The 72089-nt window shown below is 34.7% G+C and overlaps 1 protein-coding gene across 2 annotated transcripts; it reads right to left on the reverse strand.

Moving 5' to 3' along the window:
• Positions 1 to 28173: 28173 nt before the first annotated feature.
• Positions 28174 to 45745, reverse strand: LOC118203521 (U-scoloptoxin(01)-Cw1a-like). 2 transcript variants are annotated; one of them, XM_035375801.2, is made up of 5 exons: positions 45676 to 45745; positions 40910 to 40962; positions 39286 to 39320; positions 33533 to 33736; positions 28174 to 29396 (listed from the first exon to the last, which is right to left on the reverse strand). In XM_035375801.2, exons 2-5 carry the CDS (start codon positions 40935 to 40937, stop codon positions 29154 to 29156), a joined length of 510 nt encoding a protein of 169 aa, XP_035231692.1. In that variant the 5' UTR covers positions 40938 to 40962; positions 45676 to 45745; the 3' UTR covers positions 28174 to 29153. The 2 variants fall into 2 exon arrangements, with proteins under 2 accessions (XP_035231692.1, XP_035231693.1); XM_035375802.2 differs by lacking the exon at positions 45676 to 45745 and adding an exon at positions 45507 to 45541.
• Between the last annotated feature and the right edge of the window lie 26344 nt (positions 45746 to 72089).

Consider the following 72089-nt stretch of genomic DNA (forward strand, 5'->3'; position numbering starts at 1 on the left):
TGAGACTGCCTGCTTGGGCAGGCTGTCGGCCCTCTCATTACCAATAAAGCCTATATGGGCTTTCACCCAATGTAGCTTAATATTTAAATATGAACTCAAAGTTTCTAAATAACTCTTAATTTCGACAATTAATGGATTGAAATTGTCTGGGCGGGAGAGCGCATGGAGAAGTGACAGGTAGTCAGTGTAAAAATTTACAGACGTGGGTATTAACAAGGTATTTTTAATCCATAATAAGGCTTGTTTGAACGCTTCACTTTCTGCCTGGAAAACTGAATTATATATGTTCAACTTAAACATTCTATAATCCACCAATCAATGTATTAAATGGAGTTAACTATTTTGAAAACATAGCTGAATCTTTTTAAGGGTAAGTGATCACTCCGGTAACACACCAGTTCTCACCATCGGCGGAGCGGTAAAATCTCCGGACACTGGTAGTTCCACCTGTAGTTGATTCCAGACGAACGGGCTGGCTGCATGGCCATTTTTGTGGTTTTTACCATGCGTAATGTGAATACGAACTAGTTTCCCTTGACAAGTCTTTCGCGAAGGCATCCATTCCCTTCAGCAAATAACCCTACCTTGCATTGCTAGAACCAAATAAACCAAACTGTAGCCACTAGTGACCAAGTGGTAAAGAATACTAAGCACTTTTATTTCGACACGGATTTACAAGGGTTATCTAATTCGTTTATCTAATTCGTTTTAAATTTATATCATGAATACAAGCTAGTTCTCCTCTGAAAGTCCTTCAAGGAGGCATTCTTCCCATTACGCAGGTAGATCTTTCGTGCCTTTTCACTGCACTATAAGTCTGAATTTTGATTTCCATAATAGAAGGTCGTTTCGTAAAATTTCCAGAAGTGCTAATTTCCAATCCTCTTCCATCACTTACCAAAGTCCTTCACGAATGCATACTTCCCATTAGGCAGGTAGCTCTTCCGTGCTTTGTCATAATCCAATACAGCCAATGCAATCCAATACAATTTAGGAGATAACCTACGGTGTTAATCATTCTTAACTATACAAATGATGCATAATATTTCTGGAAATTATGTATTATGTGTTATATTAAATAAGCATATATTTAGTAAAGGTTATATAATAATAAATTGCTTATAAACTCCTCATTTTCTTAACCCTTTGACGCGCGGTGGTCGCACCCTGAAACCACCATTTTCCGAATTTTTTGTCTCCTCTTTTTTCCGAAATTTTTGAGTGAAAATGAATTGATTACTGATCTTTTACATCTAAATATCACAAAATGACTGTAGAATCATATTTTTTTTTAGGTATTAATACTTCATATCGGATGCCTTTTAAAATTCGTTTTCGATGAGACAAAATAACTTCCTTTTATTAATATAAACAACTTTAAATTTCAAAAGCTAGTCATCGCACATCATGATTTCTATCATACACAATAAAAAATTGCAGTAATTAAACTGCATATATAAAAAACACCTCTCTATATATGGCATTTGCTATGTGGTTCCAGGCGCGACCACTGCACCACTAGAGCATTGTGTCACAATGCATACAATCCTCTAGAGGCTCGGTGGTCGCGCCTTGAAACCACTGGCGTTTGCTTCTCAATGGCGTTCGCTTGCTTTTCAAATAGGAATGTTTATTTTTACCCGGATATAGATAAAGTGCTTTGAAACCAAGGAGTTATTTTATTACTTAACAATATTTGCACCTGCCCAGTAAAAAGGTCTTTCTTTTCCAAATACCTATCTCTGACATCAACACACTTGCTTCCCAAGCTAGTATTGTGATTTTATAAATTATTTCCTGTGGTTTAAATTTAATGTAAATATACTTTGCTATAATTAAAAATAGAAATTGCGTAAAAGTTTTATTTAAATTAAAAATATTTTCTGAATATTTTGGGACGAAATACGAATAAAATAAGTATGAATGAGAAACGAAAGATCCGTACAAAGCCAAAAAGACCAAGCCCCTCATCAACATAAAAAACCACAAATTTAATATGCCAGATGTGCGTGTGAGTATGGCAATGTGTGTGTGAGTATGGGCTATCTGCCTAAGAGGAGGGATGCCTTCGTGGAGGACTTTCTAAGGGAAACTGGCTCGTATACATGTTACACATGGGGAAAACCACGAAAACGCCCATGCAGCCAGCCCGTTCGCGGGATTCGAACCTCGGACCGAACTACCAGTGTTCAGCGACTTTACCGCTCGGCCGCTGGTGGGCCCTAATATGCCAGATGAAAAGAAACTAAATAACGCTGGACATATACCAGTGAAATTTAAATTCATGCAGTGTACATTTTGTAGCACAAGGAAGAAACCTCATAGAACAAGATGTATGTGCAAAACGTGCAATGTGGGTCTATGGATGTACCAAAGAGACAAAACATGCTTTGAACAGTGTCACAAAAAAAAATTTGTTCTTTGAAATTAAAAAAAAAAAAAACAAAAAAAAAAAAACAAAAAAAAAAAAAACACTGAGTTCTTTTTTAGCTTTATTTTATTGAGTTTTAAAATCCATTTATCCAAATGTTCTTATTATGTAGGTACTTATATTTTCACTGCTACAGAAAAATTACATAAATATTTATTTTTTAATTTTTTCTGACTATTTACTTTGTAAAATAATGTAAAAAAATTATATATAATGCAATTCTTACATACATTTTTTTTAAAATCCTTAAATTTCGTCATTTATTGGAAACGCGAGCGGAAAATGGTAAGTTTTTTTTTCCTACTAAAGTTTCAAAGTCCTAGACGCGCGGTGGTTTCACAGTGCGACCACCACAAGAGTAGATTTTTTTTTGAATTCATATATTATTTGTCTCTAGGATCATAATATTCAATTTCTAGAGTTTTTAGTTAAAAAAATTATAAAAATAATATCGCGCGCGTCAAAGGGTTAAACTAATAATCAAAGTTCTGTAATAATTCTGTAATAATTAAATTAACGATATTCTGCTGAAGAACTGGCAACATGCAGCATGCATGGTTGACCGTTACTATGGTAACGCAGCGCAACACAAAATGATGCGGAAAAGACCTAACTTACGGTGCTTTCTAATATTAATGTGCTTTATCATTTCCAAAGTACTGCTTTATACCAATTCTATTGTATCAAAAATAGTTAGCCTAAAATCATCACAGTCGATTCAGCAAGTAACTGATAAATCATTGCCAAGTACATGAGATCTTAGATTTAGTTTTCAAATGGTAACAGTAAAGTGCTTAACAGCAATGAAACAAAGTGAGCCAAATTGTTCCCTATAATAATATTTTTATGCTTCTTTCTAATATAATCGCTGCTAGGTTCTAGGATGATAGTAAACTCCCCATATACTGCTTATAGTGAAGTTAGTAGGTGTCCAAATAAAAAAATTAAATAAATTTATGATTCTTCAATACAATTCATTACATAATACTAAATTACAGAGGGTGTTTACGCACTTTTATAACGATTAAAGTTATAAAAATAAAGAATATTTTTTCCGAGAGGACTGCACATTTTTCATGCCTTCAGCATCAAAAAACGTAATGACTTTGCTCGTTATAAACTGAGTCATTGCGTCATATGAGTCATCTTGTCATGTGTGTCATATGAGTCATATGTGCTGACTCTGCACGTTATGCATTTATTTGATAGCTATTTTATTATTTTCCTCCGTTTATTCCATTATTCAAAAAATATAATTTTTCAATTTACTATATTTGTAGTAGTAAACTACATTCTGAAAAGTATTTTTAGAATAATACAAAAAAAAAAAAAAAAAAATTCGAATTGCGTAAAGTGAAGTTGTTAAAACTTTAATCCCGACATAAAGATACAAAAACATTCTTCAGATTAACTACATGTTTCTAAAAAAATTTTAAAACTGAAACTTCCAGACAAAAATTGTACTGATATGTTTGTATTGAACGTGATTTCTTCAGTATCAGAGTCACGTTCAGTGCCGTCACCACGTGAAAATTTACCATTTATCAGGATGATATTAAAGCTTCGTGCAGAGAAAGAATCATTTATATTTTGCCCCTGAGAAAAAAAATGAAAACACCAATGACATATAAAGCATTAGATAACTGTCAGTCAAAAGATTAGATAGATCAGTACGTGTTAGATGTCGGATTGTTGGGCACGGTTTCGAATATGTTTTAATCCTCTTGTCAGACAATAAATTAGAATGCGCCAAAGGAAGAAAAGGGAATAGTTCTTTAATTCAAGCAAAGATTACTACGAGTTCGAATTTGCACTCCCGATGGCAGAAGGTTGTCACTTGTCATGTTCGCAATTAGTTTTATAATTTTTCATTAGTACTTTTAATTAGGTTTCCCGGCACACAATTATGAATTCAAATTGTGAGTTGCAAGCATAGGCTTTCCTTGTTTAACTGCGGGATTATATTAAGTGTTTATTTGACACACATAGCGTATTAATGGGACTCATACACCTTAAAACCCATAAGATGTTCGAATAAGTGACTGTTGCAAGAATTGGGATAACTTATTTATTTTAAAAGCAATGACTTCCAACGTTTTACTGCTGACTACATAATATAGCTGATTTCTGAAATAGTCATCAGAAAGTTTGTGTTGCCACAAATATTTTTATAATTTAATCCGCTTTGTGACAAAAGTTTTCGTCATGTTTCCACCTTGCGCGCACAGTTTAAAGCATTCTGTTGCATAATTTAATTCCATGTTTAATATATAGCTTTTATAACATTTGAAAACTACAAATCTGTAATGTTTCACATCCAGCTAGTAAAACTGTAAATGTTTCACATCCAGCTAGAACATAGGACACCGTGATTGAATTCCTGAAAAGGACACAGTTGCTATTTGCTTACGGATTAAATTTTTTACTAAAAAAAATTCATAATTTCTATAATGGCTCTATAATGAAATAGGATGGACGATGTTTGGATTTTCTCCATTGAGTTTCATACTTCTTTCTAATCGCCCTTTAAAGAAGCGTACGTAAAGGGTTTGCGATGCAAAAGTAGCATGAGCGAAACATTGTTTCTAAGCAGTTAGACCTTTCTAAGTCATACACGTAGAAATACACTACACATGCCTTTCTACGTCATACGATATAAACATTTTGTCTAAATGTCCTAATTATTCAGTGTTATAAAAACCTGATGCTAAAATCGGCCTATGACATCGAAGCAAACACGAAATTGCATTCGGTCGACGATTTCGCACAGTTGCGAATTCATGTAGGCGCAATTTACCTTTCCTCATTGGCTAAAGCTTAGATGCGATTTTTTTCGTAACGAATAGAAAACGTTCCCAAATATGCTTGTAGGTACAGGAGGAAACGGGAGACAGCATTAAAGATTATATATCGTTATTTGTCAAAAATTAATCTTTCTTTTTAATTTGGCATTGCCAGAACATGAATATTTTCATTATTTAAAACACTTCTTCCAGCCTTTTGAAATGTATGCGAAGTTTTAGTTTTGTAAAATGATCGTTCTAGAATTAAGGGAGAAATGCGTTCTGAATGCAATAAATGCAAGATATTCATTGAAAAAACTGTGGAAGGTTAAGTTATTTTGTTGACCAATTTAATCGTGATTAAAAAATAGCTGTACGAAATCAAATTTTGCTTCATTTTTTATTTTTTACTTTAATTTCAAGTTGCGTCAGTAGATGGCAGCACCATTATTTATTTACTCAATTGCTCTAAAAATTTTTTAAATAATAAATACAAAATTTTATTTTGTTACCGTACTTCAATAAAATATTCAGCGTTATCAATATTCATTAGTACGCGTATCTTGTGTCTTTTAATACTCTATTATTTTGCCATAGTTAAAATAAGCTCTGAAGCTTCTAAATTATCTAAATAAAATGAGATGCGGGTGAATCGCAATTACAGTACGAATACAGTAGGAGCCTTTGTAATCACGTTTGTCTACGACTGTGTTGATAAAATTAACCGAATGATAATACTAAATGATGAGAAAATTTCCTTCAAAACATTAATGGAAATTAAGTAATTTAATGTAAATACAACAAGAAACTTATAAATATTCTTTCAAAGCATTTTAATCAGAAAATGTAAAAGTTTATACATAAATTATTTATAACGTTTCTAGGAATTCTTCAACCGATGTTGTACCTCTAATATTAATTCTCGGAAGGCGTTCCTTACAACAGCATTTATATGGAACTTAACGATTTCTTCTTTAGAAAATTTATTATGTGATGTACTTCGATTTGTATGTACTTCGATTATGTGATGTACTTCGATTCCTGGCAGATGTATTCTGGCATCTTCTTCTGAAGAAGAGGAACTTGTGTCCGATGGTTCTCGAAATCAACAACAGAGTTATTAAAAATTTGCTCCAAATAACAAATTGCGTTTTATTACATAACATGTTTAAATGGAGTTGCATTATGATTCTATAATTCTAAACTAAATGAGTGGATTGTATAAAAATGAACACTAACAACTTTACTAACGGTAATTACTAATTAAGAACTAATACATATTCTGGCATGTTGCCCTAGCCGAATCCCGTGACTAAATGAGAGCTTCTTTTTTCTGTGCTATATGTAGAGCTTCTGAATTTATTTTACAGTGGTGGCCAAAATTGTGGACACTTTTAGAAATTTTTATGTTTTTGAACTTTGTATGCTTATAGAAAATGTTACGTTTCGCAAAATGCAAACTTGTATATATCATTTTAAAGAGAATTTAATACTGAATTCAATACAAACACAAAATTCAATTATTTGCAATACAAAAAAAGTTATATGTACTTTAATATAAATAAAAAAAAACAGTTATCAAATAAAAGGGAACTAATTGAGGCTATAATTGTTTCCTGGCATCATGTAATAACGAAAGAAGAGCTTAAAACTCTTGTCAGCTCAATGAAACGTCGATGTGAAGCTGTAATCAAAAATAAAGGGCTGTAATCAAAAATAAAAGGCTACTAAATACTTATAACTCACTGCAATCATCACTTTCTAATGTATATCGATAACTACTATCGTTTAACTTTTTTTGTATTGCAAATAATTGAATTTTATGTTTTGTATTGAATTCAGTAATAAATTCTCTTTAAAATGATATACGCAAGTTTGCATTTTGTGAAACGTAACGTTTTCTATAAGCATACAAAGTTCAAAAACATAAAAATTTCCAAAAGTGTCCACAATTTTGGCCACCACTGTAGATGCATTTTACGATCCGCTTTCTGAAAAAATTAGTCCTTTATTACGTACAGACAGGTGTTGTTGTAACATGTCAAAAATTCACTCAAATAGATTTGAGAACTGTCAAAATGGATATTTTCGTTGAAATGACGATATCCGAAATTTTCACGATGCTTCCTTTAGCCCACCAGTGGCCTAGCGCCAAAGTTTTTGAACATAGGTAGTATGGTCTGAGATTCGAATTCCGCGAATGGGCTGGTTGCATGAGCGTTTTCGTGGTTTTGTTCATGTGTGACGTGTTATTAGTAGCCAATTTCCTCTTAGAAAGTCCTCCACGAAGGCATCCTCCCTTTCGTGTAGTACCTTAGGGCGAAACACGTAAATAATAATACTTACATCGCACAAAGAAGTAAAAAAAATGAAATGAAATAAATATAAGACGATATTATTCCAGAATATATCAAATTCCGGTAAAAGAATTCGTTCGTATTCTGGGTGCAGCTCAAACGAGGAGATTGATGAAGCTTTCGCGTGTTAGAAATAACGTATCTAACTCTGGAAGAAGCGTCATTTAATCTAACACAGGCGTCCCGTAAACTTAATAAGCATTATTACCGATTGATCAGTATGGACGACATCATTCGTGTAAGCAGCATCATTTACGATCAAAGGCGTGAAATGATACGTTATAGCTTGCGATTCCCCTATCATTAACGGAAGCCATTTCATTCTTCGTTCGCTTCAGACATAGGATAACAATATGCCGACGTCTCTAACTTCTTAGAGATATGCCTTGGATGCTTGAATGATATTTATTAGTAATTTTTTAAATATTATTAATGGAGTACATATTGCGATGTTACGAGATTGCGTTCAGGTATTTCATTTTAAATATATTAATTTAGAGATTACTAGTAATATGCTAGTTTATAGATAATCAGTAAGAATTTGTTAATAATACATTAGTTTTAAAATTAGAAGAATAGATTTCTTAGTAAGACATCATGTTATTATAATAAATTATAATTATGTCATTAATATAGCTTCTTATAATAGATTTAGACTAAACAACCAACAAGAGCAACTACAACGACTACTAGTAGTAAAGTAGTAGTAAAAGAAAGGGAAAGGAATAAAGAAAGGGGAATGGGGAAAGGAAAAGGAAAGGGAAAGGAAAGAGAAGGAAAAGGGAAAAGAGAGCAGAAAGGGAAATTGAAAGGGGAAGAAAAGGGGAAAGAATTGGTAAAGGAAAAGAAAATCGAAAGGGAAAAGGAAAGGGTAATGGAAAGGAAAGAGGAAGGAAAGGAAAAGGGAAATGAAAGGGGGAAGGAAAAAGGGAAAAAAGGAAAGGGTAAAAAAGAAAGAAAGGAAGTCAGCGGGCCACGACAACGATAACAGTTAAACAAATGAGCCAAGTCCCTTCCTGGGAGGAGTGTATGGAACCCCCTGGTTTGAATCCCGGAGAAGGCGGATGGAGGGATGAAAGTGGGGGAATTCCCTATCCCAGGCTTTCTTTTTCTCTTCGCCCTGTCGGGGTGGGAAAAGAAAAGGGTACGAGGGGAGTCATTCAGCCTTCAGCCGCCACCACTGCTGCCTGTGAGCTCCTTCAATCGACACTCTCCGATGGTAACCATCCTTAATCAACGTTCCCGTTGCCATATTGCTTATTCTGCTTCCCAGACTCGAACTGAACCTCAAGATCTTCTACAACATATATGAAAAGGAACTTACGCCTTACCTCAATGCTTATCTATGTTTCATTCACGATCGACAAAGTTCGGAAACAGATCCATGTATTCGACTAACCCAGGAGCCCACAGAAACCTGAACTTCGTTCACGCATCGGGAGAGAACGGAACGTTTTCACGGGGTTCTAGAAACGAAAGCTGTGAAGAGGCGAAGGGGTTCCTCCTCTTCCTTTCCTTTTTTCTTGTTACTGTCAATTTGGTTTGGTTTATTTTAATTATTGCAAAGCACACTAGGGCTGTCTGCCTAAGGGGAGGGATGCCTTCGTGGAGAAAACGTTTCTAAGGGAAACTGGCTCGTATACACGTTACACATGGGAACAACAACGGAAACGCCCATGCAGCAGCCCGTTCGCGGGATTCGTACCTTGGACCGAACTACCAGTGTTCAGCGACTTTACAACTCGGCCGCTGGTGTGCCCCTTGTTACTGTCAAACAAATGAGATAAGTCACAATACTCAAAATGGGAAACAGGGGATAAAACATTTCATTAATAATGTCTTTAAGAAATTTTTAGCTTACCATCAAAGAAGACATTCCGCTATTAGAAATAACATTAATAACTCTGTCGTTCTTCTATTTCATCCTTCTGGCAGCTTTAAAATTGGATAGATTCAACAGAAGTGCAATTTTTCAAGTCATGTTTTTGCTTAAAGAATATGAATAAAATCCACGGTTCATACCATGAATAAAATCCACGGTTCATGCCATCAATAAAATCCACGGTTCGATTTTAAAAGATTCCATTCCTGACATTCTGGGGGAATTCATAGCATATGTTGTATGCTAAAGGAGTTCTTTTGTGGGAAGAAATAGGGAGGGGGGCAAGCGGCGGATTTCCTTGCAAACGGATGATATCTTAGAAACCTATGTTTGCCTTTTCAGGTTACAGACTACCTTTCAGTTGATTTTTATGCACGACCACATGGAACTAATCTGATGAATGATTTCCTGAAAAGTGAGGATATTTAAAGACTGGATCGAAAAGCTCAATTTTCAGGGGCTCAAACCCTAAAGGACAGGGTTTCCTAACCCTAAGCCCGCGGGCACCCCCCCCCCGATCATTTAACGTGTGTCTGCCGCTGTGCGATCCCAATAAGAATGGTTGAATTTTTCAATAAAATTCCGTGGGAAAGCTTTCTCATTTTTAATGAAACAGAAATTGCGCCCAACACAGACAACAGCACAAAGCGACCGATTTTTTTTTTATGTTCCATGTACTATTAAATCTATCCAACTATAAATTCACCTTGAAGGTAAATGGTGCCGGCCATCCAATAGATATTCTAAATTGTGAGGCACAAAAAGGTTGGGGACCCCTGTTATAGGACATGTTGGCAGGACGATGACAGCTTTTCTTTTTTATCCTATAAACCTGCAGGATGTGTAAAAAATATTGTTTCAGCAGTGGAACTGGTTGCCACAGGGACTTATAAATTGCTTCATTTCTGATATGAAGTCATTTTGTGAGAGTCGTCTTAATTTTGAACAGAAATGTATTTTAAAAACAAACAGAAAGAGAAACATAGAAATGTATGTATAAAAATTAACTTTTTATTAATTAGAGTGACGACTCCAAATATTATCAGTTGGATAAACCAAAAATTAAATGTATTAATTTACAATTGGTTATACAAAAGTGAAACAGAAGATTTAAAAAATCTGAAAGTTTTCCGAATTCTTATTACGCCCAGAAAAGCATTTTTTTTAAAGTTCTGTGTGTTAACTTTATTTATTGAATATCGTGTTCTTCGCATTTAAACCACATAAAATTCAGTTCAACGGCAATATCACAAAATATTTAAAAACAGCATATCTTTAGAATTTCCGGTACGCAATCTCGTGCGCTGGAATTTTTTTTTCCCACACAGTGTTGCCATTGCTCGCTTTGAAATCGTTGAGTTTTTTAATCAAAAATTCGTTAATTTTTTACGAAATTTTAAATAGGTAATAAAACAAGTTCGAAATTCAAAATTCGGGCTTCAGAGTGCCCGTGTTCGGTTGGAGGACTACGATATTCAAATTCGGATGGCTCTAGGTACCGTTGTTTCTTCACAATGCGAGGAAAATTCAGACATTCATGCAGATTCTTCATTATTTAGTTTCTTTAAATATAATACAGGGCGACAACAGTTGGTGGCAACAGTTTGAAAAATGAATCGACGCAGAATTGAAATTAATAGCTGTTCTGGGCTTATAAGGTATTTCTCCCGCCTTCCTAGAGTGCTTTCGTGGTCTGGTGGCCGGTATTCCAGAGGTCCGTGGTTCAATTCCCGGGGAAGGCTTTGCTAATTCTTCATCTTTCCTGCTTCCAAAAATATACATAATGGCTCTACAGTCTTAAAATTAAAACTGCGCTTTTATAAAAGTAGAGATTATTAATTTAAATTATTAAGACCTTCTTTATAAGTTAAATAAGTTAGTCTGTTGACGGAGTACAAATAAATTGCTTTCGAAACGTGACGATTGTTTGATTGGCTTGATGACAACAGCCTTATCCATAGAAGCAAATGTTTTGTAAATAATAACTTGGCTCCCAGATGATTTTAAAAAAAAGAAGAAAGAAAACTAATTCTTAATTTTTTCAATTCAATTCTAAATTGTGCAAAATTATATATCTATTTATAATGATTCTCATCTTATCTATCTAAATCTAGGCAATAATGTGTCTTAATTATAGAACAAATGCCCTCCTAATTAACATATTCCGGTTTAAAATACAATTATTCTCCAAAACTAAGAAAAGAAAAACTAACAAATAATATAGCAATAACATCTAGTTTTCTATTTTAAGACATAGCCTTTAACTAAGAACGTAACTCTTTTTTAAAAACAGGGCAAGCGTGAATTAGAAGTGTGATAAATGTTGTACTGTCTGTGCGTTTCTAAATTTGATCTTAAAGAGTTAATACAAGATGGACCCTCTTTACAGTTTGAAACTAAATTATCATCCGTATGAGCGCAGTGAGAGCAGAATAAAGGATTTGTACAATTTCGAATAGGGTGGCCAAAAGCCTGGCAACCATAGCATCTTAAAATTTGAATATATTTACGAAAACTACAAGAATGGAAGCCGACATAAATGCGACCCTTATGACCCAGTCATGTCAAAGACTGCTTGTCTATTTGTAGAATGAAATTCTTACTATTGTATGTGCATTTAAGGGGTATCAGAAACCCCTAAACTGACAATGTTAAATTGGCCGTTTTCGATGTACCTTTTCTCAAAATCTGCTATAGATATAAGCTTGAATTTTTTTCTGTAATTAAAGTATACCTATCTGATTATACTGAAATGAGCTTTTGAAACATTTTGAATTTTAGAGTAAATTACAGGATATTTTGTTAGGCATAGTAAAATTTAGCTCTTTTCTCACACAAAAAAATAAAAAAAAATGTTTTCTAAGTTTATTACAAAAAGCTCATTTCAGTAAATATTAGGGAACCTAATAAATAAGCCACAAAAAGTTTAGATACCTGTGAGCAGAAGTTCCTGAGAAAAGGTACATCGAGTATAAAAAAATCACGTTTGGAGAAAAACGCGTTTTTATGTAAAAATCCTCATTGATCAAAGCAGTAGATGACCAATTAAAAATAGATTTTTTTTACATTTCTAATTTTCATAGAGATTAACTAATGGTATTTTTAGAAAGATAAAAGTGTAGAGAATTTTAAAATGCAAAAATCCGAAATCACAATATTTTGAAGATTTTGGGGTTCCAATTCCCCTTGCTTGTGACAAAATTTAAATTAAAATTAGTATCTCTCGGCAAGAGCGCCTTAAAAGCATCTTCGATAGCACCCTCAGTTACATTAATAGGAACTCCAAATAAAATAATTTTATCCATATGCGATCTGGGCACACGTGCCGAAATATTGGCATCTGGAGAAGATGATAATAGATGTTTAAGCTGTTTTTGATGCTCCTGTGTATCACAACCTATCAGAAGATCCCTCGAACGAGTTAAACGCATATTCGTAATGTGGATTCCTGTACTTGATACATCAATTTTAGCTAACTTAGATTGAAATTCAGCCAAAGTACTGACTGGTTGCGATGAGGAGACAATGATAACATTATCTAAATGACGTTTCGAAGAATTACCAATCATAGAAAAACTATTCTTAACCCCTTGGGTACGGATTTATTTGAGAAAATCTTTGCATGTGGAACGGATATAATTTTTGGTTGCTTGGAGTAGAATGTAAAAGCAGTACATTTTACGTAAGAATTTATTTATTTCTAAAATATTGGTGACATATGAATATATTTAAGCTGTCTTCACGTAATTAGAATTGCAAAACAAAAATAAATTAATGACAACAAAATGAAACTAAATGAAATAAATTCAAGCTATAACAAAAAACCAATTACTAATAATTATGCAGAGTGTGATATTTTTCAAAGCAAGTAAGTAAATACAGTGCTACTTTGCATTGTTTGCACTGCCACGTAGTCTCTTTTCTAATATTGTGCTTATAACAAACACAGCACCTTTTTCCAGGGTGTTTCTTGGACTTAGTTGACGAAATGTTCTCAGAAAAGTGTGCCCAATTTTTCGCTGCCAAACGAAATGGTTGTATCGCTACTTGACGGGCGTCCACGACGTTTCTAATTTGGCAATGACAACTGCCCCAGCAATTCTTCGGCAATAGCTAAACGAAAGGAAGTAATGCCTGCCTTGGTTGTGCAGTTGATTTTAGAATATAAAACATGAGCATTATAAAAGGCCATATCTATTAGGTAAAAAAAAAAAAAAAAAAAAACATTTTCTTATAACCCTTTAAAAACTTTCTCATAATTGAGAAGCACGCTAGCAATTGGTCTTGTTTATCAACGCCTCCCATACCTTTATTATACTCAAGCACAGATGCCGGGTTTTTAATATTTTCGCTATCGCCACCTTCATTTTTTCTCCTTTTGCCTGTGTTTATCAAATCAGCATTTGAATGTTTCATGCTAAGTATGTGAATCATCCTCTCCTAGGGAAAACAAGTGAATGACGTCTCTCAGACGTCAAATGTACCCAAGAGTTGGGAATATTTGGTTTGACGTCTTAGACACGTCATCCGCTCTTAGGGAGAAAAAAGTGAATGACGTGTCTCAGAAGTCAAATGTACCCAAGGGGTTAAACGCAACTTCTAGTGTTTGGGAGTTGTAGTGGTACTTAGCCTTTTAGTGGTACTTAGCCTTTTAGTGGTACTTACCCTGAGAGTTGTACGGAAGTGTTTGGGTTAGAATTCCAAAGAAGGCGTGGATGTAAATTGCTTGTCTCTTCATTGGCGGCAACAGTGGCCGCTTAGTAGGTATCTCCAAAATAAAATGACTACCGTTTGTGGCCTTAGTAGTGGGCAAAACCTTAGTAGTGGGTAGTAAAAATTGGAAAAATAAAATAACCATTAAAAAATAAAATAATTAAATAATTTAAATATTATGGAAGCTTTCAAATTTCATATTATTTCCAAAGGGGCATTTTTGCACGTTTTTGTGCGTTACCTTTGTTTATTAAATATCATGTTCTTCGCCCTTAAACCATAAAATTCAATTCAACGGTAATATCGCAAAATATTTTAAAAGAGCATATGCTTAGAATTTCCGATACACAGTCTCGCTCTCTGGAGAAGAAGATTTTTTTTTTTTTTTTTTTTTTTTTTCGTATAGTGTTACAATTGCTCGCTCTGAAATCGGTTAGTTTGTTAATCAAAAATTCGTTAGAAATATGAAATAGATATTAAAATAATTCCAAATTTGGACTTCCAGATGCCCATATTCGAGTGTAGGACTATTACATAAAATTTGATGTCTCTAGGTACTTTTGTTTTACACAGTGGCAAGAAACATACATACTAATTTCTTTAAATATAATGCAGGGATTTAACATTTGGTGGCAACAATTTGAGAAGTGAAACGCCGTTTATGGTGGACGACGCAAATGCTAAAACGAAATTAATACGCTTTCTGCGCAAATTGCGCCTTTGGACTAAAAGTATTTCGCACAGCAGTTACTTTCCTGAGGAGAGTGTTCGATATAGGCGTGATAACATAACGGTCATAAAATTCTGGGAAGTTTTCAATAAACTATTTTTTACTTCCTTGTACGAAGTAAAAAGGAAGTATTGTAATCGCGAAAAGTTTCAGGCAGCATATTTCAACGAAAATATCCCATTTTGACCTCTTTTAAATGCAATTTAACGATATATTTAAGTGATATATGTACATAAGGACAGAATAAAACACTCTTTTCCTCCAAAAAAATTATGAAACTGCTTTAAAATGAATTCTGAAGAGAATTTTTCGTGGCGTCTGTACGAACGTATGTACGTACGTATCTCGCATAACTTAAAAATGAGTAGCCTCAGAAGGTTGAAATTTTGTATATAGGACTGCTATAACATGTAGATGTGCTCCTCGTATTTTGGTTGCAATCGGCCGCACCAAACTTATATAAATATATATATCCGCTCTGTTACCCGGCACAGTGATCTCAGTTTCTTTACTCTTATATGTTTGTAAATTGTACATTTTTTGCTTTAAAAATGATTGAATTATGTTGTTCTTATCTTCCGGTTAAGGTTTTTTTATGCCTTTAGTAAATTTGTATGCAATACTTTTAGAATTATTAACAATTTTAAAATTGTTTAAGTGCCGCTAAGCCTAATAATGTTTTTGATGGCGGCCATTGCTCTTGTTTACATATGAAACAGCAGGATAGCGGATTTGTTGCCAATCTAGAGAAACTTAGCTTCGCAGCAACAAAGACAACGCCTTCATTTATTATTTAAATCATGCTTAATCCTTTCTGGAATTTTTTCGAGGACATAAGTGTTTAAGATTTACTTTGTAATTTTTAATGCAGATATTTTGAGTTTTTATGTATTTTTGCCTTGTCGCGAAGTGAGAACTGAATTAATTGAATGAGAAATACTCAATTGTCAGTGAAAAACTGTTTCTTTTCTCTTTTGTTTGCTTAATTTCTTTCATACATCGTTTTAGCTTTATTATAGTATTTGAATAGAACATGTGGCAACGATAATTCTTCAAATGATATAAATTTTGTACATTCAGAGTGTCGTTATAGTAAACAAATATAGTGTATTTTAAAGAGGGTATTTATTCTAGTGTGGTTTATGCACTGTCGACGAAGTAGATTTAATTCAATCCAATCAATTTAAATGAAATTCAAGAAAAAAATGCGCATAATTTAATATTCCGTACAAGGAAGTCATGTGGTGTACACATCAGATTTTTTTACATCAAAACACACATACATTAGAAGCAGAGATATCACCAAAATAATTAATTGCTAAAAATTACTAACAACCTGTGTGGAATTTACTTAGATACAATAATTACCGAGACAAATGACAGGGTACGCACGAGGAATAATATTCAGTAATTTGGCGTGTTGCCAATTCAGTTACTGTCGCTTTTAGCTTAAAGAATGCATGTGCGTTTTAAGTTGTTTACTGTATATGGTAAAAACGTTTAGACAGAAAGAAAGTAACAATTTAACAAAGTATAAAAAATGAATAAAATGAATAAGCCCGGATAGTATCAAAAGAAAATAGTTCCCTATAGGAATTAAAATGCTTGGGCAATATCTTTGAATGTAAACAGGTCCTAAAATAAAAAGGAATAAAATTAAGTTTCAGAATTATATACAGTGTACATCTCATTTTCAGTTTCTTAAAATTTTTCATGTGTCTTTTCGTTGGCGACTTAATATTCTTCATCACGTTTTAAACTCATCACGTTTTAAACTCTTGTCATTAGTTCTTCATACTGAATAGCCTGTACTTAACTAACCCGCAAAACCTGGATCGCCACCTTTTTTGGGGTCACTAAATATCATTAAGGGGTTGCCAGCGTTTTTTGATTTGATGATGGAGAGACTAAAAAGGAAAGTAAACCTGTTAGTTAAGTTTCAGTTTTAATAATCGTAGGTAGTTATGTGTCAAGCACTGTCAACGTCAGCTTAAATTCGAATTGCACGCGGACCAAATATACGATCTGAACGCAGCTGATTGGCTACAACCCTTTCCCCCAACATTAAAAGAATACATAAAGTGGTGGCCAAAATTGTGGACACTTTTGGAAAATTTTATGTTTTTGAACTTTGTATGCTTATAGAAAACGTTACGTTTCACAAAATGCAAACTTGTATATATCATTTTAAAGAGAATTTATTGCTGAATTCAATACAAAACACAAAATTCAATTATTTGCGATACAAAAAAAGTTAAACGATAATAGTTATCGATATACATTAGATAGTGATGATTGAAGGGAGTTATCAGTACTTAGTAGGGTACCCTTTATTTTCGATTACAGCTTCACATCGACATTTCATTGAGCTGACAAGAGTTTTAAGCTCTTCTTTCGTTATTACATGATGCCAGGAAACAATTATAGCCTCAATTAGTTCCCTTTTATTTGATAACTGTGTTTTTTATTTATATTAAAGTACATATAACTTTTTTTGTATTGCAAATAATTGAATTTTGTGTTTTGTATTGAATTCAGTAATAAATTCTCTTTAAAATGATATGGTCAAGTTTGCGTTTTGCGAAACGTAACATTTTCTATAAACATACAAAGTTCAAAAACATAAAAATTTCCAAAAGTCTCCTAGACCCAGGCCTCCGAAAATTTGGTACATAGGTACATCTACACAAGAGCCAGTGCACCTCTAAGCGATTTTTTAAAATTCGAACCAGATTTTTTTTAAAAAAATACAGCGTCGACGGTGAGAACACTCTTGCCTGCTGGTTAGGATCTGTACCCACACAGCCTCTGGGCCGAGAGTATGAAATCAGTTTTTACAGGACTGCAAGTATCGCTAGGTCTGGCTCAGCAGAGACCATATTGGTACTGTCTGTGTCGGCTTCTTTAACTGTGGTCCTGAGCTACGTGGTCGATATAACTGAGATCGTCATCGCTGGTTTGGCTCCATTCAGTCCACTCAAGGGGTCTGACTTCGGATCAATATCTACGCATGATCATCGTTTCATCCTGCCAATTCTGCAACCGGAATGTGTCCTGTGTCGCAAAGTATCCTAGCGAATAAAAGCTGACTAGACGAGGTATAAAGCTCGGAATCGTCTGCGGGGGCTGCACATACGTGGATTTTCTCTCGGGGACTCTGCTAGTATATCATGTAAAAGCGAAAATCGTCCAGGTAAGACGCCTTACCCTGAGTGTTCCTTTTCCTCTACACAGGGGCTGCAAAAAGAACTGTTTATTGCAAAACAGAATGTAGAATGGATTTTTTTCGTGACGTCTGTACGTACGTGCGTACTTATACATAAGTACGCACATACGTACAGACGTATACTTCAAAACTTCACATACTTCAAAAACGATTAGCCGTAGAACACTGAAATTTTATATATGGGACAACTATAACATCTAGTTGTGTACTTCCCTTTTATATTGCAATCGGGAATACCAAACGTATATCCCACCTCCCTTATCCTGCTTAAAAGTCATTACCCGGCCCTTATTTTCGCAATCATTGCTCAAACTCATACACTTCCAGTTACAGATTTATTTCAGATAACAAAAATATTCATGTTTTAGTAATGTCGAATTTAAAAAAATTAATTTTGTGCAAATAACGAAATATAGCTTTTTACCGTTTCCTATACTTAGAGTTGGGAAAGTTTTAATATCCGATAAGAAGAAGTAAAAATAAGGAAGTCTGAATCCCCAAGACAAAAATTGACCGCGAATTTTAATTTCAAAATTTGCAAGTTTTTTTTGCCATTTTCAACTTGCCTCCAGGGATCCGTTGATTAAATTTGAATAATTCGAGGAAATATGTGTAACTGAAGTTCAGCAAAAAATGTGTATAACTTAATAGACTGTACAAGGAAGTCATGGAATGTCCACATCAGATTTTCTTTTCTTGACACATCTTATATGTAACCCGTCTTATATTCGAGCTAACGCGGGTAGTTATAGCCTTTAAGGGGGCTCATGGACCTTAATCCCCTTATGATCTTCGAATAGGTGACTGATGCAAGAATTGGGATAACTTATTTATTTTAAAAGCAATTACTACCAACTTTTTACAGCTGACTACATAATATAGCTGCTTTCTGAAAACGTAATCAGAAAGTTTGTGTTGCCACAAAGATTTTTGTAATTTAATTCACTTTGTGACAAAAATTTTCGTCATGTTTCCACCTTGCGCGCACAGTTTAAAATTATCTGTTGCATTTTTTAATTCCATAGTTTATATATAGCTTTTATAACATTTGGAAACTACTGTAAACCAAAAAAACTGAGAATTTCATGTTAAATTTTTATTTTATTTGGAGTTGAGTTTTTAAAATGTATTTTATTAAAAATATCTGTAATGTTTCCGCGCATAAAATTTTTTAATATTAAAATATTCATCAGATTTTTGGTTCAGGTAGAAAATAGTGCCCGTATAAAAATTCCATCCAATTTCATGTATGTACCATTAGCCATTTTTAAAATATCATGCGCGCAAGGTGGAAAAATGACGAAAATTTTTGTCGCAAAGAGGATTAAATTACAAATATATTTGTGGCAACACAAACTTTCTGGTTACTAGTTTCCAAAGTAGCTATTTTATGTAGTCAGCTGTAAAACGTTGGAGGTAATTACTTTTAAAATAGATAAAATATCTCAATTCTTGCAACAGTCACATAATTTGAAGCTCATAAGGGGTTTAAGGTGTATGAGCCCCCTTAAGAATAAGCTGGAAATTTTTAGTTGACATTTTATACTTCAGTAACATGCTTTAGCAGTGAAATGGAACAGGCGAGAAGGAATTTGAAGTTGAAAAATGCACATTTTCAGTGCTACATATATTCCGAGATTAGGATTCTTATCTTGTTGATTAATGGTAGCATTACATTTACTATTCACACTGAAGTTTGGGTTTTCTGCAACTCGGTAAACGTTTTCCTAGTCACGATATTTAAGTTTCAGATAAAGCTTTGCATCTAATCTCCAGAGTCCGTCAACCCTCTCCAAAAGTTAAGGTGAAGGGGTGCTCTGAGAATGATAATGTGGACGTCTCAAGGACGAAATCGGGAGCAAAACTTTCACTGAAGATCTCTTAGGCCCAACCCATTTTGAATACTAAACGTGCGTGCGTTACGAGAGTGCCAACGTAATTAACTCCAAGTTCTAACTCAAGGTCTTGCCGAAGGTGACCAACTGCCTGTCATCGATTTTTCAAACGAAAGCCCACGCCCTGACATCTTCAACCGCTATTTCTTTCCCATTCCCGCCCCTTGAATATGAAAATAAAAAGTGTAAGTTAGTATGCCAAGTATTTAAATAACTGATACGCAAAATAACAGTTACGGTCGTGGGCTGTAATGCTTTTATTTTTAGTTATTTCTGAATTCTAAGAACCTATGCATAATAACATTTTGGGAGGAAACTAAAGTTTGGATTCGTTACACTGTGTGTGTACTTGCAACATTAAAACTGCATAATCTAAGTACTGTAATAATTATACTACTTGTAATTATAATATTAGTTGTTATATGTAATCGTAATTTGTAGACTATGAGTTTGCTTCCCATTTACAATTTGGTAAACTTTCTCAAGTTTGTGAACACCGACAAATTTTCATTACTCTGTACAATCTCTACGTTCATTTGCATTGCATAATTTAGCAACAGAAATTTGTGTAATATGAATAAGAAAATTAATGGTGTTCTGTAGCTGCATATAACGCCGCGTAATTATGTTTTTCCAGTTATAAGCTTGTAAATCTCGCTACTTTGTTCAATTTTATGTGAAATTCACAATAGCCAAGCACTGGGAAATGAAGAATGTATGAAGCAGGGTCACTGCTATTTTAGACTACAAATACGTTTGATTCACGGTATATGGATTTCTGCCATAGCAGTAGCATACGTTTTCTCAATTGATTTAAACGCAATAACGAGTGACATATATAAATCTTAAACGCCATGCGGTTTACAAGAAGACGTTGACTTATCTCACTTGTCTGACAGTGGCTTCAGAACAAGCCCATCAAATTCATTTTGGCAAGGAGTGGAAGATTGTGCCTGTCGTCGGGAACAGCCTTGAGCACCATACAGGAGACAGTTCGACTTTGCTAGTTACGTCCCCAATTTCGATGGAGAGTACCCCGGGAGGACGGGTTCGAGGGACTCTTTCCCTACCACAAGCCTCTCGAGAGGACCTTCGGCTCGTCGCATATTTAGAGTGCCCCCATACCGCATGGAGACTATACATTTACAAACTTCCATACCTCCAACGGGATTCGAACCCTGGCCCATCGGCACAGCAGTCACTGTCGATTGGGCTGCACAATATTCCCATCCGAATCTCGTGCTGAACGTACTGTAACAACTTTTGTATCATGTAACATAAACGGCGTCAAGAAAAACAGGACCAAGCCTATTTAAGACTGAGGTAAAACGGCTGTCTCGCTAAATTAACGAGATATCGCCAAGAGGGTGACGCTTTTAGCGAATAATTTTGCTACAAATCGCCAAAACTCCGACCTCCTAGCAACCGTTTGGTCTGGTCCCTGTATAACTGCATTTGGTGCTGTAACTGTATAACTGTAATTGATCGCTATATGTAGTTTAAAAATTGTAAGAATTAAAGGCTCCCTTGAGCCCACCTGGAAAACTTCATCTATTGCTCAGAAGAAGTGGACCCCTCTTTTTACAAACGAGGGCAGCCAAACAGTAAATAAAATTATTTACAGGTAACTGTAACTGTATTCGGCCCTTATACATAACTTTAATCGTATATGTCTTGCAGTAATTTCGAGAAATGTAAGGTACAAGAGGTTTCTCAGTGCCTGGGGAAAAACTACATAAATCAGGACTTTCTTTGTTCTCGGTATAAAGTTGAATCCCCGTGCGAGCTTCGCTTTTCCATGCCCTTTGCATTGCATTGTGTTTAACATTTTTAACAGTTTGAAGTGTAACTGCTGATTGTGCTCTGTGATGCTGAGAAGAGCTGTACTAGTGTTTCCGTAAAATGTTGTAGAACTATAAAATGTTTCTTTTGGTAAAATAAATTCAGGCTTCGAAGTGCTTTATGTTCGAGTGGAAGACTTCCTGAGTTCAAAATTTTCTGCAATGCGAGGAATACATAAACAGGCTTACAAACATAATCTTCATCACTTAATAGTCGATATTATCCACGCTACCATAAATGTTTCTGACACTGCACGGTATACTTACAAAAAAACTAAAATCTGAAAGCTTCCAGATTTTATTTTACACCCCAAAGGGGCGTTTTTAACGATTTGTGTGTTACCTTTTTTTATTCAATATCATGTACTTTGTACTTAAGCCAAATAAAATTGAATTCAAGACCAATACCACGGAATATTTTGAAACATCGTACCTTTAGAATTTCTGATAGACAATCTCAAGCGTTGGAGATAAAGATGTTTTTTTTTATCCGTACGGTGTTGCCATTGTCGCATTGAAATAGTTAAGATGTTAATAAACAATTCGTTAATGTTTTCCACAATGTAAAATATGTAATAAAACAAATTCGAAATCCAAAATTTGGACTTCCAAGTGCTCATGTTTGGGTGGAGCTTTACGTAGTTCAAAATTTTATGGCTCTAGGTACCGTCGTTTTTTCATAATGCAGTAAACATATATATATATTCATGCATATTTTTTATTATTTAATTTCTTTATATATGTTACCGTGAAAGACCGAAATTGGAGAATGTCGACTTTCACCGGAGAATCACCAAATACGTCGGTGAAAGATCGAATATTTCCCTCACCGGTGTATGTCGACAATCGCAGATATGCTCTGGTGTAGGTCGAAAAGAGAGGAGTCTATGTACACGCTGCCATTCCAAAAGGAAGTGTTCCACAAATAAATGCAGTTCTAAAAGCAAGGGCCTCTTGTGCAATTCAAAGTGTCATAATAGTTTAAGTTGTTGCAATGAATAAGATTTGAATCACATAATTCGGTAAGTTTATAACTTCTATTATTTTCCTTTCTCATTTTGAACGTACTGTGTGTTTTAAGTTCTTATGTTGTTAAGTTGTTATTCTGAGTCTCAAGTGCGTTTTTTCGCGAATGAATTACGGAGAAAGAAATATAATATTCTTATATGTTCAACATTCACCATTAGTACATGGTGAATGTCGACATTCACCGGTGTAAGTCAGAAATAAATTGTTCAGTAAGAGTATTTGGGAAATATTTCGGACATACGCCAAGCGACTATGGGAATGTTGACATTCACCGGTGAAAGTCGACATTCTCCAGATTTTGGTGTTTCACAGTAACATATATATTACAGGTCATAATATTTGATGGCAACATTTTGAAAAGTGATTCAAAATTTTAGCGTGATTCAACGCAAAATGGCTTTTCGAGACTATTATGATTCTATATGACATCACATTCTATATGATAATAAATCCTATTTTCGCAACAGGCATTTTTTGATTTGTCGTAATACTATTTTATGCCTACATTCAGGCGAACATTTTAATTTTCCTTTGCGCTCAGACATGCTTTAACATTTACATAAATGACATTCCACAATATTGTTACCAATTATGCATCGAGATAGGTAATGTTAGTAGAATTAGAAGTAAAATTGTTGTATTTCTTTTCTAATGTGAGAAATCTAAAGAGAAGCTATGCCCAAAAAGTAAGAATGATGGAGAAATTGTATTTAACACTTAAATATTGATCGTCATATATCTCGCTAAATTACAGAGTAAATGGGTATTTTGGTAATTTGGTGAGATATTGCCAAGCTGACAACGGTTTTGGTGACTTATTTTGTCGCCAAATTTGGCGAGAAATCTCCAAAGCGACCATTTAGTAACATTTAGTTCCGGTCCTTGTTTCACCGTAATATGTATTGAAATTGAATAAATGTAATTGGCCACTATGTTAGCTGTAACCGTAATTCTATCCTCTTATTATTTTCCAGTAATTTGGAGAAGGGGAAAGTATTATAAATATCTCGGTAGCCGGTTGAAAGCTATTCGAGGCCGAAGAGAAAGCATTTGCTCTCAGTTGCTTAGTTACTGTTGATGCGAGTTGTTTAGTTCCGCGTGAACTGATATATCCGAATTAGCTTTATCTTTAGATGCCCTTTGCATTGCGTTGTGTTTAACGTTCTTAATAGTTTGATGCGTAACTGATGATTGTATTCTGCGATACTATGAATTCCCGTACTAGTATTTCTACGAAAAATTCCAGAACTTTGAAGTTCTATAAAATAAATTTTTATTAACCAATATATTACTAGACTCTACGCACGCAACAATATTTTTGTTTATACGATGCACGCTACTTCCAAGCAGCGTGAAATAAAAGTTAAGTTTCAATGTTATTCTTCACTAGTAATCCAAAACATTGTTCAGTTTGTTCCAAAACATTGTGCAGTTCTACGATGGCAATCTATCTTCGGCCTTCACACTTTGCTAACTCACGGAATCCTTAGGACTACAAGTTTATTTCCAGAAATTTCATTCCATTGTTAGAAAAATGTATTATGAAATAAAATTTAAAGTAGTTGAATATGTTATGGGCACTTTACCTAAAGAGTGTAGGAATTTACTTATTTTATCTAACCACTTATTTTATGTTAAATATCTTTTCTATCATTCTGTCTTTCCGTTTTCCTGCCAGAATGCTAATTTTTTAGTTCGCGCCTATTCAAATGAGGTAGAAAGAGGTACTATTAAAGGAAGGTTTTAGGGTAATTCAGAAGTCAAACAACAAAAATCAGCGTTAATTTTCAAAATAATTAGCTATAAAGTTGCCCATATTTTGCAGAAATTTAACTTTCGGGTTGTTTATTCTCCATCAATAAAATTCCGAGTTCCATACTCAAGGACCCTATTCCGGATATGAATTATTGGGGTATTTATAGGATTCCTTGCCAGTGTGGTTTAATTTACATTGGCCAAACTAAGAGAGCATTGAAATTTAGCGTCAAGGAACATGAGGCATATGTTAGAAAAAAGGAAACACAGAAGTCTTCTGTTGCTCAACATTGTTGGTCCGAAAATCACACTTTCAATTTTTCTGCTGCCAAAATTATTCAAAAAGCATCTTCGATTGGAGAACTGGATTTTCTAGAGGCATTTCACATTCAAAAAAAAAATCTTTCTGTTCTTGTTAACGATCCTAATTCCAATCCATCTTTGCCTTTGGCCTTTAAAGAAATTGTGTTTTAGTTCTGGTTTCACTACTTGCTTATTCTTGTCCAGGCTTTCTTATCTTATCTAATCATTATTTCCTATCTTGTTCATTTTCGGTTTTGCAGCTGAAGATGGTGGTTCGGTAAAACCATCGAAACTAGTTCTGTGAAAATTTTGAAAATTAACGCTAATTTTTATTGTTTGACTTCTGAATTAGTACTTATTCGGCGTGTTATTGTGTCTTAATTAAGGTTTTAGGCTGTTTAAATCGAGCGTGTTCCGCCTGCTGAAGGCGTCGTTACTAGTGGCAGTTCTACGATGGCAATCTATCTTCGGCGTTGCGTTATTCTTGCCCATAGTGCTTGTATTACCCGATATAGGTTTGAGACAATTTGTGCGTTAGTTGTTTCTGTGTAACCTTTGTCTAATTTAAGATTTATTTTTTTATATAAAATCCTATCATTCTGAGTTACGCCATAAATGCTGGCTGGTTTATAAACACGGAAGTGCGTTCTGTTAAATTATTTTGAGTTCTGAATGCAAGGGTCTTTTACACCCTTCTTAAGTTCTGTTTTGTGTTAGTCGCTTACACATCTAATCAAGGAATTGCCAAGAGATATACTTAGTTCCAGGCATAGTCCCAACAACACAAAGATTTTAACATAAAATTAATGAAATTTACTCAAGCTTTAACTCGTGCTTTAGCTGTCAGCTACCATTCTATTATGTTTAGTAACAGGAGTGTGTATGCAGAGTTTTCTTTTCCCACAAACTCTCGAAGTGTAGTTTTTTGATGTTATAAAGTATTTTCTCCCTCTTTCCAGTATGCTTTTCCGGTGTAACGGTGCTCTCTGAGTATTCGAAAGGTACAGGTTCGCGTCGCGGCGAGTGTATTGCTCATGTTTCCCATTTCCTACTTCAAAAGTCTTTATGATCTACTATGTTATCTGCAGTTTCACTGCGCATTAATATATTTCTATATTTTGCTTCTGTTGCCACAAACGCCGAGAAAGATTTTTCACCTAAATACCTTTTTGGATTGGATTATTCAATTATGGCAAAGCACACAAGGGCTATATGCCTAAAGGGAGAGATGCCTTCGTGGAGGACTTTCTAAGGGAAACTGGCTCGTATACACGTTACACATGGGGAAAATCACGAAAACGCCCATGCAGCCAGCCCGTTCGCGGGATTCGAACCTCGGACCGAACTACCAGTGTTCAGCGTCTTTACCGCTCGGCCGCTTAAGGGGAGTCATGCACCTTAAACTGCTCATGATCTTCGAAAATGTGACTGTTGCAAGAATTGGGATATTTTATTTATTTTAAAAGCAATTATTTCCAACTTTTTAAAGCTGACTACATAATATAGCTGCTTTGGGAACTGGTAACCAGAAAGTTTGTGTTGCCACAAATGTTTTTGTAATTTAATCCGCTTTGGAACAAAATGTTTCGTCATGTTTCCACTTTGCGCGCATGATATTTTAAAAATGGCTAATGGTACATACTTGAAATTGGATGGAATTCTTTATACGGTTATAATCTTCTAACTGAACCAAAAATCTGATGAATATTTTAATATTAAAAAATTTTATGTACGAAAACAATACAGGTTTTTTTTAATAAAATAAATTTTATAGTTTCAACTCCAAATAAAATAAAAATTTAACTTGAAGTTCTTAGAATTTTTGGTTCACAGTAGTTTCCAAATGTTATAAATGCTTTATATTAAATATGGAATTAAAACAGAATGTTTCAAACTGTGCGCGCAAGGTGGAAACATGACAAAAACTTTTGTCACAAAGCGAATTAAATTATAAAAATATTTATGGCAACACAAACTTTCTGATTACTATTTCAGAACGCAGCTATATTATCCTGTCAGTTGTAAAATGTTGGAAGTAATTGCTTTTAAAATAAGTAAAATATCCTAATTCTTGCAACAGTCAAACAACTTGTCAAACATTAAAGACTTTTTGCTTAGCCAACTCAACGATTTCAAAGCGAGCAATGGCAACATTGTACCGAAAAAAAACCATTTTAATCTCCATCATGCAAGAGCGTACATCGAAAATTCTCTTTTAAATATTTTGCGATATTGCTGTTGAATTGAATTTTATGTTTTAAGTGCGAAGAACATGATATTTAATAAGTAAAGGTAACACACAAAATGTTAAAAAACTCTTCTTTGGGCGTAATTAAAAAAATCCAAAAGCTTCAGTTTTTTAGTCCAAAGGGATTTGAATCCCAAAGGACTATTAGTTTCGTTTTGGCATTTTGCGTCGGACGGATAAATGTCGGTTCACTTTTCAAACTGTTGCCATAAAATGTTAAGAGTCCTGCATTATATTTGAAGAAATTAAATAATGAAAATCTGAGTAAATGTATGTATATTTCTCACATTGTCGTAAAAGAACGGTACATAGAGTCATCGAATTTTGAATAACGTAATCCTCCAACGAATATGAGCATGTGGAAGACCCAATTTGAAATTTGAAATTTGTTTTATGATCGATTTCCTATTTTTTAAAACTTTGACGAATTTTTGATTAACAAACTCAAGGATTTCAAAGCGAGCAATGGCAACGTTGTGCAGAAAAAACATTTTTATCTCCAGCGCGTGAGTCTCTGTATCGGAAATTCTAAAGATATGCTCGTTTTAAAACTATTTTGCGATATTGCTGTTGCACTGGATCTTATGGTTTAAGTGCGAGGAACATGATATTTAATAAAGAAAGGTAACACACAAAATGTTAAAAAACGCCCTTTTGGACGTAATTTAAAATCTGAAACATTTCAGATTTTTTTTTTTTTTTTTTTTTTTTGTGTGTGTGTGTGTGTGTGTGTGTGTTTTATTCGTTTTATATTCGCATACGTAAACTTAAGAATTCTTCATTCTATTCTGTGTTTCTTCATAAATGTTTTACACGCCTCGTGTCAATGTAGAATATAGCGAATCTAATATTTTTGTACTTTGGCTTTGGGTTATTTTATAGGCATGTTTACAGTAAAAGTACACCATGTGGACTGATCTTGTACAATGTTTTATATTCTTATTTGAATTCTCTTAATAGTACAAATAGTAACGTACAAATTTTGCCTTGAACATGCTTTATTTAACAAACACATTAAGATACAAAAAACAAACACAAGAGCAAGAGATTTGGCACGCTATAAGATGCTCCTTACGAGCGTCATGAAACAAATGCTGGAAAACAAATCGTGAAAAAGGATTCGTACGGTTTTCAGCGTGATTTTGAGAATGATAGATTGCTTCAAGAAAGTCGGCAACTCAAGAACTCCGATCTCATGTTACATGATGCCCAAAAAAAAAACACACCTTTTTTCCCCTAATTTTCAGTTGCAAAACACAGACTTCTCACAAAATTAATAGCTATACTTATTATTAAATCATTACAAGAATAATTTGAATCTCTTTTTGTCAAGCGTTGTACCTCAAAAAAGTATTTCGAATTACTTTTTTGAAATTTTGTAGTTTTCGTACTTTCTCACTTCTTCTAATTAGTTCCTTTAGGTCTGCATTCTATATCAGAAGATTTAACACTGTCTTAACTCGTAAGGAATTAATATTTTTTCCTACGTACATTAACAATTGCAATTTTAGAAAGACTAAGCTATGCAAATTACACATACGATTAAATACAATATTGGAAGGTTTTCACTAAAGCTTGCGTTGGAAAAGTTAATTTACAAGAGAAGTCTTAGGTCTTTTATGTAGGCTAATTCTATAACTGGAACCGCAAAAATGTGGCTAGAATTAAATGCATGTTAAACCTGAATTGTTTAACTGTACAAGGGTTTCAGTTAATTAATTAAAGATGTATGTTTTCATGACTATCGGCACCCCAGAGAAACATTTTGATTTGACGATGAAGATTGCTAATTTCAGAAAATTCTTTTGATTAACCAGAAACATGTTGTTAATCAGCGTTAATAATTTGCAACGGGTACTCAGTTGCAAATGATCAACTTCGTTCTTTGTAGAATACAGTCTATTAAACATATAGAGAACCGGTATATGGCACAGCTGAACGGATGAATTCACTAAATCTTCTACTTTTCGAAATCGAATCTCCTTCGGACTGGTTGGTAGCCGGCAACTGGCTTCTCAACTCTTCGTGAATAAGGTTCACCAGCTATGAGAGGGGCGGCTCGCTGTATGTCCTGGTCATCGAGGAAGTGGACATCTGGATCAGCTGCCTCAACGTGGGTGTTCAAATAGTAGAAGTCCTGAGCGTTGACGCAGGGGACAGCATCCTCCGGGTACGTGCAAGTAAATGTCAGCTGGTTAAAGACCTGAAATAATTTAAACACCTTCTTTGAAATAATTTCCCTTTAAAGTTATCTTACATCGGACCACATAAGAAATGAATCAGACCATAGAAAGGGAATTTTATCGTCATTCCGGATCGGAAAACATCTGAGGTGCATTTAGATTCTGCAGCTTAAATGACGAGTGATCATAGCAAGTAAAACAACGTTAACCGAGGTATGTTTTAACGTCGTCAGTTACTGTTGTTTTCCTTTCACTCGTATGCTCAGTTTCAATTGGCATGTCATTTTTTCGCATTTTTAATATATGCCATTCTTTCGCAATCACTAAATAAGATTACTTTAAGTTCAGCGCGTAATACTTTGAACAAAGAAAGGCAGAAAAGCAGCAGCTTGTAGCGCAGGAGGAGAGGAGCTTCTGTTGTTGTGTCGCTAAATGGTCACATTCGTTATTTATAGTAGCGGTTACCTAATAAATGTTCTAGAAGGGACTAGTACTAGCATGTACGAAGGTACTAGTACTAACATGACATTATCCAATATGGAGGCTCACCAAGAGAATGTTTTTGTTTAGAAGGTTTCAGTTCGCGAAATTGTGAGTTCAGGTTCCGAATCAGCTACGTCACGAAAGCCATGCAAGATGGATTGATCTAGAAATGACGCAGTCCTGAAAAGTTATTATGATATTTAAACAAAGAGGAGGGATTATGAGGTTATCCTTAGTTTAAATTATAGTTTTGATTTAGATATTTTTAATCTTAGATATATATCTATATCTATATATATATACGTACAAATATACATCCTAAGATTCTTTAACAATTTTCGTGATTAAGGTTTTAATTAATAATCTCCTGGATAATTTTAATCCTTCTGGGATGAGAAGCTATTATTTGACTGACATGATGTGAAAAATAATTTTCGTTACACTTATTTTCAGTCAAAATTCACTTTCAAAAATTCAAATTTCATAAGTTTTTATAAAGTGGTCAAAATATAATACCAGGAAAACTTGCTTTAATTTATATCTTAGTATGGATTTACATTTCAAAAAATATTTATTCGTGTAATGTTTTTGAAATACCTCTGTGTAGCACACAAAACAAAATCTCTTGGAATTAGTATTAATATTCAATCATTAAGGTGGTGCTGATTAAATAACTCAAAATATTTTATCATCAGATTATATGCTTCAAGCATACTATAGCTTTATTTCTAACGAAATTTATATTCTTTGCAAACTATAAAGATTGTAATATATAAAATTAGTTTAAAAGTTCGAAGATATTGACACCAGAGTATATTACTGTTTAAATCCGTTATTATAACCTGAAATATGACTCAATTATAGCTATTTAAATTATTTCAAATATTCGCAAATATGGAAAATAATTAATGATAAATGATTAAACACCGTTTAGAGGTATTAATGATAAATGACTTAACACCTTTTTAGAACCTGTGAGTAATTGTGAAAGCAGTTAATTGTTTAACTCAAATAATTAATTGAACTAAATAAAACGTAATAAATAATAATAAAACTGCAATACAAATAATCAAAGTATGTAAGAACTTACGTCTTGTACCTTTTCTGCGATCTTCTATACTATTATCATAATACAGAAGAATTCCTTGAAATTTTGAAATACTTACACTTGGATAGCATTAGGCATTTGTTCCTTCAAAAAGGTTTCAGAATCCAGGTTATGGATAACACAAATTACGCCCTTCTAATTACTAGCAACTCGGCTTCTAAATTCCCCAATAGGGATAATTTCTAATTAAACAACACTATTAATAATTTGAGAACTAATATCTTCCTCCCGGATATAAGAAACTTGTTAGTAGTGGTTGGTTCAACATCTGTATCCTAGTACCTAACCTTAATTATTTCGTGAAATCCTTCACGTATAACATTACGCTTTTTATTACATTTCCTCTTCGTTTTTTCGAGTAACTTTGATACCTATAAAGCCAAACAATAAAATATTGTTATTAAGCTAAGATGCTATTTACTATGTTTGAAATCCATATAGGTACTTAAAATGGCTTCAGATAGTGTAATAATGTGTTTACGTTAGACTTGAAATTGCTTCAGATAATTTAATTATATGTCTATTTAAACATTCACCGAATCTGAGTTTGACTACTGTACAGGATATCCTTAAAACATTGACCTCATCTTTTGTTCCTTAAATATGATCGTAGACTTATAATAAAAAATTACAAAGTTACGTTAAAAAAAAAAAATTGTAAAATTTTTTACAAGGTAATTAAATTTTTCAGGGAATTAAATTTAAAGAAATACAAAATTTTAATTTTTAGATAGCCCACACCATAAAGAAAAAAAATTCTCAGTTAGCAATATGTGCCCATACACCGATAAGGTTGTATTTCTCTTGATTTGCTTTGGGAACATGAATGGTCCTGAATAGGAACAGGGAGCTTACTCAAGCTATGTTCAGGAAGGTGTGAAATAGACAACACAAGCAGGGAAGGGTATACGAAACCCTTTATTTTCTATCTTTTACAGGTATTTCCGAAACTTCGGAATACAGAGACCAACCACTCGTGGTCTGAACGTAAGAATATAAAACTACTAACTAAACTCTAACTAAAATCTAACTTGGAATTAGTATACAAATGCGTAGCCCTAAGACTGGCCTTTATTTAAAATGGGTACGTATGTAGTACGCCGAGCTGCTTAAACTACAATACATTCGCAAATAACAAGAGGGCTAAACCTCTGGCTTTAGAGGCAACCAGCAACAGAGTGAAAAACTCCTTAAACTACAGTGGCAAGCGGCTTGCTTCGTATAACTCCTTCCTTTCTCGCTTGGCAAAAAGCCACAACTTAAGCACTTGGCGTTAGCAAGACAATTTGCATAAACAAGTTAAAGCATTTAATTATGGCCGGAAGTAGAAAATAAGAAGTGATAGTACAGTTTTAAAATAAAATAAACGTTAGACAAGGTCATGTACAAAATTTCAGCATTTTTGTCATAAAAATTCGCTGAGATATGTTTAAACAAAGTTGGTGAGGGGTTGAACATAAATTAAAATGTAAATGCTAACAGCTAGATCGTAGATGACGGGATGTAGAAATGTAACATAACCATATAAAATACGGAACTTTATCTTCACTTTTATTTACAGATTTACAAAACTATATTTCTCCTAATTATAGCCAGGCAAAAGTGGTTTAAGTCAGCATTTATGTAATTTCATATCTCTGCGGCTTTTTATGATAAAATGCTGAAATTTGTACATGACCTTATTAGTGTATGGGCTACATTTTTCTAACTGAGAATTTTTCTGCATGGGGGCCATATAAAAATGCAAATTTCGCATTTCTTTAAAATAAATTCTTTGAAAATTTTAATTGATTTCGTAAAACTCTGTACCCTTTTTTTACATAACCATGTAATTTATATTATATATGTATTACCGTGAAAAACCGAAATTGGAGAATGTCAACATTCACCAAATACGTCGGTGAAAGTTCGAAGATTGCATTACATTCTTATACATTCGGACCCTCACCGATGTATGTCGACAATCACAGATATGCTCTGGTGTAGGTCGAAAAGAGAGGAGTATATGTACACGCTGCCATTGCAAAAGGAAGTGTTCCACAAATAAATGCAGTTCTAAAAGCAAGGGCCTCTTGTGCAATTCAAAGTGTCATAATAGTTTAAGTTGTTGCAATTAATAAGATTTGAATCACATAATTTAGTAAGTTTTTAACTTCTATTATTTTTGTTTCTCATTTTGAATGTTCTGTGTGTTTTAAGTTCTTATCTTCTTAAGTTCTTATTCCTGAATCTCAAGTGCGTTTATTGGCGACTAAATGACGGAGAAGAAAATATAATATTCTTATATGTTCAACATTCACTATCAATACATGGTGAATGTCGACATTGACCGGTGTAAGTCAGAAATAAGGGTATTTGGAAAATATTTCGGACATACACCAAGAGACTATGTGAATGTTGACATTCACCGGTGAAAGTCGACATTCTCCAGATTTCGGTGTTTCACCGTAACATATGTACGATCATATTTAAGGAATAAAAGCCGTGGTCAGTGTTTTCGGAACATCCTGTATACACAAAGGAACAACTCAGAAGTAGTGGAAGCTAAAGCAAAATTTTTCTCACCGTCTGATTTCCGCACACAAAGCTATACTGGTGCTGGCTTCTTGTGCCGTCTGGATTATCGGTTGTATAACAGATGTGGAATATCTGGCAGTTGTTGTCAACGTCTGCGTAGTAGCCATTACTAAAGCAAGAGAAGGTGGACCTAATCGGACCCACTAGCAGTTCAGCTCCTTCTGGCAAAGCATAGCTATCTTTCTTATCTTGCTATAAATAAACATAAAGAATTTATATTATTCGATGGAAGCAAAATTAATTAATCACAGTATTTATGCTGTAAAGGAAAATTAGAGACATTTTCTGAAACATTCAGTAAATGCAAAATAGCCCCCCACGAGGTATCGTTAGGGAACTCTACTGAGGTATCGAAGGGCCCGGGTTCAAATTGCGGAGAAGGCATGGACGTTTGTAAATGTATAGTGTCTTTGCGGCATGGGGGCACTCTCAATATATGGCGACTCGAAAGTCCTTTCGAGAGGTTGGTGGTAGGAGAAGAGACGTGGGAAACCCTCCGAGCCATCCCCCCGGTATGCTTTTCTTCAAAATTGGGGGAGGAACTGAGGGAAGTTGTTCTGTCACCTTTGGCCACTGTGAATCTTGTGTGCTTATGTTACCGTCAGATAAGTGTGATAAGTCACAACAAGAACAAACAGATGCTGAATAACATACCGCATGTACTCGAATATAAGAAAGATTCTTTTCCATTTTTTTTTTTTTTTTTTGGCTATATTTAGGTTCTAAAACTTGGTAAGGTCTCATTATCGGGTATTTTGATGAATGAAATTGAAGAATTAATACTGTTAAAACGTGCACGCGTTTGTCTGCTTTTTTTGTTCGCAACATCCTCTCCTTCAGAACAGCGGGGATTTGAATTTCAAGAAAAGTACTCCCATATTCAAAAAAAAAAAAAAAAAAAAAAAAAAAAAAAAAAAAAAAGGCGCGGGAAGCCATTTCGACCATTCGTATCTTCTTATGGCTTTAATCAGTAGAGATATTAACTAAAAACTCTGAAAACGCTGATTTGCGCGCATCCTGCCAAGTTGCGTCTTTTGCTGAATTTCATTGCCGTTCGGTGTAGGAGATGGAATTTTAAAATTGTCGTCCATAGTTTCTAAACGTAGGTGTGGTAAATTTTTTATGGAATCACGCGGTCTGTTTATTCTTCCGTCACTTTTTCTTTGGTGTTTGTAAGTGATGTTTTTTACAAAATTTTCATCAAAAAGCTGAAGTTAGTCAAGCGAATACTGAGATTTTTTGCAAGACAAGGATAAACTGAGGTGAGTCAAGATAAGGCTGAAATAGTTTGAGAATGTAGAACTGAATTCATTCATATTAAAAATTCTTTTTAATTCATATTAATTTTAATTCTTTTTAATTTTTTTAAATTCATATTAAAAATTCTTTTTAATTTTTTTAAATTCATATTAAAAATTCTTTTTTTTTTCAGGTGTTAAAAATTCTTTTTAATTCATATTAATTTTAATTCTTTTTAATTCATATTAAAAATTCTTTTTTTTTCACGTGTTAAAATTTCTTTCTATAATAATTATTATTAATATATTTTTATACATATCTTTTCAAGTGTACATAGAACATATAAATTTTGCTTTCGCCACAGCCCACTCATCTAGGGGGGTTTCTCACTAGCAGATCCGCTGCCATAGCGTGTACAGCCGTTGAGGCCGCACCGGGCGGCAGAATTAAAGGCGGCAAAATTTTTAGAATTAAAGAAGGAATCCGGCGGCAGAATTTTGATGTCGTTAAATTTGCAAAATCGAGCGCCGGTTCCACGCGCTACTAAAACAATAAAAATATAATTACATAATGTAATTACGATGTTGGAATTGTAAATACACCACACAGGTCATTATCGTATATAAAAGCTGTATAACTACTGTTTATTACAATAGTCTTGTCTGGTTGAGTGATTTGGACTTAGATCTTTCATTCACTATATTAGTCACTAGTGTAGTGGATGTAGTGCCGACAAAGATAGGTAACAATGAATCACTAATATTTTGTGTATTAGCTTTCTACACTTTGCTAAAGTATTATATTTAACTAAGTAGCTTACGTTTTATTTTAATCAGAATGAAATGAATTACACTGACAACCCTACTTATATCTTGCATCCAACTACATCAAGTATCCAACCACCAGGGATCCATCATTAATTTTTTAAAATTAATTCTAAAATGTAACGGGATCTTAAATTCGAGGCGGCTTGTTTTCAAGTGATTATGATAAGTAAACCCATTTTGATGTCTGAAAGTTTTTTTAAGAGAAATGTTTCAAAAGAATCAGTTTGTAGGAAAATACGTAGCGTATTCGAAAACTAAGTATCGTTTCATTCTAGCGCCGTCGCAGCGCTGTGGTAGGCGTCCCGCGCATGCGCACTAGTCTTTCTTGTTCACTGACTTTCAATTGTCGCCATTTTGGTTGCTCTATGTTGTGTTTTCAGTTTGCTGGGCACATTCAAAATGTTTAAGACAATTAGTTCTCTCGCTGACTGTGAGATTCGTGCCGTGATTAAATTTTTGAACGCGAGGAATGTTAAACCGGCCGAAATTTATCGTCAAGTGACAGAAGTTTACGGTGAATACGCGATAAGTGATGGAATGGCGAGAAAGTGGGTAAGGATGTTTAATGCAGGTCGAACAAATGTCCACGCCGAGGCTCGGAGTGGTCGGCCTTCTGTTGTCACCGATGATTTGGTAAGGAAAGTTGATAAGCAATTCATGAGAACAGACGCTTCACAATGACAACTCTTTCAGAGGCATTTCCACAAATTTTACGTATTGTTTTGTTCGAAATTGTGCCTGACCGCTTGAATTACCGCAAACTGTGTTCCCGATGGGTTCCAAAAATGCTCACTGATGTTCACAAAACAAAGCGACTTGGTAGTGCCCTGACATTTCTCACGCGGTACAGTGGTGAGGGAGAAAACTTTCTAAACCAAATTGTGACAGGTGATGAAACTTGGGTTAGTCATTTCACACCAGAATCGAAACAACAATCGATGGAGTGGAGACACACTCATTCTCCGAAAAAACAAAAGTTCAAAGTGACAATGTCATCACAAAAAATGATGTGCACTGTCTTTTGTGATAGAAAAGGCGTTTTGCTTACTGAATTTCTTTCCAGAGGTGAAACCATTAATGCGGCATGATATTGTGAGACTTTAACAAAACTAAGGCGTGCCATTCAAAACAAACGAAGAGGAATGCTCAGTAAAGGAATTGTGTTGCTCCATGACAATGCTCGGCCCATGCTGCTGGTGTCACTCAATCGTTAATTCGACAATTTCACTGGGAGCAGTTCGATCACCCGCCGTACAGCCCGGACTTGGCGCCGTCCGACTATCACGTGTTCCTGCACATGAAGCGCGAGCTTGGTGGCAAGCGCTTTGGATCTGACGATGACACGAAAAATGCTGTGGAGTCGTGGTTATCGAAACTGGCGGGAAGTTTCTTTGACGATGGTATACAAAAACTGGTCACCTGCTATGACAAGTGTTTGATCATTGGCGGAAACTATGTTGAAAAATAGTTTAAGACATGTATTTTCATGTAAAAATAAAATTGGATTCGAAAAAATTGTTTTACTATTTTTTTTTTTTTTTTTTTTTTCCGAATACGCCTCGTAAGAACTTTTTTTTTAAAAAAAATTCTCTTTAACTAATTTTAAAATTCACTAATTCAGTGGACCATAAATTTCTTTAATAAATATTTGCTAGCATTTAAGTAGTTATTTGAATGCGTTTAAATTTTCAATTTAATATACTACATTAAAATTCGTAAACGGTTAGGTACTATCAATAACAATCTAAAACCGTATTATTTATTATACAAATATTAAAGAATATTTAATGATCTCCTTGTTAGAAAGTATTTTTTAATATTCGTTGCTTCGACAAAGGGTGGCATTTACATAACTGTCTTTGATATCATTAGTGATTCTTGTACAGCTCTGTGTACCTTGTAGAGACATTAGAATTATTTGGAAGCAGGAAATACGAAAAATGAGCAAACGCCTTTACCGGGAATCGAACCACGGACCTCTCAATTACGCTCTGAGCGTGCAGACCACCACACCACGAAGGAATGCCAAAAAGGTGGAAGAAATACCCTAAGTATTCTCAAATTGTTTTTAAATTACACTGTAGTAATAAAACTTAATTCTTGTTAATAATATTTAATGTAAAGCAAATGGAATACTTTAAACTTTCCTTTACGCAAACGTTGCTAAGAACTTTTCTAATTTATGTGTCACATACTGAGACATTTTGAAACATATATCAACATTTTCTAAAATATGGCAACATAAATTGTATTTCAATCTCCGCTTATCAGGAACGACAAATATATCCATCTACCTACTTACCTATCTAGCTATTTTTTTTTTTTTTCTAATGGCGGGCACTTGCCTATAAGGGCACTGGCCACTACTAAGGCCAGACGTGGTGTGGGCCATTTTATTGTGGAGGCACCTAATAAGTGGCCACCATTACTTCCTATGAAGGGACAGACAATTTTACATCCATGCCTTCCCCGGAATTAGAACCCGGGACCTTCGGTATCACAATCAGGCTTCCCTAAACACTTCTTGCCCACAAACAGCACTTAACAGCCTCAAGCAACCAGGAGCCAGATTCTGGCCAAATTGGTTCCAGAATCTACAAAGTAACAGAGTTGCCCAACGAAAACTGAAAACAATAATTGACTACTGTACTCGCAATTACTCTTCTGACACTGGAAGATAGTAGCCATAAAAGTCTATATAAGCTACTTCAGTATGTCAGCAACAGAGTATGTGATATGTATGTTCAATATGTAATTTTGTATTTATGCTGTGCCAGGTTCTCATACATAAGGCTCGTACTGTATCTGAATGCAGTAATGTATCTGTACATGTTTATATCTCTTATTTGTGGTACCTAATTTATACTAATTATCACGCGTACCTCAATGGCGTGCTTCTTGTAAACTTTAACTATCATGATAGCGTATATGTATGGGTGTATATATGAATATGAGTGAGAGTATGTATACTTTTATTTGTTTCGAAATATCTATGTATGTAAGTGTGTATATATCTGTATATGAGTTGGTATTTATATGTATATACATATATTATGATAGTACTCTTCTTCAAGTGCCTTGTAGGCACATGTATATATTTCTTTGGACATTGTTGTACTCTTATTCAAGTGCCTTGTATGCACATGTATATCTCTTTTTTGCATTTTATAAATGTCGTATGCTCAGCCGGGGCTGCCTAGGGCTGCGGCCTGGTAGCTAGTGGTTGACTCCCGCCGAGTTGGTAACCAATTCTGCATGGATTTATCTGTACCTGGGTCGGAAGCCAACTCAGCGGTTTACCTCCCATAAACACTATTCCGTCTAGGCGGCATATATATATTTACGCATAATTATTAGAAAAGATTTTACATATATCATCTCCAAAGAACAGAAATTTAATTAAAACGATGATAAATTTTAGTCACTATTTTAAGCAGTATTTTAGGTCAGTATTTAAAGTTATTTAGGTTTCTATTTTTCATTTATCAAAGCTTAAAATAGTGAGAATGGTCGGAAAATGTCGTGGAAGTTCAAGATAAAATGTATATATAATTAATATATACATATTTGAATCTGCTTCAGTACGTAGTTGGTTTCACATTAATAAGTTTCATCGTATTAGAAAAGTAGTAGTTAAATTATAAGAAAATAAATTTAAATAAATTAATCACTTACCAACTTAGTGCTTTTGGCAAAAGCTCCACCAAGAACTGAAATGAAATGATAAAGAAAGAACCCGATTAAATGCCAGATTTAAAATGCCACATACTTGAAAATAAATTCCTAACAACTAAAGCAGTGGTTTTAAACTCAAACTGCAGGTAGATCGAATCATGATCTTTAAGGAGCTAAGGGGCGGCAAATTATCCCCCCCCCAAGTAAAAAGATTTGTTTAATGAAGCAAAAGTTTTAAATTTTGCATGATAAATAATTAAAAATAAATTTTAAATTTTACTTACTAAATGTTTATTTACATCAACAATAACATTCATGACACAAAGGAAAAAATTCAAATTTTTATTTATTTTCTCTCTGAAATCTTAAGGTCGGTATCTGTAACAAATATCTGATTGTTACGTATCGTTATTCAAAGGTAATGGTAGCTAAATAATAAAATTTCATACAGAAATGTATTTCAAATAATTCTAACGCGTTGAATTAAACCATTAAATAACTTACATCCATCATAAACTAAACATAAAACAAATTAGAAAAACTGTCCAAGTGGGACAGAACATAAAAATAGGTAATTAAACCTATTCTCTTTCCTTAATTTATAAAATTTTATTTGATACATATAGCAAAAATATATATCTGTATAAGTAATAAATAATTACAAACTTCTCTATTTCTTCTTATTATTTTCGGGCCCACCAGCGGCCGAGCGGTAAAGTCGCTGAACACTGGTAGTTCGGTCCGAGGTTCGAATCCCGCAAACGGGCTGGCTGCATGGGTGTTTTCGTGTTTTTTCCTATGTGTAACGTGTATACGAGCCAGTTTCCCTTAGAAAGTGCTCCACGAAGGCATCCCTCCCCTTAGGCAGATAGCCTTCGAGGCTTTGCCGTAAAAGTAACCTAATCTAACCTCTTATTATTTTTTGCTACAACACCTGATCGCGTTTCGATTTCAATAAAATTTAAACTTGAAGAAAATTAGTAAAAATAACCTTCGTCACGAATTTTAGATGCTCACTGGCCAATCTGAATCATCTTTTAGACTTATTCATTTCGAACTTTAAAAAGAAATGGTCAGATATATATGCATTTCCAAACATATCCATCATTCTTATCGCAAAAATTCATAATTGAAGTTATACATCTTTTGGTAATTTCGGAAAAAAAAGTGAACCAGATCTGTATCTTCAGATCCTTGAATGTGAATTATATTATGCTGCAAATTTATTAGCTCTATCTGTAAATTTTTCTGAGGCGCTACTCACGCTCATTTGCAATGGTAATGAAAATATTGTCATATTCGAGTCAATTTTTAAAATCTTCAACTTTAATAACTGACTTTTGCACTTTGGCAGCTGAGGCTGCTGGTTTGGTAAAACTATCGAAACTAGTCGTGTGAAAATTTGCAAATATAACGCTGATTTCTGTTCTTTGCCTTCTAAATTAATCGGCGTGTTATTTTAAACTAAATCTTGAACTTTCTTCAAAACCTTGCCATAATAATTAATATCATAAAAATGCTAATGAAGATACTGTAAATTTATTCGCGGGCCGCGTAAAAGTGCTTCGCCGGCCGCTAATTTGAGACCAATGAACTAAAGTTTCAGTAATGTTACTATACTCACCCAAGAGAAGGATGAATCCAATCATCATGACGGAAAATTTTCAGATGAAAGCTCTAAAAGAAAAACAGTGGTATTACAGAAATATCAGGAAATAACACATAGTATTTTATTTAATTATACACTGAAATAAGTTAGCAAGAGTCATTAGATTTTTATTTATTTATTTATTTATTTTTTTGATGATGAAGAATTGAAAAATGAGCAGTGTTCTCGTCTGGACTCGAAACTGGATCTCTCGAATACATGCCGAATGTGCTACCATACACCACGATGGCATTCAGAAAAGAGGGAGAAAATGCCTTATAAGTTATCGGATTTTAACTTAATTCCCGCCTAGTCGTGAAAGTGGTTATTGACTCTGATTGCAGCACCGAAGAGTCCGAATTCGAATTCCGGTGAAGGCATTGATGTAAATTGTCTGTCCCTTCATAGAAAACAACGGTGGCCCACCACATATTAGGTGCCTCCATGATAAAGTGACCACCGCTTCCGGTCTTAGTAGTAGCGGCCAAGCCTATAATAGCTAGTGCCCGTCTTAGGAGAAAAAATTTAATTCAATTAAATCCTCTATTTCACTTTCAAATAACGGTTATATAAATATTGTCTCTCGTAATATAATTTTTTTAATATACTTGACTTTTGCCGATAAAAAAAATTCATTTAAAATTTCTGTTTAGTTTATTTTGTATTTTACTCTTTAAAATCAGAAAACTGAGCTCTTAAGTAAAAGTCATTAAATCTCTATTTTTTGATGTTTCCGAAGAATGTTTTTTCAAAAAAATTGTTATCGATTACTTAAAGAAAAACAAAATTCTCCACGAGCTTAAAATAGCTGCGGAATGTCACATTCTGTATTAGCTGTTAGAAAATGTTATTATTTGGATCTAAGCTGTAAACTGGAAGAAAATTTCCTCGTATGGCATCGTAAACTTTGATTATGCAATCATAATGGATGAAGAGATTTCTTTACTTTTGGTAAACGCCTCAAAATTGATATAGTATTCTAATAAAAATGTAATTCATATTTTTAAAAGACAACTGAAAGTGTTATTTATAAAAAATTTAAAAGGAGCATATATTTATTTGAATTTTTAGTTTGGTTTTTCATGCAAAATGAATTAATTAATATATAAAAATTAATAAAAAATAATTCAATTTGTTATACGAAACTTATTATTTTATGAATAATTTTAATGTGTTTAATAGTTAGATTTCAAAAAATTGTTACTATTGTTATTTGATGAAATTTTATGATTTTGTAAATTGAAATATGAAATTTATTTAATTTATTACGAACGTAACACTACCATACTTATTTTTCTGAACTATTACGATGTTTAAGATGAATAATAAAATGCCAAATTGATCGACATAATAAATAAAAGCCTCGTAATATGTTAAACCAAATGCCATTTAATTAACGAATTTAAAAATAAAACTCAGAGTATTTTCTAGGCATTAAAAATTTTGTGGCTTTTAAGGGGACCTTGTACACCTTAAACCCCTTATGATCTTCGAATATGTGACTGTTGCAAGAATTGGGATATTATATTTATTTTAAAAACAATTACTTCCAACATTTTACAGCTGACTACATAATATAGCTGCTTTGGAAACTAGTAACCAGAAAGTTTGTGTTGCCACAAATATTTTTGTAATTTAATCCGCTTTGTGACAAAATTTTTCGTCATGTTTCCACTTTGCGCGCGTGATATTTTAAAAATGGCTAATGGTACATACTTAAAATTGGATGGAATTCTTTATATGGGTAGTATTTTCTAACTGAACCTAAAATCTGATGAATATTTTAATATTAAAACATTTTATGGACGAAAACATTGCAGACCTTTTTAATAAAATATATTTTATAAACTCAACTCCAAATAAAATAAAAATTTAACATGAAATTCTTAGAATTTTTGGTTCACAGTAATTTCCAAATGTTATAAAAGCTTTATATTAAATATGGAATTAAATTACGCAACAGAATGCTTTAAACTGTGCGCGCAAGGTGGAAACATAACGAAACATTTCGTCACAATGAGGATTAAATTATAAAAATATTTGTGGCAACACAAACTTTCTGATTACTATTTCAAAAAGCAGCTATATTATGTAGTCAGCTGTAAAAGGTTGGAAGTAATTGCTTTTTAAAATAAATAAGTTATCCCAATTCTTGCAACAGTCACATATTCGAAGATCTCATGGTTTTTAAGATGTATGAGTCCCCTTAAACCACTTTTTACTTAACTCTTTAAGGACAGGGTTTTAAAAACAAATTCTTGCTTTACAAGGTACTCGCAAGAAGCGGGACTAGAAACTTTCGTATTTTGACAAAAAGGAATTCCATTTATTATTCCCAACTTTTGTGGATAATAATAAAAAAGCAATAAACTTAAAACCTAACTGTAGAATCATTAGGTTTTTTTGAAACAGAAGACATGAAAAATGAGCAAAGTCCTCACCAGGACTCGAACCTGGACCTCTTGAATACGTGACGAGTGCGCTAACCGAAGGCATGCAGAAAATGCTCCCCCTTTTGAAGAGCAACTGGAGAGTAGGGAACACAATCGTCAAATCCTGAAGTTTAAAAATCATCAACCACCTCCTTTTGGTTGGAGGGTGACTGCAGAGTCATTAGATTTCCTTAAAGCAAGAGACATGAAAAATGCGGAATGCCCTTGCCAGGACTTGAACCTGGATCTATCGAATACGCTGTGCTAACTATTGTGGCCGGTCTAGAAAAGCTACAAAGCGAGCTTGGACTTGCCAGAAAGGTGGACCACTCCATACCTACCTACGTTATCTAGTGTGTACCATTTTTATAATTTTACCTTATATATAATTAAAAGATATACTTATACATAATTATATATAAGCATAAAAATACTTTAAATATAATTCTTAGCCAAATTATTAAATTAAAAAACTCAAGGAAGACAAAAGTGTAACTTCTTATTTTTCACGCCCTTTTTTCTAATTAAAATAAAATGTTACTAAATAAACCCGTTCATCACAGCTCATTGTGTGGAATTTTAAGCACAACGGTTTTAAACCGCTAACCCACTTTTAAATAGTAAGTTATTTGATGCCCATCGTGGTTACTGCCGAAATACACGAAAACGATTTACACAATTTTAAGTTCAGGATGAAGATTTAAAAGAGTTTTTAACAATGCTTTGACAACATTATGAAAATAGTACTTTCTTACCACAGAAAAATTTGCAGACACGCAAGAATGAAAAAACAAATTCGCTTGAAAATCTTTTCCATTTTGAACTTTTTAATAAGTAGCTGCATATATTTACAAACCAAATCCGTATTCACTGTAATTACATTTCAGAATCTGCAATGTTTGTTGAATTTCCTTATTAACTTAAACTCCCTATTTTATCTTATTTTAAACTTAACTAAAGTTTACAAAATGTGTAAAATATTAAATATTAGATGCAATCCTATTTTTAGATAGAGGATATTAACAAAATTCGATTTGAGAGAATTTCATAACAGTTAGTTCTGACACCCTGTTACAGGAAAGAACGGAATTTTCCTTTCCTGCTTTGCTACAGTATTGCTACATTTAATATTAATGCAGTGATATTATTAGTACAAAAGAGGCTTTAGACCCAGAGGGCTATAAGTCTCAAAACGGTATTTTGCGTCATTTCACTTCCTGCGTTTGTTAACTTTTCGAACTGTTGCCACCCAATATTATCGCCATGTATTATATTTAAAGAAAATAAATAATGAAGAATGTGCATAAATGCATGAATGTTTCTCGCATTGTGAAAAAACAAGGGTACATAGTTTTGAACAACGTAGTCCTCCAACCGAATATGGACATTCGGGCGCCCGAATTTTGAATTCCGAATTTGTTTTATTATCTACTTCAAATTTTGTAAAACTTTAACAAATTTTGGATTAAAAAACTCGACGATTTAATTGCAAAACTGCACAGAAAAAAATATTTTCTCCAGCGGAAATTCTAAAGATAGGTTGTTTAGCCTTTTTTAAATATTTTATGACATTGCTGTTGAACTGATTTTCATATAATTATTTAAGTGCGAAGAACATGATATTTAATAAACGAAGGTAAACAAACAGAACGTTAAAAAACACCCTTTGGGGAGTGATATAGAATCTGAAAGCATCCGGATTTTCTATCTTCTTCCTGTTTTTTTTTTTTTTTTTTGTTTGTTTTGAAAACTTTATGCCAGATGGTTTAAGATTAGTTATTAAAATATGTTATCAATTAAAGCTTGGGACAATTCCGAAGCATTGCAATCAGCTCCGAAAGTCAACTTACGTGTCTGAAATATTAAGTATGAAACATCAATGAAATACAATAAAATTTGCTGTCGAAACATTAAAAAACCGTGTAAAATATCATCGTATAAATATCTCATAAAAACAAGCGTAAGCTTTTGCGAGACGTTATAATTATTACCAGTATCTTAGATGTAATCTACACCTTTGTAGAAGCACAAAGGGTACCTAGAGCGCGTTCGAAACCATTTAACTGTCTCTTTCGAACATCAACCGTTCTAAATGAGAACGTCTCCACAGTAAACAAATCCGATAGAGAAATCTAACGTACCTGAGATTTTTAATTTAACGTCTTTAAAAATACCAAATAATAAAAGCCAGCCTCGCCCTTAGTCTGCGTCTTAAGATACGATCTCTACGACTGTGTTTGGTAATTATCACTACGCTGGTGAGAACAGAGAAGATAAGAGAAAAATCAGAGAAAGTTGGAAGAAACTCACCTGAGGATGGAACTGTTAATTCTTGTCGACCCTGACCCTGACTGTGTGTTATATATATATCGGGCCGAGTACCTGGATGAGCAAAAAAGTGAAAATGTGGATGTGTCCATGTTACCACGCCGACCAATCGGAAGAGATTTGTCGTTTTCAGTTAGTGTGAGTGACTCTTGCCCGTAAGTCCTTGAGATTTCACTTTCACAAGGTGACCTTGAGCTTCATATTGACCCTAGACATCTTGGTGAGGAGGGGTGGAGTTGCGTCCCCTCCTACCGGTATAAGAGTTGGAGTAATGCTAAATGAGAATCAACCGAACATTTTTTTTTATTCATTGCGGCTTTCTTTGTTGAGTAATGTTCGTTTCAGAAATTGCGTCACATTCTCTGATATTTATTGCGTTGGGAGAAAAAAATTAAGTATTTTTTCAGAGTTTATAATTAAAAGACTCACCTGCTAAGTGTACCGGGATTTCACGTGACATGCCTTCTTAAAAATATTGCAGTTGCAACTGATGTCATTTATATATAATTCATAAAGGAATTTATATCTTCAAGGAATACCGTCTTAACAGCATTATGGTCCCCTGGACAAACTCGTGTCTAATACTGCAAACACTCACAGAAATGAAATATAAACGGATTATCATGGGTCTCTATGCCGGTAGGGCATCCAGGTAAGTTCCCGACGAATCCATTCGTTAAGACGGCCCTGGGGGTTACCACACGATCATAGAAAAATAATACAGAGATGATTATTTGTATTTGTGCGGATATATGTATTATTTTTCTTACAAATCGGGTCTAGTCCAGGTTCCGCAACTATCCGGGGCAACACCTCATGGGGCCTATAAGAGCATACATTGGTCCTGTATACATGCTTACATAGTTCATGACATATGTAAGCATATATTATGAACTATGTAACTATAAGCATATGTTATGAACTATGTAAGCATGTATACAGGACCAATGTATGCCCTTATAGGCCCCATGAGGTGTTGCCCCGGATAGTTGCGGAACCTAGACTAGACCCGAATAGTCTTAGTAAGCCGCACGGGTGTCCAGATTCTGCTCTCAACTCAACTCAACTCAACTCAACTCCATTTGTAACAATTTTCTTCATTGACCATGCATTTGGCTGTATGGATACGTCGGATAAACAGAGTTGGTCTCGAAATTTTATGATACCTCTCGAATAAGCCATAAAGAAAGAAAATTATGCACTAAACAAGAAATAATTAAACTTTATTCCCGTTGTGGAATCATTAAATGTTTTTGAAGCAGGGGAAGTGAAAAATGTACAATGCCCTCGCCGGAATTCGAACCTAGACTACTCGAATACTCGTCGAGTATGCTACCGTTTCACTACGAAGGCATGCAGAAAGGAGTGAGAAAATACCTTTATACTTTCCCTTTTAAAGGGCGGCTGGAAATTAGGGGATACAACACCAAATCCTGATGGTGAAGCATCATCATCCACCAGCTTTAAGTTCGGGCACAACTGTAGAATCAAGTTATTTTGAAGCAAGAAACGTGAAAAATGTGCAGTGCCCTCTTCGGGGCTCGAACCTGGATCTCTCGAATACGCGCCGAGTGTGCTACCGTTACACCACGAAAGGAGGCAGAAAATACTTTATAACATTGTCCACTTTTAATTTGAAACATTCAAGCTAAATTTTTACTTTTCAATTTAATTATTATTAATTAAAAAATTCAAGCTACTTTTATTTAGTGTATTGTTGTGTGGCCAATGTACAAAGTAGTTCTTTTAATTTTAAGCAATGTGCTACCGTTACACCACCAAGGTATGCAGAAAAGAGGGAGAAGATACCTTTTTTCGTACAAAAGCAAGAAGGCATATTTTGTACATACCATAAAAAGGATTCAAAAAGTGAGTTACCTCATAAAATGAGTTTAAATAAAATGTAATGTAATCTCTCGCCGATCGCAATGTTTCACAACTGTGAGCCATAGATTCAATGAGGTTATCAAGAAGGGAGTAGCGAGCAGCTGCTGAACTATTTCTAGGGTCATAAGGGACCAGGGTTTCTTCTCCCTGTAATGTCCCAAACATTTTGAGTTCATGTCCAGGTCTCAAACTGTTCGATCCATCTTAAAAATGCCTTTGTCAAAAAGGAAGTCTTCCACTAGTCGAGCACGATGGCTGAAAATCAATCAATTAGAATGAATTCATTCCCAACTGCTGCAGCGAAAGTGATTACAAATTGTTGCAAAAGCTCATCCCTTATATTCCTGAGCTGACCGGGGCCAATTTCTGATGATGTTCAGGATGGTCCGACCACCACTGGTATAGATACCCGCCAGACAAGCACTTCGCTTCATGAAATCGGGCACTTTCGTTCGCAAATGCATTCTCAGCGCCACATTCTGTCCAAATGATAAGCCGTCTGTGTCAAGTTGTATACTAAAGTGGGACTCAACATCATTAATCTTTTATTTAGTGTATTATTATTATTGTTCAGGTATGTTTCAAAAGGTATTTAATACGCGAAATTTAAAATTTATTTAAAATACTTTTTAGTTTTTTATTTTGTTAGTAAAAGTTTTTATTTAAGAAAAATTCTGACCCTTCAGCCGTTTTCAGATCGTGTATTCGGTCCGCATGCAAACAGAATTTGAGACCACTGTCATTAAAGAATAGTAAAAACGCATTGTTTTAATGGTTCTTAACTCTTGACGCTGAAGCTTGAATTTTCTGCTCGAGACTGACATTTTATGCTCATCAACTAAACTCAGCGGCACTAAAACCTTAATGGGCCATGGCCTGCAGTGCCCCGGTATGTGCTTTCCTAACCGTGGGCTCCGGGTTGCATAAGCATATGCCCTAGACAAGTGGTCAGCTTGTCGCAGGACCTCCGGTGTTTAGTCCTCAAGCAAACTTGATACTCATTTTATCGACCCATTCAAGGGGCGAAAGGTTGAGTCGACTTTGCCCAGCCCGCGGATCGAACCCCGGATGGACCACCCTGTGGTGGTCCTGCGCAACACGCTAGCCATTGCTCCACCGAGGCATATTTCTGCTCCTATGCATATAAATAAAATAATTTTTTACTTCCTTTTTGCCCCAGAAAAATTATATGGCACAATTAATTAATATATGTTCTTCAACCGGATAGTGGTTATTGATTCCGACTACTGCAGAGAAGAGCCCGTGTTCGAATCCCTGTGATAGCATGGATGTTTGTAAATAAATAGTATCTGTATATCATGCGGGCACTCAAAATATGCGGCGAGCCGTAAGTCCTTTCGAGAGGTTGGTTCTAGGGAAAGAAGGGTGGGAGATCCTAGGACCGTCCTCCTCCCCGGGGATTCAAAATTGGGATCGTAACTGAGCAAAGTCGTATTGTCAGCTGTATGCTGTCCAAGACTCTTGCCAACGATAGGTGAAAAGGCGGAATGTTGAGTTCTTTACCACGATGAATTTCGTGGGCTTATTAACAACAACAGTTACAATATGATTACAATAATATTTAAATAATTACTTTTGAAAAACAAATTCAGTAATTTTCCTGTCGTCTTCAGCAAAATGAGATGTTTTCCCAACAATTTCAAATTCACAGATGCCGCAGTTCACAGTCACAGAACTGCAGTGCTACTTTTACATGTTTAAGGGCAGTGGCTTCAAGCTTGCTGTCCACTGGCCGCATTCCGCTCCCGAAGCAATTTATGCAGCCCGCGAAGATCATTTCAGTTGTTGTATTTGTTGGTGTTGCAAAGATTTTAAGATTTTCCTTATTTGAAGTCCGAGTTTATATTGTTTTTATTTATAATAAAAACGAGTATGAATAAAGCACTAGGATTAGGATTATTCAATTATGGCAAAGCACACTAGGGCTATCTGCCTAAATAAAGCACTAGAAAATCGATAAATGGAATTAGTTAATTTACAGAGTGATATAAATCTTATTCAAAGATTTGAGGATACAGATTTTATTAACTTTGATTCGTACTTATCAAAGGATAAATGTGCTCACTCAGTGACGAACCTTTGTGCTCGCTTTGCTTGGGGATACATTTACATGTGAACATTTTTGGTTTCACGTTGAAAATTAGTAAGAAAAGAACCAATTATTGACCAATCAGTATCCAAAAACTGTGATGAAGATCACTTCTAGTAATTTGTCTCGAAGGCTACAAACTTCCTCAGAATCGAAAGGCCATTAATACTAAGCTAAGAAATAAAGAATTTTATAATTATTTGCATACAAACATATTTATTCCTTTATGCATCGAAGAAATTTTAATAAAAAAGGGAAAGAGACTCGAGTTTGGTTCCGCTTCGTAAATGTTCTCTAAAAACTTAGAAAGTTCTCACAGTTTGTTAATTTTTAGTCTAAACTAAAGTAAGCTATTTAATTATTAAAATTAATTAACCAGGTTAAAGCTGTTTGAAAGAAAAGTGAAAACAAAGTGTAATCAAAAGAAATGGCTTGCAGGTATCGGACTTTAGATTTGAGGTATAAAATAAATATAAATATTATTTTTGTTATTGTTTATTTTTGTTATGTTTATTATTGTTTATCTATGTTTTGATAAATATTTAAAATATTTTTAATTTGGTTAATAAATTGTTTCATTTTAAGAATATAAATATTCTGGCATACCAGTTGTTTTCAGTTTGTTCATTCGCAACGTATGCAGTTTGAGTTTGACTTCACTGTTTAATGGGATTTGCTGAAAATTTCACAATAATTTGCTTTTTTATTAGACTACTAAAAAACATATTAATATAATTTCAGAATTCGAAGAGCGTATTATCCCCTTTCCAATACTACACAGATAAAATCTGAAGTTCTGAATACATTGTTATGGTACACTATAAGATATTTTCTCCCTCCTTTTCGTATGCCTTCGTGGTGTAATTAGAATCACTCTCGAGACGTACCAGTTTCGAGTCCCTGTGAGGGCACTGCACCGACTGGGAGCAATTCTGGCGTTCTGGCTAGGTCAATATTTACCCAGATTCGACCTCTCTGGAAATATTAACAATCTTCACAGTAACTAGAAACATCGTTTATTCGGTCGTAGGTTCAGGTTCGGCAGGGACCACATGGTTACTGTCTTGTCTGCCCCTTGGTTGCGGGGACTCTACGGGGACTCTACATGGTCAAATACCGAAGTTTGTCCATGGGGGATTGGCTACCTATGTAAAGATCCTAAGTTTTACTAACGTTTATTTTATTTAAAAACTATACTATCACTTCTTATTTTCTACTTCCGGCCCGAATTAAATGCTTTAACTTGTTTATGCAGATTGTTTTGCTAACGCCCAAGTATATAATTTGTGGCTTAGAGAGAAAGAAGGAGATTTAGGAAGCAAGCCGCTTGCCACTGCTGTTTTACGAGTTTTCACTCAGTTGCTGGTTGCCATTAACGCCAGAGGTTTAGCCCTCTCGATATTTGAAAACGTATTGTAGTTTCAGCAGCTCGGCGTACAACATACGTACCCCTTAAAGGCCAGTCTTAGGGCTAGGCATTTGTATACTAATTCAAAGTTAGCTTTTTAGTTAGAGTTTTAGTTAGTAGTTTTATATTCTTACGTTCAGACCACAAGTAGTTGGTCTTTGTACCCCTAAGTTCGGGAGTACTTGTAAAAGTATACAAAATAACGGGTTCTGTATACCCTTCCTGCTTGTGTCGTCTGTTACACACAAATCTTGAACATAGCTTGAATAAGCTCCCTGTTCCTAATCAGGACACATCATGTTCCCAAAGCAAATCAAGAGAAACACAAGTCCTGACACCCTTAGTCAAACCTGTGGGAACGGTCAGTGTCTAACTATGTGGGGGGGGGAATGACTCCTTGTATCGTCTCTAGGGCTTGGGGCGATTAATAGTATAAAGCAGCCTGGGTGCCCCTTCCTCCTAGAACACTGTCTTCCCTCAAAATAACCTAATAATTCAACAGTGGCGCCCGTACTAAAAGACGGTGGACGATAATTCGTCACCACCCCAATTTGGCGATTGGATCCCCTAACCCCCAATTGCCCTTTTAAAAGGAGGAGTATATAACTTCTTTTCTTCCTCCTTTTCTTCCTCCTTTTTGCATGCCTGAGTGGTGTTATTGGAAGCACACTTGGCTCGTGTGCGAGAGGTCCAGGTTCAAGTCCCGGCGATGGCATTGCACATTTTTCACATTTCCTGCTTCAAAATAACGTAATGATTCTGCAACAAGTTTTTTTAATTAATGCATTAAAAGAAAAGAAATACTTATCCTTTGTACATGCGATATATCTAAATACATTATGAAAACATTATAAAATCAGAATTTTGTACTTTACTTTTTTACTTCCCTGTACGAAGTAAAAAGGTAGTATTGTAATCGCGAAAAGTTTCAGGCAGCATATTTCAACAAAAATATCCATTTTGACCGCTATCAAATGCAATTTAACGATGTTTTTGCGTGACATCTGTACGTAAGGACTCGTTTCCTCCAAAAAAATATAAAACTGCTTTAAAATGAATTCTGAAGAGAATTTTTCGTGGCGTCTGTACGAACGTATGTACGTACGTGCGTACGTACGTATCTCGCATAACTCAAAAACGAGTAGCCTCAGAATGTTGAAATTTTGTACATAGGACTGCTATAACGTGTAGATGTGCACCTCGTATTTTGGTTGCATTCGGCCGCACTAAACGCATATAAATATATTTATATATATATCCACTCTGTTACCCGGCTCAGCGATCTCAGTTTCTTTACTCTTATATGTTTGTAAATTGTACATTTTTTGCTTTAAAAATGATTGTATTATGTTGTTTTTATCTTCTGGTTAAGGTTTTTATGCCTTTAGTAAATCTGTACGCAATATTTTTAGAATCATCAACAATTTTAAAGTTGTCTAAGTGCCGCTAAGCCTTTTTTTTATGGCGGTCATTGATGTTTACGTTTGAAACAGCAGACTAGTGGATTTGTTGCCAATATAGAGAAACTTAGCTTCGTAACAACAAAGACAACGCATTCATTTATTATTGCCAATTAAATCATGCTTAATTCTTTCTGGAATTTTTTCGAGGAAATAAGTGTTTGAAATATACTTCGTAATTTTTAATATAGATATTTTGAGTTTTTATGTATTTTTGCCTTATCGCGAAGTGAGAACTGAATTAATTGAATGAGAAATACTCAATCGTCTGTGAGAAACTGTTTCTTTTTTGTTTTGTTTGCTTAATTTCTTTTATACATCGTTCTAGCTTTATTACAGTATTTGAATAGAACATGTGGCAACGATTAGATAATTCTATTCTTTAAATGATATAAATTTTGTGCATTATGAGTTATAATATGAACGAAATATATAAGTTAACTGTTATATAATTATTGTATTATATGTATAACAGTTAACTTAGTTTCCGTTATATAATTATTATATAAGTTAACTGTTACATAATTATTAATACTGTTAAGTGAATCTAGCGCCAGAGTGTCGCTATGGTAAACAAATACTAGAGTGAATTTTAAAGAATGCATTTATTCTATTGTGATTTATGCGCTGTCGGCGAAGTAGATTTAATTCAATCCAAAACTTTAAATGAAATGCAAGAAAAAATGCGTATAATTTAATATTCCGTATACGAAAGTCATGTGGTCAGATTTTTATATCTAGATAAACAAACTCTGAACAAGACATATCACTTTAAAGCATATTTTCAGTACGGTTCTAGAATTTCTTTCGTTATTTAAAAATTTTAAATCTGAAATATATTGTTACTGTTTACTGTCTCCTATATTTTTACAAAAAATGTAAACCAACACAAAATTAGCGATAAATTAAAAAGTTGGGAGAGAAACAAAGAGCCAGAATTTATTTATAGTTTATTGAGCATTATTTATTTCCGGAATTTGATTTATGTCAAATAAGAATTAGACCTTTATTAAATGCTTACATGCATATGTTACCGGGAAAGACTGAAACTGGAGAATATCGACTTTCACCGGAGAATATCAACATTCACCAAATACGTCGGTGAAAGAACGAATATTTCACTACATTCTTGTATATTCGGACCCTCACCGGTGTATGTCGACAATCACAGATATGCTCTGCTGAAAGTCGAAAAGAGAGGTCATAAAGTGACATAATAGTTTAAGTTGTTGCAATAAATAAGATTTGAATCACACAATTTAGTAAGTTTTCATTACTGTTATTTTATTTTCTCATTTAGAACGTAGTGTATAATTAAGTAAGTTTTTACTTCTATTATTTTCCTTTCTCATTTTGAATGTATTGTGTGTTTTAGGTTCTCATGTTCTTAAGTTCTTATTTCAGGTTTCAAGTCGTTTATTCCGACTGAATTACGGAGAAGAAAATATAATATTGTTATACGTTCAACATTCACCATTAGTACATGGTGAATGTCGACATTGACCGGTGTAAGTCAGAAATAAGAGTATTTAGGAAATATTTCGGACATACACCAAGAGACTATGTGAATGTTGACATTTACCGGTGAAAGTCGACATTCTCCAGATTTCGGTGTTTCACCGTAACACATATACATTTTGTATTTCAGTTTTAGTTGTTTTTCATGAAATTAAATAAAATCATAGATTTCTGTCTTTAGCAGTTATTATTGGTTTCAAGAGTCTTCAAATATATGTATTTTATGTTTAGCGTTTTGGAATCCTATTTATGTTTAACAATCAAATGGAATCGCGTTATTTAATATTTTAAAGATGGCATCCTTACTTTTGGCCACTTTCAGTGGTTTTTTTAATATCAAAACTAATATGATTCGACTCCCTTCCTTTATTCTTATGCAAAATAATTTGAGAAATGGAAAAACCAATAATCTTATATTCATAAAAACAATGAAACCAGTTGTTCAAACAGTAGACGTTTTATTACCCATCTTCTCTTCAAAGGAGAAAAATGAAATAATATTTCTATTGTGTTGATGAATGATATATTATTTCATCTTGAAGGATACATTAAAGATGTCCTAGAACTATAGACAATTTATAAGTTTGAAAGTTTTCTGTCTACCATCGAAGACATTGCCTGCCGCAATGATTTTAAATTAATTACTATATTCATGTGGAAGAGATTTAGCTTTCTAAATGATATCTTGATGGAAATGCGAAGCCCATTGCGATAGGTCATTGCGATTTATTACATTATTTTTTGCAATCTTCCCTATATAATTTTAGTATATTATCTTCTCTTCTTTAATGGATAAAAGAATGAGGAAGATACCATTCAGATCTAAAAAATAATGACCGAAACTCCAAACAGAAAAAATAAAAATATGGATGATTAAAAACAAAAGCAGGAAGTATTCGGCTAAGGCTCTCCTTGAACTACAAAAAACAAATCATTCTTTCTTCTTAGTAGTCATTGGTAGTGTTATTAATCAATAATTCCAAATAGTGATTCATCCAGACCAGTTGTTATGTTCCAAAAGGGGATAATGTCCTGCACGGGCGCGTAGGACACTGGACATGATCTCCAGGTGTAGGAAGAGGTAAGGTCATAGGCCTTTTGTACGTTCTTCGTAGAATGCCAATAAAGTCTTGCTTTCACTGCTCTGTATGAGAGAGAGTACCTCGTAAAGAAGAACATTTTATTGCTTTTTAGACTGCAGGGTTTCAAACAAGGTGGAACAATAAAAAAATCCTGTGGTCAAATAACATGAACGTCGAAATATTTATGTTGGCGTCTAAAAGCATTTGGCGAGGTATGACGTCGGAGAACTTTATTTTTTACTCAGTTGGAAGTCTTGTCGCTTAGCAAGCGAAATTGTTAAAAACTCTGCAGTCAAGTGTCAGATGCACTTTCAGTGTTCAAACTGGAAACGCATTTTAAAGCTGCAAGGTCACAGACCTTCTTTATTATTATATGTTCCATTTTATATACATTCAACGTTCGCATAGTAGTATCCGGGTTTGTATAATTAAGACACAATAACACGCCGAACAAATACTAATTCAGAAGTCAAACAAAAAAAATCAGCTTTATATTTTCAAATTTTCACAGGACTAGTTTCGATGGTTTTACCGATGCAGCTGAGGATGGTGGTTCGGTAAAACCATCGAAACTAGTACTGTGAAAATTTGAAAATATAACGCTGAGTTTTGTTGTTTGACTTCTGAATTAGTATCCTGGTTTATGTTATCATTCGGATATTGGTATCGATTTGCCGAAGTGTCATCGGTTTGTATACGAAAACATGCAAAATCCATCGCTTATTGTGATCATGATCATATTCTCATCATGGCTATATGATGGCAATCATCATATATCGTAATTTCATCATATGATAATTTTTTTAAACTAAAATTCTCCATACAAGGATAAAATATATTATAAAAATTAATAAGTTTCAGCGAAACGTCACCAGATATCTTAGTTTGGATTTCACGTAACTAGTATTTAAAACTAAGCAAGAAAGCGAATTTAGATTATCGTAGAATTTTATTGTTTTGATCGATTTTGAATGCGATCAGACACAAGTATTTTTTCTTGAGAAGAAAAAAAATGCTACAGAATTTTTTCCTTTTTGTAAGAAGGAAAACGTTCCTAAAATAATCTACGATAAACTACGATAAGAAAAAAAAAAAAAAAAAAAAAAAGGTTGCATTTTTTTTCTTATTTTTTTTAATTCTCCTGATTTCTTCTAATGAAGAATGCCATTCAGGTATTAAGGTCAGGAGTCTCGCATCGATCAAAGAGTTTCAGAAATGGTAAGAACAGTTAACAAACGAACTTTTGTATTAAAGACATTATCGACAAGTCATAAACAAACTTTTGAATTAAATACATTTTGAACAATTTATAAGCCAATTTTCGCATTTTTCCAGTTAAAACGCTGCGAAAATACCAATTTATTTCGTTGATATTTTTATATTAAAGTAGTTAAATTAGGTAATTACTTTTATAACTTTGCTTTATTTTACTAGTTATTCAAATGACTCGGCGAAAACAATGGGACATTTCTATATCTCACGTTCCAACAGGCCGATTGAAGAAATTCAACTTGCGTTTTCCATGCCTTGAAAGTGCGACTTAGGATCTATATTAGATTTATATATAGCATTATTGTAACATAGGTATTCTGACACACAATCAGACTTTTTCTGAAAAGATATGCCAGTTTTTTCCATATTTCGATTGTACGACTCAAACTATGTCAAACTGCCAAGTTTTGTATAAATCGCACGACTATAGTTTTTAAACATTTAGCTCTCAAAATTTTACTCCTCAATGTTAATTGAATCTGATATATATTTATTAGTATCTCTTTTTTACTTCCCTGCATGAAGTAAAAAGGGAGTATTGTAATCGCCAAATGTTTCAGGCAGCATATTTCAACGAAAATATCCATTTTGACCGCTTTCAAATGCAATTTAACGATATATTTCCGTGATATCTGCACGTAAGGACAGAATAAAACACTCTTTTCATCCAAAAAAAAAAATTATAAAACTGCTTTAAAATGAATTCAGAAGAGAATTTTTCGTGACGTCTGTACGAACGTACGTACGTATCTCGCATAACTCAAAAACGAGTAGCCTCAGAAGGTTGAAATTTTGCATTTAGGACTGCTATAATATGTAGATGTGCACCTCGTATTTTGCTTGCAATCGGCCGCACCAAACTTATATAAATATATTTATATGTATATCCACTCTGTTACCCGGCTGAGTGATCTCACTTATATGTTTTAAATTGTACATGTTTTGCTTTAAAAATGATTGAATTATGTTGTTCTTATCTCCCGGTTAAGGTTTTTATGCCTTTAGTAAATCTGTATGCAATATTTTTATAATTATCGACAATTTTAAAGTTGTTTATGTGCCGCTAAGCCTAATAATGTTTTTGATGACGGCCATTGCTTGTTTACATTTGAAACAGCAGACTAATGGATTTGTTGCCAATCTAGAGAAACGTAGCTTACCAACAACAAAGATAACACCTTCATTTATTATTGTTATTATTGTGATAACACCTTAATTTATTATTGTGAATTAAATCATGCTTAATCCTTTCTGGAATTTTTTTGAGGATATAAATTTTTAAACACAGTTTTTCACAGACGATTTAGTATTTCGCATTTAATTAATTCAGTTGTCACTTCGCGACAAGGCAAAAATACATAAAAACTCAAAATATCTGCATTAAAAATTACGAAGTAAATCTTAAACACTTATTTCCTCGAAAAAATTCCAGAAAGTATTAAGCATGATTTAATTCTCAATAATAAATCAAAGCTTTATTTTTGTGTTGCGAAGCTAAGTCTCTCTAGATTGGCAACAAATCTACAATTCTGCTGTTTGAAATGTAAACAAATATGTCCGCCATGTTATTTAAACTTATCCGCACTTAAACAGCTTTTAAAATGTTGATAATTGTACAAATATTGCATCCAGAATTAGGAAAAGCATAAAAACCTTAACCGGAAGATAAAAACAACGTAATTCAATCAGTTTTAAAGCAAAAAATATACAATTTACAAACATATAAGAGTAAAGAAACTGAGATTACTGAGCCGAGTAACAGAGTGGATATATATATAAATATATTTACATACGTTTGGTACGGCCGATTGCAACCAAAATACGAGGTGCACATCTACATATTATAGCAGTCCTATATATAAAATTTCAACGTTCTAAGGCTACTCGTTTTTGAGTTATGCGAGATACGTACGTACGCACGTACGTACATACGTTCGAACAGACGCAACGAAAAATTCTCTTCAGAATTAATTTTAAAGCAGTTTTATAATTTTTTTGGAGGAAAAGAGTAAATTTCTCGCCAAACTTTACAAAAAGTAATATTTAGGAATAATTTGAGTCGTAGAATAGAAATATAGAAAAACATTGGCATATCATTTCAAAAAAAGTCCGATTTTGTGTCAAAATATTTATGTTAAAATAATGCTATATATAACTCTAATATATATCCTAAGTCGCACTTCCGGGCCATTAAAACCTCAATCGGCCCAGTAGAACGGGAGATATAGAACTGTCCCGCCTTTTTTCCCCAGTATACATTTTATGCAAATGTCTTGATATATTTCTTTCAGAGACTTTTACTACTAAATTTCCTCTTAGATACCGGTCATTAAGAGGAAATTCAGTAGACCCCAGGCAATGTTATCATTCGGATACTTTTATTAAATTTCCTAGGTCTTGCCCATCTGTGTACGAAAACACGGAAATATATCACTTACAAAAAATTCGGTTAATTTGATCATCAGTTTGGATATTTATTTTTATTGATTATCGGATCTTCATTTTTATCAACAATTCTTACATACAGTGGTGGCCAAAATTGTGGACACTTTTGGAAATTTTTATGTTTTTGAACTTTGTATGCTTATAGAAAACGTTGCGTTTCATAAAATGCAAACTTGTATATATCATTTTAAAGAGAATTTATTACTGAATTCAATACAAAACACAAAATTCAATTATTTGCAATACAAAAAAAGTTAAACGATAATAGTTATCGATATACATTATATAGTGATGATTGCAGTGAGTTATCAGTACTTAGTAGGATACCCTTTATTTTTTATTACAGCTTCACATCGACGTTTCATTGAGCTGACAAGAATTTTAAACTCTTCCTTCGTTATTCCATGATGCTAGGAAACAATTAGAGCCTCAATTAGTTCCCTTTTATTTGATGGGCGCCTCATTCGGACAAGAGTTTTCAAACGGTGCCACAAATTTTCGATAGGATTGAGGTCATAACTGTTTCCTGGCCATGACAACAATTTAATGCGCTTTGTACGAAACCACTCTTTCGATATTTTGGCCGTGTGGCAAGGAGCAGAATCCTGTTGAAAAATAAACGAAGCATTGTTGGGAAAGACATCTCTGATGGAAGGTAGAAGTTTTGGTTCTAGAATAGTGTCAATGTATTTTCTGGCATTCAGTGTCCCATCGATGACATGAAGGCGACCAATACCATCTGCTGACATGCATGACCAAATCATAACACTAACTGGGTTCTTCACAGTTGCTTGAATGCAAATACAGTCAGGATGTAGCTCTTCTCCTATTCTACGTCTTACATATTTTCGCCCATCACTACCGAATAACGATATTTTAGTTTCATCACTCCATATAACTTGTGACTACTGATCATCTGTCCAATTAATGTGTTCCTTTGCCCACTGTAGTCTTCTTTTTTTTTTTTGGTTGCCGAAAATTAAGATAAGGCTTTTTTCGTGGAATTCTACCTCTCAGTCCAACATCTGTTAATCTTCTCCTGATTGTTCTTGAACTGACAGAAACACCAGCATCATTCAGATCACTTATGATGGCCGCTGATGACATTTTTCTATCTTGGAGACATAATCTTTTTATTCTTCTGTCATCAATAGATGTGGTGCACCCTTTTTCGGTCTTTTCCTTCTTTGTTTTTTATTGAATTTGTCTCCTGATATCGTATAACCAAAACTTTCAGTCTCAGGATGTAGTCACTGAACCACCCACCTGTCTTGCAATTTCAGCATAGGAAAGACCACTTTCTCGTAATACAATAATATTACGTCTCTTTCTAGGTGTCCAATCTACTCTTTTATTTGATGTCATTGCTTCTTGACTAAATATTAAAAATTTTTACAAAAATTCCTACTTTTAATTGCAGTGTATAAGAAACAGGTCCTCCTTCTACAGAACAAAGCAAAATAATGAATTGTTTCAAGTGTAAACATGATGTCAGCTTCTACTGGCAGTTACTAACATTTGATTGGTTCTCAGAACAAGAACAGTGATTGGCCAGGAAAGCTAGACATTGCAAACCACTTCATAACTGTGTTTTTTATTTATATTAGAGGACATATAACTTTTTTTATATTGCAAATAATTGAATTTTGTGTTTTGTATTGAATTCAGTAATAAATTCTCTTTAAAATGATATATACAAGTTTGCATTTTGCGAAACGTAACATTTTCTATAAGCATACAAAGTTCAAAAACATAAAAATTTCCAAACGTATCCTTAATTTTGGCCACCACTGTATATTATTAGTCTAAAGGGACTTTGTCCCTGAAGAACTATTGGTTTCGTTTTGCGATTTTGCGTTGAATCACTATAAATGTCCGTTTCACTTTTCAAACTGTTGCCACCCAATGTTAGAGTCCTGCATTATATTTAAAGAAATTAAATAATGAAAAATCTGCATGAATGTCTGTATATGTCTCGCATTGTGATGAAACAACGAACGCTACGTAGAGCCGTGGAATTTTGAATGACGTCATCCTACTGCGAATATGGGCATCTGGAAGCCCAAATTAGAAATTTGGAATTTGTTTTATTATCGATTTCATATTTTGTAAAACGTTAACGAATTTTTGAGTAACAAACTCAACGATTTGAAAGTGAGCAATGGCAACAATCTCCTGGGGGGGGACTTTTTATCTCCAGCGAGAGGAACTGTCTATCGGAAATTCTAATGATAGGCTCACTTTAAAATTAATCTGCGACATTGCTATTGAACTGAAATTTGTGTTTGAAGTGCGAAGAACATGATATTTAATAAACAAAGGTAACACACAAAATGTTAAAAAAACGCCCCTTTGGACGTAATTTAAAATCTGAAACCTTTCAGATTTTTTTAAAATTTTATTTTATTGTTATTTATTTCCGCTAATAATAATTCGAAGCGTTATAAAAAAATTAAAGTCGCCAAATGTGATCAAAAATAGGTTATAAAAATTGCTAAATATGATAAAAATATTATCAAACAGCTTATTTTCGATTTTAGTCAATTATTTATGTAAAAACGCAGCATCAGTTTCGTCCAGATTTTGAATAACTCTATGGACTTTGAGGATGATCAGATACAGATCCTCTTTCCTGTAAATTCTTCCTGGGGAAAAAAATCTGAATATATATTTCTGTATAAATAATATAGGTAAAATATATCTGCATAAATAATTTTTCCTTGTTTCTTAAAAATAATTTCCCTCAAAATATCTACACTAAACTAAGTTTCTTTTTAGCCTAATTTTAAATTTTAGATTTGTGTGTTCTTTTCAGTGAATCAATATTCTCCGAGTATTAAGATTAGGAGCAATAGCACCTGTTAAATCATTTCCAGAAACGTAATAAACAATTCATAAATGAACTGTTGCGTAAAGGACATTATGAACAGTTCATAAACAAATTTTTGCATTTTTCTTCTACTTTATTTTCTCCCTTCTTCCGGCATGCCTACGTGGTGTAACGATTAGCACACTCAGCCCGTGTTCGAGAGGTCCACCGTCGAGTCCCGGCCAGGCCATTGCTCATTTTTCGTGTTTCCTACTTCAAAAATCCTAATGACTCTACACTGAGGCCCGAACTAAAAGGGTGTTGGATGCGGGTTTTCCACACCCAGGATTTGGCGATTGGGTCCCCTGAAAACCCAGTCGCCGTTTAAAAAGGGAAGTATATAAGGTATTTCTCCCACTTTCCCAACGTGTCTTCTTGGTGTAATGGCTCTGCACGCTGAGCCGGTATTCCAGAGGTCCGTGGTGCGATTCCCGGCGAAGGCGGTTGCTAATTTTTCAACTTGCCTGCTTCTAAAAAAATCCTAATGTCTCTACAAACCCAAGAAGACTAAATGCTTATGAAACAACACGCTGACCAAGAACTAAAAAGAGAATTATCTACATTTTTAGAAAGAATAAAGATGAGCAAACTTCTGAAGAGGAACAAATAATTACGAATGACGTGTTTGTTGTTGTTGTTATGCTCACTTGTTTGTTGTTGTTGTTATGCTCACTTATGCTCCCTTGTCTGATCGTGACATCAGCCCAAGCCACGGAGTAACTCATGGCAAGGAGCGTTAGTTTACGCCTGTCGTTGGCAACAGCCTTAAGAACCTTATTGGTGACAGTGAGATTTTGCTCAGTTCTACCTCCACTTTTGATGCAGAGCATCCTGAGGGGTCATCTACCCCTCTTCTCCTATCATCAACCTCTCGAGGGATTTTCTGCTAGCCGCATATTTAGAATGCCGCCATGCCGCACCGAGACTATTCATTTACAAACGTCCATGAATCCGAACCCGGGCCCTTCGGTACGGAATCCGAACCCGGGCGAACTTCGGAATCCGAACCCGGGCCCTTCGGTACGGAACCGCGGCCAAATGCCGTGTTTAAAAGAAATAGGCTGCTTTGCAAAATGGTGGATGAAAAAGAGAAACTTCTGTATGTGAAACCTAAAAGCATGAGGAAAACTGTGTTAGGGAAATTTCCTGGCATATTATCTGATTTCTGTGGACAGAACAATTAGCAGATTTAAGAAATTGTATTGGCTTCAAGGTGCTGACACATGTCAGTGTGCTCTGAACGTCTCATGGATGAAATGGCAGGTGGCAGACAACAAGGATTGCTACATCCATAAAACCTGGTAAAAGACATTTTGCTGTTATTCATATAGGTCATTAGGGTCCTTTCATAAAAGGTCGAGAGGAAATCAGGAGGTGTTAGTGATAATTGATAACGTGACAAGATTTGTAAGAATTTTTGCAGTCAAAAATGAAAATGCCGAGGACAGATTTTGTTAATGAATTTGGTCAAGCGGAAAGAATAATAAGTGATATAGGATCTTGTTTTACTTTTCATCAATCTCTCAAATTACACCAGACAATGAAGTTCATCATACGTTGAATTCTACCAAACAACCCCAAGCCAACGTTATGGTAGAGCTCGACAGCAGAGTAATTTAGGAATGATAACGACAGGCCTGTTGGACAAACAACACGGAAAAATAAAAATATATACACTGCTGACCATTACAATTGTAACACCAGGAAGGCGTGATCTGAAGAACGTGAAATTCACATGAAAGGAAGACGTTGCGTATGCAAATGATTATCATTTCAGCGCATTTAGACGACGCAGTGGGAAGAAACCACATTTGAACTTCTGCACTAAGAAAAGTTGTATAGTGGATTTTTCATTCGGAAAGTGCTTTGTAAGGTTGGAGTTTGCTCAGAATATCGTGTTATGCATCGAATTAGAAAGGAAAATGCTTACTAGGAAGATTCGAAAATTCGATAGAAGCAGGATCGTTGCCTATAGAGACTGTGGATTATCGTTCCGTAATTTCCCCGGTCGCACTGGTCGACATCCAGCTACTGTCACACGAATATAGAATCAATGGATTGCTGATGGTCATACTGAACGGCATGCATGATCTCAACGCCATCCCATGACGAACACCAGAGAGGACAGACACATTGTGAAGTCAGCCTTGTAAAGCCGTACGACCACATCACGGACCACTAGTCAGGAAATTGGAATGTTTGCAGCACGCCCAGTATCAGCTCATAAGGTGCGTTGACGTTTGCAGCAGCGTGGACTATCAGCAGAGTGACCATTACTTCGGTTTCCCTTCACAATGCAGCATAGAAAGAGATGGTGAGTCTGGTGCGCCAAACGACAAAGCTGGATACAGGAGTGGCACAATGTCGCCTTTTCAAACGAGTCCCGGTTCTACGTGGAGTATTCGGATAGCTATATACGTGTCTGGAGTTCCGACGAGACTGCACGTCGCCTGGTTGCATTCGATATCGGCATAGGGGCCCTACACCTGGTGTGATGATTTGGGCAGCCATTGGGTACACGACATGCTTATCTTTAGTTCGGATTGACTAAAATTTGAATTTGAAGAGAGATGGGTTACATTTCTGACATCTTTTTTACGTCCAGTGGTTGTGCCCTAGCTTCGAGGTCCGCAAACGATATGTTCCAATAAGATAATGCAAAACAACATGTTGCAGTTCATGTTCTGATCTTCCTCGATATACAGGGTATTCGATTGCTGCTCTGGAATACACGGACTTCAGATCTGTCACCCATTCAAAACACGTGGTTCGTGGGTTGCTGAGAGATTGAGCGCCAAATCTCTCCAGCTAATACCGTTGATGAACTGTGGCATAGACTTGAAGCAGCGTGGAATGAGTTCCTCATTTCTGTCACACAAGCCTAGTTTGACTACATGCATAATGGTGTAAGGACCATTTTATCTGTGAGGGGTGGCAGCGGTTTCTACTCATTTTGCACCCTTGTAAACCTGCAAAATGCTTACAAATTTAATCATTTTGTCTTCATGCCATATTTCATACCATTCTATTTACGTTCAATAAATATCATTTTTGCATTTATATGTAAATATGATAAGTAAAGAAAATTTAATGTAGTTGAAATATTAATGATAATGTAAAATATAAATTTGATTAAAAAGAATTCAAGTAAGATGGGTTTCTTCTTTCAAAATTTTCGCTGAAGATTAAAGTACAAACGCCTATAGAGTATTAATCTCATACTATTCTCATACTATCAAAGTATTAATCTCATATTCGAACAAATATTTTAACCACAAAATATTTTAAAAAACTATTTTCAAAAATTATATTTCAACATATTTTACTCAGTATTCCAATTCTTATAATTTTCCTATGTAAATAGTGCTTTAATATTTTACTTGTAATGCGGTTTATTATTTATACTAAAGTGCTTCTTTCTATTGAATAAAATAATGACCTTTCCTTTATAAGGGAATTGAACTTTCTTTGCTAAAAACAGCTTCCTACTGAGGTGCAAGACCTTTTCTGGTAGGTCTTAGGTCTTATCTTTAAATGCCTGCCATCGTATTTGTTTTTACTTTAAAATTTCCACCCACTGCATTTAGTCTCTTTTTCCTCCTACGTACAAGACTCTTTTTTTTTTTTTTTTTTTTTTTTTTTTTTTTTTTTTAACATTTTACTTGATATAAACATCCATTATCATGTCCTCCTCCTTAATTTAATTTGTCACATTACCATTTGTCTGCTGTGAGATTCGTCTTGAAAGTGTTCCTTAAATCATTATGCCTCTATATATAAATCAACTGAAACGCGGTGAAATGAAAGAATTCGTGATAACCATCTTAATTTTGCTATACCCATTGGAATATATAGGTAAAAATATTTTTAAATGTTAAGTGAATTTTTAGACTTTTAATTAATTATGAAGAAATTGTAGAGTCATTAGAATTTTTTGAAGCAGGAGACATGCCCTCCCCGGCACTTGATCCTTGGACCTTTCGAATACGTATCCAGTATGCTTCTAAAAGAGAAAGAAATATCTTATATACATTCCCTTTCAAAGAGCCATTGGGCATGAGGGAACACAGCCGCCATATCCTGATGGTAACGAATTATCGTCTATCACCGTTTAGTTCGAGCGCCCTTTGTATAGTCATTAGTTTTTTTGAAGCATGAAATAAAAATTTAAAGCATTAAATTTGAAATTTGAAGCATTAAATTTTTGGCTTTAAACAAAAGCCAGAAGCTTTGACCCATATAAAGAATTGGTACCTTGATTGACGAATCAAAATCAGTTTGGGCCCACCAGCGGCCGAGCGGTAAAGACGCTGAACACTGGTAGTTCGGTCCGAGGTTCGAATCCCGCGAACGGGCTGGCTGCATGGGAGATTTCGTGGTTTTCCCTGTGTGTAACGTGTATACGAGCCAGTTTCCCTTAGAAAGTCCTCCACGAAGGCATCCCTTCCCTTAGGCATATAGCCCTAGTGTGCTTTGCCATAACTAAATACACCACACCATCAAAATCAGTTTGGGAAAAATCAGCTTTTGTTCACTTTTGAAAGGTTTAACTCTACAGCCAATTTATTAAGTAGTTTTAAAGAATACTATATAAATCTATTAAATATTTCTAATGACTCTACAATTAAAAAAATTCTAATGGTTGTACAATTTCATCATCATTAATTTAAAGTCTAAAAATCCACTTAATGTTTAAAAATATTTTTGCCTATATATTTCAATAAGTATAGGAAAATTAAAATGGCTATCACGAATTCTTTCATTCGCATTTACGGCATTATATCACAAATCCCCTCTTCTCCGTTAACACTTTTTTCCCTTTAACATCGAATAACAGACAAAAGAAAATATTTTTTATTTCAATTTACATTACTGTTATCCGCGAATATTTTAATGGATTTAGGACTGTTTTTTAAATGATAATCATGAATGACTACAAAGGTTATTTGGTACCTGACACTAAATCTTCAATTAGTTGGCTTATTGAAAAGCAATTCCCTAGCAGTCAATTCTGTCAGGAGTAGGAAAAGTATAATTAATACGTACCGGTTCCCTGCATGTTTTGCATGTATCATCCATTCTCTTCCAGCCTATTTAAATAAGTGATGTTGAAAGATCCATCATGTTTTTGCTCGCAAAAAAAAAGGCTTCATAATTCAAAAAGGACGACAAGGTTAATTATTAGGTACCAAACTCAAAAATAGGGCTAATTTTTTAACCTTTTCAAGGACGGTTACAATTTCTACTGTTTTATAGCTTTCTGATAAACTTATCGATATCAGGTAATGATAAAGTAATTGCTTTTGCTTAGAAAAAGATAACTGTAACACTAGAATAAGTAAAAGTTCTTTCTTATTTATTTATCTCTAACCCAAATGGGCTATTAGTTTCGAAGCGCGATTTTGCGTGATCCACCGTAAATGCGCTGTTTCACTTCTCATTCGAGACTGTGGCCATTCGGAGAAACGTAAGATATTATTCTTTCCACTTTCATCTGTCTGTGGTTAATTAACAAAATAAATTATTTAAAAGCAGTAGATGCAACTCTTAATAGTAGCATTTTTTTTCCTTACTTTTTAATCGGTTACGTTTAAATAAAAATGTATTTAACTAATTTTTATACATTTTATCTTTTAGCAATTGAAGAACTAGTAGAGTGCATACGAGCCAGTAACCCTTAGAAAGCCCTCCACGAAGGCATCCCTCCTCTTATGTATATTGCCCTGGTCTGCTTTGCGGTAATCAATGAAACTAAACCAAACTAAGCTAAACCACTATTAGAGTAATACCGAAGAACGAGACCTAATATCCGGTAATAATAAAAATAAACATTTTTTTTAAATATTTTTAAAAAATGAGTTTCTTTATTGATAGTTTGTTATTAAACCATAAACTAATGTATACATTAGTCAGTAATACTCGACAATATCTAATGTTCTTTAGAATAATTACAATCAAAGATTTGTAGCCTCCAGGTATCGAATGTATGAGCCCAATGAACACTGACAATTCGACCAAAGTTCAAATACTGGTGAAAGTTGTATCATGAATACAAGTGCTTTCATGACTTTCTATATATGAATACAAAGCAGTCTTGTAAAATATGTTAGTATGTATGTGTGTGTGATTATGGAAAAGCCTCGAGGGCTATCTGCCTAAGGTGAGGGATGGCTTCATGGAGGACTTTCTAATGGAAACTGGCTCGTATATACGTTACACATGGTGAAAATCACGAAAACGCCCATTCAGCCAGCCCGTTCGCGGGATTCGAACCTCGGACCGAACTACCAGTGTTCAGCGACTTTACCACTCAGCCGCTGGTGGGCGTAAAATATGTTAGACTGGTCGAAATCAGAAATGGGAAAAATCAATTAGGCACTTGATGGGATTCGATGGGATTCTTTCCATACAGCTGCTAGATGGAGGTACTAACGTAAACAAAAACATTCTTGCCGTTCGTGAACGTCAGTAACAAACAGATATACAGCATATACACCGCTGGCCATTAAAATTGCAACACCAGGAAGGAATAATCTGATGAGCGTCAAAATTACATGAAAGGAAGAAGAGGTTGGTATATGCAAACGATTAGTATTACAGCGTGTTTAGACAGCACAAGGAGGGAGAAACGACATCTGAAGCACTGCGTAAAAGAAAAGGTCGTATAGTGGATTTCTCATTCGAAAAGTGCTTTGTGAGGTTGGCGTTTACTCAGAATATCGTGTTATCCCTCGAATAAGAAGAGGAAATGCTTACCAGCATGTTTCGAAATTGGATAGAGGCAGGATCGTTGCCTATCGAGACTGTGGCTTACCGTTCCGTAATATCGCCCGCCACACTGGTCTATTTCAAACCATTATCATGTGACAATGAAATCAGTGGGTTACTGAGGGTCATACGGAAAAGCATGCAGGATCTCAACACCCTCCAATGACTAACGCCAGAGAGGACAGACACATTGTGAGGTCAGCCTTGCAAAATCGTACGATCACATCACGGACCATTAGTCAGGAAATGGGCATAGAGGCACTGCACCTGGTGTGATAGCTTGGGCATTCATTGTGCGCACGATACGCATATCTCTAGTTAGGATCGATGGTGATTTAAAAGCAGATCGGCACATTTCAGACATCTTACGTCCAGTGGTTGTGACCCATGTTCGAGGCCTGCCAAACACCACGTTCCGACAAGATAATGCAAGACCCCAAGTTGCATGCCGTGTTCTGACCTTCCAGGATGTCCGATTGCTGCTCTGGTCTGCACGGTCTACAGATCTATAGCCCATTGAAACTTCCGGTCATGGGTTGCTGAGAGACTGGCCCACCACCCGTCTCCAGCTAATACGGTTGATAAAGTGGGGCATAAACTTGAAGCAGCATGGAATGCCAGTTTGTCCTTTTCTGTCATCCGTCATGGACCCTTCCCGGAGTACTTTGCCAGTCACGGCACGACTGACACAGACCAGTGCAGCTGCAGTCACCTGGGTACTCCGGAGCATTACGTCACTACCTGCTCTCTGACCAACGGGATGCACATACGTATTCCCACTGAAACACACAATCATTTTGTAAGCTCATGGTCAAACAGAAGCACCTCTGCCGGCAGCTCATCAAAATTATGGAGAAGCTAGCCAGTCTCGGCACGGACTTCTGCGCAGCAGAATAAATGACCCTGGAGTGACCATTACAGCAGGAAGTATCCTCTTTAAATGGCAACAACTGGAATACTAATCGTTAGCACTTTACAGACTATCACTACATCTTTGTCTTTATCGTAACTTGTTATTTACACAAATGCAACTTGTTATTTACACAAATGCAACAGATTTACTGCCAAGGTATACAACAATTGTTTGTAATCAATCACTCATTTTCAATTATGTACTCACGTATTTGAATTAATGTTGTCTTAAGGGTTCTCTAGATCATGGTGGACGTGGTGCTATACTAATTAACCGTATGGTAGAGGCATGGTGCCCACGTCCCCCGTTCCTTATCCTTATCCTTATCCTTATCCAAGCCCTGTTCGACACCATGCCTTACCGGGTAAGGGCCAGTGTGGCAGCTGTTTCTATTAATTTCGCACCCCTGTAAATACCTGTTACAAATTTAATCATTTTGTCTTCATGCCATACTGTTTACGTACAATAAATATCATTTTTGTATTTGCTTTCCTTAATGATGTTGCAATTTTAATGGCCAGAAGTTTAGCAATCAGCTTTAGGAAACCAAGTAAATTAGCATTTTGCGAGCGTTCCTACGCAAGAGAATATCCCGAGATTGCGGTTCAAATGGTTTTCAACTCTGTTCCCTGCCAATAACCTCTCGAGAGGACATTCGGCTCGTCGTTTGTTTTGAGTGCGCCCTTGCCGCACAGACATTATTCGCTCACAAACGTCCATGCATTCTCTGGGGTTCGAAACTATCTCTTTAGGACGGCAGTCCGCTTCTCTAACCACTATATCGTCTTGGCAGCCGAACGATATGCTAGCCGACACACCGAACCTCCATACCGATAAAGAGGGCAAAGAATATTTAACGAGAGTGTTGCTGTTGTTTCAAATGAACAAAGACTTGAAAATTAAGTTATTCATCTGAAATTACCAATAACCACTGCTTATTTGGCAATCTCATCACCGAAAACGCCTTGCCAAGGTGCATCGCAGCGGGCGACCGATTTTACACCCGAGAGAACGGGGGCGTTTCGTCAGAATTTTCATGGAATTTATCCTAGGGTGGTGTATTTAAGGGTGTCCTACTCATCATTCTCTAGCACAAAACCTCTTGAGAGAACTTTAGGCTCGCCAGTATTTTTCGAACCTCTATACCCCAAGTACAAGTGACGGGGGACGTGGGCACTGTACCTCTACCATACTGGTTAATCAGTACAGCTCCACGTCGACCATTAACTAGAACATCCCCAGATATCAAGAAGGAGGCACACTGGCACCTCGACGATTTAGTATGCATTGATTATATTTAATAAATACAGGATCTTATACGTTGTTGAAGATACATATTACAAGATTTCCTACGGTGACCTTGATAACAATTATAATTACCCGCACAAATGATAGTTACACATATTGTTACATTGAATAATATTTTGACAATATACGACTGGCTTAAAATATACCTTGAAGTACGTTTAAAATATGCATAGAATTATGAACACTGATACGCATGATATAACTGATTACACACGTATGTCACTGTGAAACACCGAAATCTGGAGAATGTCGACATTCACCGGTGAATGTCAACATTCACATAGTCGCTTGGTGTATGTCCGAAATATTTTCCAAATCCTCTTATTTCTGACTTACACCGGTAAATGTTGACATTCTCCATGTACGAATGGTGAATGTTGAACATATACTTTCTCCTCCGTAATTCAGTCGCGAAAAAACGCACTTAAAATAAGAACATAAGAACTTAAAAACGCACAGTACATTCAAAATGAGAAAGGAAAATAATAGAAGTTAAAAACTTGCTAAAATATGTGATTCAAATCTTATTTATATTACTATGACAACTTAAACTATTATGACACTTTGAATTGCACAAGAGGCCCTTGCTTTTACAACTGCATTTACTTGTCGAACGCTTCCTTTTGCAATGACAGAGTGTACATAGACTCCTCTCTTTCCGACCTACACCAGAGCATATCTGTAATTGTCGACATACACCGGTGACTGTCCGAATGTACAGGAATGTAATGCAATATTCGATCTTTCACCGAGGTATTTGGTGAATATTGACATTCTCCGGTGAAAATCGACATTCTCCAAATTCGGTCTTTCACAGTAACATATACATTACATATATATGCAGTAGCTACTTAATATAATACAAGGTAAATACATAACATTATGAGGTTCAGGATAGATTAGCACATAGTAGAGAACACAGGACTCCTCGCAAAATGTTATGATCATAGTGATTTGTCTTGGATATATAAAATCACCAATAACTTGGATCACACTAACATTACACATGCATAGATAAGTAAAGAAATACTGATACAGGGATCAATAAACATGCATACATGAAATGCATAACACTGCCCTCAGCACTTTCTGCTTGGCAGCTATTTAAGTGACCCTGTGTGACGAAGACGCTATGCACTTACAAATATCACTGCCCATCGATATAGCAACCTGAAACGCTAGCCGTGATACAAATCAAGACAACATTCCTTCCTTCCCCTTAGGCAGATAGCTCTAGTTTGCTTTGCCATAATAAACTAAACCAAACCCTCAAGTTAAAAAAATTAAAGTTTGAAAATTGCTTGATTCTATAAATAAGTAGTTAATGCGTAGCACTTTATTACTTTAGTTGCCAAA

The sequence above is a fragment of the Stegodyphus dumicola genome, chromosome 10 (assembly GCF_044657685.1).
Source record: "Stegodyphus dumicola isolate Sdum_Otavi_A_Nest chromosome 10, ASM4465768v1".
Taxonomy (NCBI): Eukaryota; Metazoa; Arthropoda; class Arachnida; order Araneae; family Eresidae; genus Stegodyphus; species Stegodyphus dumicola.

Excerpts from the sequence above, each read along its gene's own strand:
- LOC118203521 (XM_035375801.2), bottom strand. The coding sequence starts at position 40,937 with ATGATGATTGGATTCATCCTTCTCTTGG. Across the intron at positions 39,321-40,909 it reads TGGATTCATCCTTCTCTTGG|TTCTTGGTGGAGCTTTTGCC; the intron begins GTGAGTATAGTA and ends ATTTCATTTCAG. Across the intron at positions 29,397-33,532 it reads TTGTGTGCGGAAATCAGACG|GTCTTTAACCAGCTGACATT; the intron begins GTGAGAAAAATT and ends AAATTATTTCAG.